Source organism: Acinonyx jubatus, unplaced genomic scaffold, assembly GCF_027475565.1.
Source record: "Acinonyx jubatus isolate Ajub_Pintada_27869175 unplaced genomic scaffold, VMU_Ajub_asm_v1.0 scaffold_32, whole genome shotgun sequence".
Lineage (NCBI taxonomy): Eukaryota > Metazoa > Chordata > Mammalia > Carnivora > Felidae > Acinonyx > Acinonyx jubatus.
Genome location: NW_026463951.1, coordinates 1 through 52,124, shown reverse-complemented (window position 1 = coordinate 52,124; position 52,124 = coordinate 1). Strand labels below are relative to the sequence as shown.

Sequence of the window (52,124 nt, the reverse complement as noted above, 5' to 3'; positions counted from 1 at the left end):
TTCTCAAAGGTTACTTTGTTTGGCCTCACAAAGGAAACACTATGGGACAAGGGTTTCTGAGGAGGCAGAGGCCTCCGGGTGCTGCCAGACCTCTGTGGCGTCTGCCTTTCCCTGTTCGGGAGCCACTACTGAAAGCTGCTTGTAGTAGACACTGTGGGGCCCCTCCAGCTGCTGTTAGGGCTGCTGATAATGGCTCACAGCTGCCCCTTCCTTGGAATTATCTTCAGCTGACAGGAGCCGTCTTGCCCTCAGACCTTGGCCAATGACTGGTGGACAAAGGTTACACAAGACCATTCCCTTTGCCTCCGGGTGGAGCGGGCTCTACTCTCCAGATATTTGGAGCTGGGGCAGCTGACCTTATGTTTATCATCCAGAAAGAAGCAGACATCTCTTTCCAAGGCAGCGAAGGTGTGTCTGAGTCTTGAATACCAGTGTATTCAAGTATAATTCAAGTATAATTCAAGTGTATTACTAGAGGATGGTGCTAGGATCACTGGCAGAGAGACTCATTGACCAAGGGCCGCTAGTCAGACCCACTGGGGTCCCTGGGGAGCAGAAGATGCCAGCTAGTGTCTGTTTGAGCCTATGCACCTCGCTCTCCTCCACCATCTTGGGGCCCATCTGCTCACACAGTGACATGATTTTCAGACCCGTTGAGGTTACTTCCCCTTGGCTCCCTGCCTTTCCTCTGATTAACAGTCAGATTTTTATTATTCATCCACTTCTTCCCGATTTGGAATCCTTGAGAATGAGTCACCTTTTCTTCTGAGTTTGGGAGAGCCAAGTTTTCAAGCCTTGTTAAGTGATTAGGGGGATGTAGCACTGAGAGTTAACACCTGCATTTAACCAATCTACCCCCCACCCCAATCTCTCTCTCCCATTCCTACATTCATGCAGTAAAGTGAGTAGGTCTTTCCTACTAGGGCTGATGGCTCTCTGCAGTACTGTGATAATACGACACAGGGCACATGCTGGTGAATGTGTGTGTGGTTCCCAGGATTTTTTTTCTTTTTTAATGTTTATTTACTTATTTTGTGTGAGAGAGAGAGAGAGAGGGAGAGAGAGAATCCCAAGCAGGCTCCAGGCTGTCAGCCCAGAGCCTGACGCAGGGCTTGACCTCACTAACCAAACCGTGAGATCATGACCTGAGCTGAAATCAAGAGTCAGATGCTTAACCAACTGAGCCACCAGGCACCCTACCCAGGAACTTAACTAGGACATAAGCTCCATGGTAACAGGGACCTTTCCTGTCTCATTCACTGCTGAATCTCCAGTGCCCAGCATGAGCTCAATAAATATTTGTTGCATAAATGGATAAAGAAACATTAATTGCATGCCTACTGTATTTCAGACGTTACGCTAATCCCTACCGACGGACAAATTGATATGTCCTCTCTCACTGTGGAGCTCAAAATCTAGAAAGAGAAACAGATAGGCAAGCAAATGGGCTGGTCATGAGGGTTAAGATAGAGGTATATGTAAGTGCTGAGAGAACACGTAGTAGACAGTTAATTTGCTCTGGGGAGGTCAGAAAAAGTTATGGGGAGGAAGGAACTTTTGAGTTGAGCTTTGAAAGGTAAGTGGGAGTTTGGTAGCAATCACAGGACGAAAGGGCGTCAAGGCAGAGAGCTAGCAGCATGAGGCTAGAAGGATAGAAGGTGGTGACGCTTCCGTGGGGTGTTAATGAGTGGCCGTGGGAGGAGGGTGGATGAGGGTAAAGCTGGAGAGCAGGCTGAGCCACGGGTTGGGGCCCCTCACCTGCTGCCCGCCCCCTCGGGCTGTGTGCTTTCAGGTCACGGCCAGTGCAGCTGTGGGGACTGTCTGTGTGACTCCGACTGGACCGGCTTCTACTGCAACTGCACCACGCGCGCACCGACACCTGCATGTCCAGCAATGGGCTGCTGTGCAGCGGCCGGGGCAAGTGTGAGTGCAGCAGCTGCGTGTGCATCCAGCCCGGCTCCTACGGGGACACCTGTGAGAAGTGCCCCACCTGCCCTGACGCCTGCACCTTTAAGAAGTGAGTGGGCAGAGAAGTGAGTTGGAGCCAGTCGGGTGCTAGAAGGAGGGAGGGGGCCTCCCAGGCTAGAATCCCCAACCCTCCAGGTTCTTATTCACCAAAGCTTCAGGAGGAGGCGTCCGCTGCAGCTAAGAGGCTAGCTTTCCTCTTCCCACGGAAAACTTTGGGCAAAGATGGAGGTAGAGCCAACCGTGCAGGGGCCAAAGTAGCACCCGCTGGACTCCAGTTGGAGAAACCCCTCTCCTGGGATGGCATCCTGAATCCCTGAGTTGGGAGGAAGGCTAAACCAGGGAACTTCTGGGGAACGTTCCTGTGTTCCGATCCTGTGGGAGAGTTGGGCTGGAGTTATGAAGGATTCTGTGAAACAGGAGATGTTCGCTAGTACAAACTCCACTCATCTGGGGTCAGGGGAAGCTCCTGCCATTTCTCTTGCCACTTTAAGCAGGGCTGGGCTCATAGGCATGCGACCTGTGCATTTGTACAGAGCCCTGTGCTTAGAAGGGCCCCATGCTTGGTTTACCGCTCTGCCGGCACTGTCTTGTAATGCTTAGGGATTTTTGAACAAGGGACCTGACATCTTCTTTTGTGCTGGGTCCCCAGATTACATGACCGGTTCTGCCTTTAAGGCTCCTGGAAGTGGCACACGCCTCACCTCCTGTCACACTCTCGGATGGGACATGAAGAAGTTTAATGAGGGGACTGGGGCCTTCTGCCTGCCAGGCCCTGCCTCTGGGTGAGGAGGAACTCCCACCCCTGAACTCCAGACCCGACCCTCTGGGTCCCCCAGAATTGCCTTACAGGGGTTTTTGTTTCGGTGTTTGTTTTCCGAGGTGGGGCAGCTTTCTGGTGTGTGGAGGTCAGAGCTGGACTGATACACACGTAGGTTTGCTCCTCTCTCGTCTTTTTTGTTTATTTATTTTTGAAAGAGAGAGGGAGACAGAGTGCAACTGGGGGAGGGGCAGAGAGAGGGACACATAGAATGTCAAACAGACTCCAGACTCTGAGCTGTCAGCGCAGAGCCTGACGCGGGGCTCGAACTCGCGGGGCTCGAACTCGAAGACGGCGAGATCATGGCCTGAGCCGAAGTCGGATGCTTAACTGACTGAGCCACCCAGGCGTCCCTCTCCTCCCTTGTCTTAATCTCTGTGTCGTCTCTCTTTTAGGGAGTGTGTGGAGTGTAAGAAATTTGACCGGGGAGACCTACGTAAAGAAAATACCTGCAGCCGTTACTGTCGTGATGAGATTGAGTCTGTGAAGGAGCTCAGTAAGTTCAGCATGTCTTAGAATCGCGCACATATGCGGCTGCTGAAGTTTTCAGTTGATCCCAGAACGTGTCTATGTCTCATCAGTAAAATGGAAGAGTAATCCCTGCCTCAAAGGCATGTTGTACAGACCTGCTGCACACGAGGCACTTAATAAAGGCCAGCTTCCCTGAGTCCTCTTGTGCCCTCTGCTAATTTGTTCCACAGTCCCTCCCCATTCTGCTGCTTCCTGGAACCCACAGACTCAGCAAGACCCTACAGACAACTTTTAAAGTATGTAGAAATCAACCCTAACTTGACCTCCCCAGGGAAAGGAAGACAATGCATCCCATTTTACGGATGAAGAAACCTAGGCTAGGTGACGTCAGTTTAGGAGGCTAGTAACCATTTACTGAGTTTACTTAACTGAGAGTGTTAAGCAATGCCCAGGCATACTGCTCTGCTGGTTTGGAGGGAAACCTTCACCCTTATGGATTTTAGCTAAAATCATAATGCTGTAGTCTTTTTTGGCTCTCTGGAGCCCTTCCTAGAATAAGACAGATAAAAATACAGTGGTGAACAAAACTCTTGCCTGCAGTCATTCTAGTTTGAATTTCACCTTGACCGAAAAGGGGATAATCTTTGTTGCTGTCAGCGCATCTGATGTGGTTATCTGGGTCAGCTAGGCATTGGTTGGTCTAGGGAGATGGCAATCTCTCCTGAGATAGCTGTCTCTCACGAAGGCAGGAAACATGTTTTCAGTGAGAGCCACAGTGAGACACAGCCAGTCAGTCGGCTTCTGGCTGGGGGTGTTACAGAAAAGGGTCAGCTCTCTGGATCCTTTGGCTAATATCAGAAGTGGGGCTGGTGGGGGGGGGTGGTGAGGGGCGTGATTTGGGGATTGAGTTTGAAGAGACGGCTTTTCCTCCTGAGGAGAATCGGTATGCTGTGATTAGCTCAGGTGGGCGAGACTGCTGAGAGAGATGTGAGATGTTTTTATTACCTAGACCAGAGGGGAATCTCAGGTTAGTTGAACGTATTTCTCTTACCCCCTACCCCCGTGCCATGATAATCATAAAGATAAATGCTTGTTTGTATGGAATTGTGTAACTTCTAAAAGGCAAGTCTCTTTTCATACACATGATCTTGTCTTTTTCTCAGCCACCTAGTAGAGTAGAACTGTGGTACTGTTGTTATCTTCATTTTGCAGATGAGCAAACTGAATCTCAGGAAAGCTACATAACTTGCCCGAACAAGTTAAGCTTAGAACTGAATCTGGAAATCCTTACTCTTTCCACTGTACTCTTATACCACTGGTTTTCGGGAGGCTTATTGAGTTCAAGTCTGGTGTGCTCTGAGACTCCTGTTTTAGTTCTGTTCCATCACGTACTTGTGTTGACCTTGGTGCATTTGCTTAACGTCATCGTGTGTCAGTTTTACCTGTCTGGTTGCATCACTATAGGACATGGTGCAAATGATAGAGGGGCACCTATAGTTTCCCTGTCAGAATAACAGGCTTCAGAATTAGAAGGGGTGAAGCCTACAAAAAAGTGATGGGAGTCAGAGAAGAGAGGCTGGCTCTGGAGAGGAACACTGGATCAGACGCAGAAACGGAAGAAATGTAAGGGCTTTGCCAACAAACTATTGAGAATAGTTGAGCCAGGAGGGAAAGGAAAGAGAGGGAAGGGAACACCCTTCTGTATTAGGTACTGTTCACTTGACGTCATTTAGTTCTCTACCAGTGTTGTGAGGTGGGTTATCCTTTTCCTTTCATAGATGAAGAAAGAGCCAGTGAGGTCAAGTAACTTCCCCAATATTACGCAGCTGACAGGTGGTAGAGCCAGGCTTTGAATCACACTGTGTCATGTGTTCTGTCATGTCCCTTCCAAGGGAAGGAATACGAACCAAAAAGGGTCTAGGAGGGACAAAAGTCAGCAGCGAGGGTCATCTAGAGGCAATTGCCAGGCACAACAGCCATCTCAAATCTAGGCATCTTGCCTAATGTCAGGCATAGGGTTTCCTGCTGCATACTTTCTCAGAAGTCCCATGACTGGGGTTTGGGGATGGCCCTGTCTTCCAGGAATTGCCTTGTTTTTCACTCTCCCATATTTTCCCCTTCCTCAGAGGATACTGGCAAGGATGCAGTGAACTGCACGTACAAGAATGAAGATGACTGTGTTGTCAGATTCCAGTACTATGAAGACTCCAGTGGAAAGTCCATTCTCTATGTGGTAGAGGAGACAGGAGCGTGAACCACCAGGGCCCCTGACGCTGCACCTATAGGGAGAGGGAGAGCCACGTTAGGCAGCGATTTCCACCCATTACACCTCTTACACAGAACAGCCAAGTTAAGACTACCTTACAAGTGGTAAGTTAGGGCCTGTCATCTGGGTGTGGGAGATATTTAAATACCGATCTTAGTGAGAAAGTGACTTGCTAATTGAGGAGACAGAAAAAGAAGGTGGGTAAGGAAAGGAAGAAGGTAGATATGGATCCCACCAAGGGACAAAATACATCCTGGCATTTTTTTGAGGGGACAGTATTAAGAAGTGAGGAATTTAAAGTCTGGGACTCTTCAGCGTCCGCTCTACTTAAGGTCAGGTGGTTGCCAAGGGCAACCTGTTCGCTGCTTCAGAGGAAGGCCTGATGCTTTGAGGTGTTGACCTTACCAGGGTCACCATGAGACACAGTACTGGGTTTGAGGCACCAACCCAAGGTGTTCTGAGCACTGAAAAGATAGTGCTTGCTCTCACAGCCTTCTGGAAGCAGGAGGAGCTCATCCGTCATACACAGACCAACCACAGGTTTGTCGCCATCCAGCATAGTAGATTAGCTCGCTTCCCCTTACCACCCCCGTCTCCTTCCTTTCTTTTACACAACAGATGAAGCTATGAATCACTAGACAATATTTTCGAGTACTTATTGTATATCAGGCGGTAGACTAGGTGCTGGGAATATAACAATAGATAAAGCAGATGTGGCACTCACAGGCCAGGGGGAGAGGGACATGTAAATTGATAGTGATACTGCTGAGGGACAAGGGCTGTGCCAAGGTCGGGGGTAGACAGGAGCTTCTGTGAGTGAAGGAACAATGTCTGAAGGCAGAGACTAAGTCAGTTGGTTGTTCGTCAGTTGATTCCCACAGCTGTAGAAATTTCTTCAGGTCCTCCTTCAGACCAGGGTCCAGCAAACACTTTCTGTTCAGGGCCAGGGGTTAAATATTTTAGGCTTTGGTGGCACGTGGGTGGCTCAGTCGGTTAGGTGTCTGACTCTTGATTTCAGCTCAGGTCATGATCTCACGGTTCATCGGTTTGAGCCCCACATTTTGCTCCGCACTGACAGTGTGGAGCCTGCTTGGGATTCTCTCTCTCTCTCTCTCTCTCTCTCTCTCTCTCTCTCTCTGCCCCTCACCCACTTGTGCTTTCTCTGTCTCAAAATAAATATTTTAGGCTTTGTGGGCCTTGTGGTCTCTGCCATGACTACTCTGCCATTGTAACAGGAAGGCAGCCATAGTCTATATTTAATGCACAAGCCTAAGTATATTTAGAAAGACAGGTGGCAAGCCACATTTGGCTCCCAGACAATAGCTTGCTGGCCCCTGCTTTAGGAAAGTGGGTCTCAAACTTTTCTGTGTTCCCCTTGTTAAAAAATCGAGAGTCCTGTTGAAAAAAAAAAATTAAAAATAAAAATTTTTTTAAAAGGTGCGCCTGGGTGGCGCAGTCGGTTAAGCGTCCGACTTCAGCCAGGTCACGATCTCACAGTCCGTGAGTTCGAGCCCCGCGTCAGGCTCTGGGCTGATGGTTCAGAGCCTGGAGCCTGTTTCCGATTCTGTGTCTCCCTCTCTCTCTGCCCCTCCCCCGTTCATGCTCTGTCTCCCTCTGTCCCAAAAATAAATAAACGTTGAAAAAAAAAATTAAAAAAAAAAATCGAGAGTCCTAAGCCCCATGCTGCTTCCATGAGCCTCTATGTTCTTTTTATTTGATTTTTTATTACATTTTTAAATGTTTATTCATTTTTTGAGAGAAAGATGGAGCACGAGTCGAGAGAAAGATGGGAGGGGCAGAGGGAGAGGGAGACACAGAATCCGAAGCAGGCTCTAGGCTCTGAGCCCAACGCAGGGCTCGAACCCATGAACTGTGAGATCATGAGCTGAGCCAAAGTCGGACACTTAACTGACTGAGCCACCCAGGTGTCCCCAGCCTCTGTGTTCTTGAACAGTGCTCCTGGCAGTTGTGAGACGCCCCAATATTTGAGTGCCTCTGCTTTGGACACATCACTTCCCCTAGTGAGCCTTCTCAGACCTCCTCCATCATCCTTTCTTCTGATTCGGTTGGGTGCTCCTGTTTGAGTCCCAGAGCAGCTGTGTTTCCCTTAGATGGGCCTTCATCCCACCATTAACTTGCTTCTTTAATCACCCATCTCCCTCAGTGGATCACGTGCTCCACGAACACACGAACCATCTGTCTTATCTATGGTTATATCTCCATACTTGGCTCAGTCATCTACAGAGAAGATACTTAGTAAACGGGTTTTTTTTTTTTCAACGTTTATTTATTTTTGGGACAGAGAGAGACAGAGCATGAACGGGGGAGGGGCAGAGAGAGAGGGAGACACAGAATTGGAAACAGGCTCCAGGCTCTGAGCCATCAGCCCAGAGCCTGACGCGGGGCTCGAACTCCCGGACCGCAAGATCGTGACCTGGCTGAAGTCGGACGCTTAACCGACTGCGCCACCCAGGCGCCCCAGTAAACGGGTTTTGAATGAGTTACTAGGACTGATTATTCGAGTTGACAGGCAGGCTTGCATACATGTTGATACCTGCTCGGAGAACTTTGGCTGCTTGGAGAAGGAAGCGGGTGACAGTGGAAAGAAGCTCTACTACATCCGGGTCAGCCAGGGTGTTGCTGGCTGCATGCATACCGGAGAACATGGCGCCCCCTACCGTGATATTGTTCACCTGCCTTTCCCAGGGCTCTCACCCTTCAGAAGGGAGAAGGAAGGTAAAGGAAAGGGTATGACCTTAGTTTGATTTAGCGACTCAAGGGAAAGCTGACATGGGAAGGGGAGAGGGCAGAGTCTGGGTATGTATCTGTGGGGGAGCACATGTGGATTATTTGGCCATGACCCCTCACACTTTCCCGCCCACCTGTGTTAACGCGTTTCATGGATTTTTCCACACCCGCCCTATTTGCACCTTTGTGCTTTCTCATTTCTGAAGGGCAGTACGTTCTTGCTTTGGGGTTTAACGTTACTTCATCTCTGCTATAACAATCCTTGCAGGTGCTTCTGCTGTAACACCAAAATCTTGTGGCTTGATATTCTTAGACTGGAATCCACTACCTGAAATTATGGGGCAGAAAGATGGTGATAACCTGAGCTGGTACAAATAACCCCCCAGGGTAGGGGGTGGAGTAGCTTTTCTGATGTAGATCCCATCCTCCACATGAGGAGATGGGACCCCAGACCCATGTTCCCTATCTTGTTGCCCTGGAATTCTGAATTTGACCTCTCTTCTCACCTACCGCCCCCGACTATTTTCAGGGGTTCTGGCTTTGTGCGGAATGTGTCCTCTGAGGTCCCAGAGCACAGGAGGGGATTATTCTCATTCTCTTCCCCAACTTGTGCCTTTGCGGATGGTCTCCCTGAAGGGCTGGGCCACTGCAAGGCAGTAGAGACAGCACTGCCAAAGGGCTTGGCCTTGACTGGGTGGTGTTCAGCCTACTATGTGGAGTGGGCTCTGCTGAGCTGGGTCCTTATCACTCCCAGATAGAGTTGCCTCGTCGAATACAATATGTCCCATTCAACATTTAGTACCTACTTAGGCTAAAAAATTATTGTTTATCTGAGATTCAAGTTTAACTGGATTTCCCGTGCTTTTGCCAAACCTGCTAGCCCTGCCCAGTCTTTCCTGACCTTGGGTCGCCACGATGGGTCCTCATCACCGTGGCTGAGAGATCTCTCTAGAGACCAGCTGATCGCGTCATCTTCTTCCAGGAATCCTGCCATCTACTCCTTTCAGGACAAATGCTTCATAGACGTTTTTGCCTGAAGACCTCTTGACATTCTACCTGTCCCGCCCATACTGACATGCAGAATTGAAGAGATTTCACTCTGAGGTTTGAGGGTCAGCCCTCTCTTCCCAAGAATTCATAATTGTTGTTCCCGGAAGAACTGGTGCCCTTCACTCCTGGGAACTCAGACACTGGAACCTCACAGCCTCTCTCCAGATGCTCCTTTAATTATAGACAGGTTATAATTTGGTAGCTTGGGAAATAGCCAGCTTGGGTCTGCATCGGTGGTTGTTTTTGGGTCATGTGTGGTGAGCATAGGGTGTATGTTTAGAGAAGAAGGTGGGAGACACTGTGGAAAGTGGGCATGACCACCTCTCCAGACCCATCAATACCCATATATCCAAACACCTAATTTCATAACACCTGAGAAGTTACTAGAGTGAGGTCACCCATCAGACACCTGTGGTTTATGGGAAGCAGAGCTCTGCAGAGCACAGTCCGCTTGGTCTTCAGAGGGGTGATGCACCTCTGTCTGTGTTGGTTGTTGACTAGGGTTGAACAGGAAGTCGGCTTTCAATAGGGTTAGGATTAAAGATGATGAAATATTTTGGGAAGGAACCCAAAATATTGTCTGGGTTGGCAGGCTTCCTGGTCTCTAAGTGTGCTAACAAGGACATTAGGTTCCCAGCCCTCAGAGATGTACATATCCAAACCAGAGAAACAAATACAAATGCCCAAGGAGCTAGGTAAATAAGTTAGTGAAAACAGTCAGGTGTAACAAGAACACGAGTAATAACAGTAGCTGATAGTTATTGAGCACTGAGTCTGTGCTCGGCAGAGTTCTGAGTTCTTTAAATATATTTAACTTATTTATTTTTACAGGTTTCTTTTTTTTTTAAATATTTATTTTGTGGGAGAGAGAGAGAGAGAGTGTGCACGAGTTGGGGAGAGGGGCAGAGAGAGAGGGAGAGAGAATCCCAAGCAGACTTCATGATCAGCATGGAGCCCGATGCCCGGGTGGCTCAGCTGGTTAGGCGTCCTACTTCAGCTCAGCTCACAATCTTGCAGTTCGTGGGTTCAAGCCCCTATTGGGCTCTGTGCTGACAGCTCAGAGCCTGGATCCTGCTTCAGATTCTGTGTCTCCCTCTCTCTCTGCTCCTCCCCCACTCATGCGCACTCTCTCTCTCTCTCTCTCTCTCTCTAAAAAATAAATAATCATTAAAAAAATAAATAAGTTGGGGTGCCTGGGTGGCGCAGTGGGTGTTCGACTTCAGCTCAGGTCATGATCTCACAGTTCGTGAGATCGAGCCCCGTGTTGGGCTCTGTGCTGACAGCTCAGAGTCCGGAGTCTGCTTTGGATTCTGTGTCTCCCTGTCTCTCTGCCCCCCCCCCCCATACATGCTCTGTCTCTGTCTCTCTCAAAAATAAATAAACATTAAAAACAATTTTTAAAAGTATATATTTAACTATTCTTCATAAGTTTTGGAATTCAGTGCTATTACTTTCTCCATTTTAAACATGGAGAGATAGGAAACAGACACCCAGAAAGGTTAAATAGTTTATCAAAGGTCACATAGCAAAGTAAGTTGTCAGCTAGGATTCGAACCCTGGCGGTCTAGCTCCAGAGCCCACAGTAGCACAGCCTCCATGACAAGTTACATGTTGCCTCTGTTTAGTGGAGAAAAGAGGGTGGTGACAAGTCTGGCAAACTAGAAAATGTGTCCCATCTAAAGGGGACAGCAGCTACTCACATCTAACCAGGGCTGCCCTGTGGGTGCAGTGTTTCCAGACCTTTTTATTTATGTTTAAAAAAAATTTTTTTTTTTACTTTTATTTATTTTGGAGAAACAGAGTGAGACAAAGCATGAGCAGGGGAGGGGCAGAGAGAGAAGGAGACACAGAATCTGAAGCAGGCTCCAGGCTCTGAGCAAGCAGTCAGCACAGAGCCTGATGCGGAGCTTGAACCCACAAACCGTGAGATCATGACCTGAGCTGAAGTCGGACGCTCAACCGACTGAGCCACCCAGGCGCCTCTATTTATTCATGTTTTTAAAGGGAAGAAGAAGAATCTGAAGTTTTAGGGGGATAATCTCCTGATTATTCAATGCTGCCAACAAAATAAAAATTTAATCAAGCTTTTGTTTTAAATCCAGTAGAGTTAACATAAAATCAACTTTTTAATAAACACTTGAGTAGGTTAGATTCTACCGGGGGTGACCTGCTTATGACCTCTAATTTAAACTACTCAGGACAGATTATTGCTGTCTTAAATATTGGTACTCCCCCCCCCCCTTTAAAAATTTTGATTTATTTTGTAAGCCCTGTTTCCCTCAGAGAGATTTCTAGTAATTTCTTACTTGGTCAAGTTGCCTTTACAATGTCCCTGCTCTGTGCTCTCTCCTGACAGAGTGTCCCAAGGGTCCTGACATCCTGGTGGTCCTACTCTCAGTGATGGGGGCCATTTTGCTCATCGGCCTTGCTACTCTGCTCATCTGGAAGCTCCTCATCACCATCCATGACCGGAAGGAGTTTGCTAAATTTGAGGAAGAGCGAGCCAGAGCAAAATGGGACACAGTAAGAGTCGGCGCTGGGCATTTTCTTAAGTCATTGGTTTGAGAGCCTCAACTGGAAATAGTAGGTACTTAGGGGAGCCAGGTTCAGCCAGCACCATAATTTCCCAGTTAGTCTCTGTTGTGGAAATTGGGAGATGGTCCTGTTGTCTTTATTCCTGAAAACCACCTGAGTCTCTCCCTGCCACACAGTGACCATAGGTCCCATCGGTGAGAACTGACTGAGTACAGGTAGGGCCCAGCTCTGCTCTGGACACTGACATAATCAAAAGGAAACATATTCTCTAATTGAGGAAGACAGGACAAATGATGGGGGGGGGGAACGTTATTATTGCCAGTTTGTAGATAAGAAAACTGAGCACAGAGAGGTTCAACGGCTTGCCCAATTGTGGGAGGGAATCAAGTTATGATAGAAATTACTCTTTGAGCCAGCCTCTTAAAACATATCCTCTCTGCAGTTTATTCTGATTGCATTCAATCAAGCATCTATTGAGAAATTTCTATATACTTAATTTTGCTCTGTTCTCCTTTGGCTCATCTTCCACATTCTGACTTTTTTTTCTGGACCTTCCAAAACGGCTGTTTGACTCCATGAATGTCTAGTGGGAGGCTGGAAGTTTGTTCTCATTTAATGGTCACCTCAGGCCTTGGTACTCAAGGGTCCCAAGACACTTGAGATGTTTCTGTTCGTACAGTGTAGAAATCTGGAATCTCAGCGGCACATGAGAATGTGTTGTATTTCTTGAAATGGGACTCCTAAAGACGGCCAGATCTTATGGGGTTTATCACTTTTTGTTAGAAAATAATTTGGGCAACCCAGTGAGGGTCTTATTTTTTCCTGCTAACATGACAGTGGGTAGTGCTTGGAAGGATGAGATGAGAACAAATTAAAATTATTTTGAGTGAAAGCTATCCTCTCTGTTTCAGCTACCACCTGCTACATTTCTTGTCTCTGCCCGCATCCCCCAGCATAGTAACAACAAAAGAAAAAAAAATTGGAGAAGGGCAAAAGAGAGAGTTCAGGAGAGAAGCAGGAAATAGATACTGGCTACAAGTGGTACTGAGGTGTTTGGGGATCACCAAAAAGTAATGGGTTGAATTCAACCCCTTCGAAAAAGCAGCACAATGGCATTCCACTTTCTCTCTCCTCTTATTTCCTACCCACTCCCATCTCAGGAGCGAATATGGGGTTACAATGAGCATTGAGCGATTCATGGATGGTGTAGCCCAGAGAAAGGTGTCTTGGGTAAACTCTTCAGGCGAAATGTAATCGTTGAGGGCAGGGAAGAATTGAGGAATTCACTGTAAGACACATTTCTGTTCTCTCCGCAGGCCAACAACCCACTGTATAAAGAGGCCACATCCACCTTCACCAACATCACCTACCGGGGCACTTAATGACAAGCAGTCATCCTCAGTTCACTGTCAGGCTGTCCCAGAATTGTGGACACATCTGCTGTCATGTTTACAGGGAACGAAATCTGTGGGGCAGGATCGGGGGCTGGGAGTGGGGTGGGTTACAAGAATGTCAGTATGTGGAGGTGTGCGTCTCTGTGCGTGTGTACGCGTGAGTGTGCTGCATGTGGGGGAGTATGTAATTTAAAACTTGAGGTGTGTCCAGACACGTGGAGCTCCTCAGCCTTTGTCCGCAGAATGCCTCCTTCAGGGATCCTTCCTGCTTAACCTTAGGGTGACCCACGTAGCTGAGCAGGTACTGTTCATTACCTCAGTGAGAAGCCAGCTTTCCTTTTCCGGCCATTTCTCCCGAAGAGAAGGGCAGGGCTGAGCCTCTCATTCCAGAGGAAGGGGCCTTGACTCTGCCTTGAGTTTACGGTTCTTGGGTCCGACGCTCAGCAGCTCTGATAGCAAATGCTGGGCTCTGCAGCCTTGTTGTGTCATCTGGACTTTGATCTCCTTTGCCTTCCCTCAGGCTGAAGGAGAAATCAGAAGCAAGCGGAGCCATCGGAGTTGCCTATGTCTTTCGCTATCCCCTCAATCCAGTATGGTTCTCTCACAAGGGGAGCCCTTGCCAGCAATTCTGTTGGGAGTGAGGATGGGAAGGCCACTCAGGGGTCATGCATGGCCTGGATGAATGTGCCAGAGTCCCCCAGTTCATAATCATCACCCTTCAGATTTGTCTCCTTGGCACCCCACCCTAGAAGTTCGATTGGAGGACGCGTGTTACCCTTAGACCAGCATCACCTCTTTACCTTCTACGTCCACACTCTCACTGCTGTAGACACTTGCTACGTACTGGGAATTTCTTTCATGACCGGACGCTTTTCCTCCCAGGGAGAGTGCTGTGATGAGAGCCAGAGATCTGGCCCCGCCCTTCAGGCCCTCTGCCCCTTGTCCAAGGCACCCCCCCGCCCCTACACCCAATCTGGTGCTTCTGTGTGCTACATCCATCCATGGGGCTGATTGCACTTATCTACCTCTCGGCTGTCTTGTGAAGGAATCATTCCCATGGGTCTCTGAGTCTGCTGGGCATATGTGCCACATTTAGAAGGATGGGCCAGTTGGATCAGCGTGTGTGGCCTCTTCTCCTATGGGCTGGGCAACCTCATTTTAACTCAGTCTTTAATCTGAGAGGCCACAAGTGCAGTTTTATTTTATTTTTCTCATTGGGTCACCTGAAACCATGATGAGGCTTGCTTAATCTAAAGGAATACGTACAGAAACACATTTGCATTATATTTTGTAGTTTTATTTGAGGAGGAGGAGCATATTTAAAAACAACAACAACAACCCCACACAGACTTGGGATGGATACAGACCCTCCCACTTGGCATCATTCATAGGGAGTTGCTGCCCATTTGCTGGATCTGTAGGGGCTCTCTCATCCTGGGAGCCTGTGGGGATGGCCCCCCGGGCATGCTGGGCCATTTCTGAGCAGGAGGGGTACAAGTGGTTCTTTTCTCCGAGCAGTTGCTTCCTTGGTGTTCACATTGGTCTAAACATTAACCACCACCCTCACCCCCCATTCATCAAGGAAAAGGAAAGAGCTATAGACCGTGGTCTGATGATCAGAAAATGTAAGTCCTGGCCTCATTGTTGCAGCTGAGGAAGCTTTACCCTTAATTAAGGCAAGCCTCTCTTCCTTCCCCTCGGGGCTCAGTTTTCTAGTTTGAAAAATGATAGTTTGGACCAGCCAGTCTGGAAGGTGTCTTTCAATATCGATAATCTGAGATGCTGGGACTTACTGTGGCATCAGCCATTCAGTCAAGATTCCGTGAGACGTTGATACTACTTTTTTTGTTGTTAAGTTGGGAGATCTGAGAGACCGGCTTTTGCAAGAGCGGATGTCATTCCACGTCACCTTTCTCAATGAAAAAGCCTCCTTCTGGCCTCTCTTAGAGCCCCTTCTCCGATGTTTGTTAGCAGTCACATTTCCTAATGTAGCACTCAAGCTCCACTTAGTTTATTATTCCTTAGCTCACTTTGCACACGTTTGCATCCACATATAAGGGAGAGGAATCCATTAAGAAGTAGCTGAAATGTGTATTCTGTATTCGTGTGTTAACACTGAGAATAAGCCTTGGAATTAGGAGTAGGGCAAGTGACTGAGCCTTGTCTCACCCATGGATCACTCTTTACTGAAAGGGATGGTAGTACAGTAGAGGGGTAAATGGGGGAGGGGAGGGTCGATAATGAATCCAAGAAGTTTAGAACCTAACTATACCCTTTGGCTACTGAGACAAGAGTCCATTAAAGCAGTAGTTGGACCTTTTCTTTAGATAAGATGGTTTATATGAAGACACTATATCAAAGGAGGAAGAACATATATTTAAAGGATGAAAAAATCAGTAGGACTCTTCTCTGAGCTTCTGGAAGGAGACTCCTAGGCTTTAAAAAGGTGCCGGGTGGTCCAGTTAGGTGTTTGACTTTGGCTGAGGTCATGAACTCGCATTTCGTGAGTTCCAGCCCCACATCAGCCTCTGTGCTGACAGCTCAGAGCCTGGAGCCTGCTTCGGATTCTGTGTCTCCCTCTCTCTCTGTTCCTCCTCTGTTCACGCTTTCTCAAAAATAAATGAAGATTAAAAAAAAAAAAAAGACCAATGCTCTTTGTATGCGGGGAGAACCTGTAGCTGTGTTCGCGAGACAGCAAATGGCAGTCAGTTTGGGCATCACGTAGGGTGAACATCTAAATAGTATTTTGGTATCAGCACAGCCCAAAGAAGTTATTTATTTGTGCTCAGCTCATCTGGAGAGAATTTATGTTCAGTCTCAGGGTGTGTGGATAGTAATGGGAAGCTTGGGATGCTCCTGACAAGTTGTCACATAACGAATCCCATCTTTCTCTCTCAGATATTCCTAGACCATCCATGATTTCAAGATCCTTCTCTTTGTTAGGTATTCCTGGTGGAAATGACTTAAGTGCCTTCCTGACTTCCTAACCACCCCCTCTGTTTGAATTGTGCAACAGTAAATTAAATGTGCTTTCCAAAAAGAATTGACCTAAGGCTGCCCAGTTCTTCCTGTGTTGTTATTTCTGTTTTCTTTGGGTGAAAAGAGTAAATGTCATCGCCTCAAAAATGATTATTTTAGAACAAGCCTGTTTCCAAATGTAACCAAATGATGACCACCACGGGGACTGAAGTTTACTCCAGAACCCAGAGCGTTTCTTTAGACTTTCATAATGTTTTCAAACTGAGTAGGTTATTGCTGTTCTAAGAGTTGGAGTTTTTTGTCTTTTAATTGGGGATTTTTTAGGAACTTGTGCAATCTCAATCGAACAGACTGTCAGTTTAGCCTAGGTTTTGTTTGCAGGAGGCATAAATCAGTACAATAAAGGCTTGATGGCAGATTATTGACAGGATCATTTAAATGCCCAGCTTTAGGGGGAAAAATGCCCAACTTTTATTTAAGGAATTGGGTCTCAAAATGTGGTTTGAGGACCAGCAGCCTCCATATCACCTGGGAAGTTGTTAGGACTAAAAATGCACAGGCCACGCCCCACGGCTACTAACTCAGAAAATCTGAGATGGGGCCGGGCCCAGTGTTGTGTTTCAGCAAGCCCTCCCTGTGATTCTGCTGCTGACTCAAGTTTGAGAACCATTGACTTAAGAAGTCACTTACCTGTCCTTCTGGCTTACTAAGTTTGCAGTGAAGTCATCTCAGTTCCTAAAAGATTATGAATATAGCTTGGCGGGTATATTAAGAGAACCGAATATCTACCCACACAAAATGAAAATCCACTTTTGACCCATTTTCCAAATTAAGTGATCAGAGGCTTCTGGTTCCCTCACAGCCACAAATTCCCATGAAAAACTAAAAGAAGTACTAGATCAAAATCACAGGGAAAGAAACCCAACTAACAGGATACTTGGCAGGCATCCAAGAAAACCTTTTATTCACAGGAGATGGGATGAATATCGAAATTCTTAGCATTATCACTTTATAGGGTAAGACTCTAGAATTTGCAACTTCACTTTTTGCTATTTAAAATGTATTGAGCATCGACAGTGTGGGGTTGAAGTACTTTATAGCACACTCATCATCTTTGCCTTTGGGTCTTACATTCCTTAAATAACGTGCATTTTTAAAAAACATTGCAGTGCATGACGTCATAAAAGGATTATGTGAACACACACTGAGACCTTTTATGGTGAAATGTTGTAGGTATACTGTGTTTTATTAACTTCATGGTATCTGATGAATAAATATCTGGGTAAAATGGAGGACTTTATGTGAAAATGAAATGAAAAGCTATATATCAAATCATATTTGTAATCCCCTAACTCTTGGCCTGTGTAGTCTGAACTCTACAGTAACAGCCATGTAATGACCACTGGGATCAATTACAAGCAAGTTGTCTTGGAATTACAGTGCATTCATTTTTCACACTGATGTAAGGAAACTAACATATGCTGTGCAAGAAAACCATTTAATGCTTGTTGAAAAATAATTTCTATTTGGTTTTATAACATATTTCTTGAAATATCTATTTCTGATATTTTGGAGTTTGACTAAAGCACACAGGCAGTTTTAAATGCTTGTGATTGGGGTTATCTATATTGTTCAATTTTAAGGGGCGCCTGGATGGCCCAGTCGGTTAAGTGTCCGACTCTTGGTTTTGGCTTAGGTCATGATCTCACGGTTTGTGAGTTTGAGCCCCACATTGAGCTCTGTGCTGATGGTGCAGAGCCTGCTTGGGATTCTCTCTCTCTCCCTCTCTCTCTGCCCCTCCCCCATTTGCTCTGTCTCTTTCACAAAAATAAACTTAAAAAAAATTTTTAAAAATCCACTTAATGAGACTATCCAAGAAGAGTTAGCATGTGAAAATAAAATTATAGGTCAGTTAACATGATTGTGTTCCTTGCGATTGCTGCCATAGTGCTGTCTCTCTACACTTTTGCACAGAGAAGCCATTTTCCGTCAGCTGTGTATTTTCTGACAATACACGGGAGAATGCTCACAGAATAGAAGCATTTAGAAAGCAACATTTAGGAGATGTAACAGCCTTCAGGCAAACTCTCCACAGTAAATTGTTCTTTATCAGTGTCCCTGAAAACAGCTTTGTAAGAAAAAAAAATTTCGCCATTCATTGTGGGTTTTTTTTTTTTTTTCTATTGGGTTTTCCTGTGACTCATACAATTGGCATGATTTCTTTGGAGAGATCAGAGTGCTGGGTGTGTAAATATCATTCGGTGGCCAATGAAGAGATCGGTTAGGAAAAATGTTAATGGATCTATGCTCCACTTTGCTTCTCCTGACCCTTCTAATCCCCCATTGTGACAGAGGTTGCTGATTGTGCCCCCATATGTGTTTTCCTCTTCTCACATAAAGTCAGAACTCCTCATTTCCAGTTGGACACATGGCTGCCTGGAATAGATACTATGTCTCCAAGCTTCTCGTGCAGCTAGGCTGCCCTGTCCACCTTGTAGACAGATGTGAATGGAGGGGGTGCATACCACTTCCATCGCGAGCCACTTAAGAAGGGAGCGTGCCTCTCCTCTCCCCTTCCTTCTTCAGGTAGGCCCACTGTAGAGATAATAGCTAGAACTTAAGCAGACCTCACGGATCAGGATGGGACCTGAGGGATTGTGGTAGTTATCTATTGCTGCATAATAAATTACCCCACGATTTAGCAGCTTAAAACCACAAACGCGATCTTGCAGTTTTTGCGGCATGTCAGCTGGCTTCTCCCTAAGTGCGGAAGCCAAGAGCGAGCCAGGAGGAAGCTGCAGTATCTCTTGTGACGTAGTTTTGTACGTGTTATGTCAGCATTTCCACCATACTCTATTCGTTGTTAAGTAGCCCGCTACAACTAGTCCACATTCAAGAAGCGTGGAACAGATGCCACTTTTTTTTAAAACTTGTTTTAAATGTTTACGCTTTGAGAGAGAGAGACAGAGACAGAGTATGAGTGGGGAAGGGGCAGAAAGAGAGAGAGGGAGACACAGAATCGGAAGCAGGCTCCAGGCTCTGAGCTGTCAGCACAGAGCCCGACGCAGGGCTAGAACTCATGAACCTAGATGCCACTTCTTGAAGGTATGAGCACCGTGGTAGATAAAATTGTTGCCCCTGCCCATCCCCCTCTCCCAAAGGCACCCATGTTCTAATCCCCAGAACCAGCGAATATGTTACCTGGCATGGAATAAAGAATTTTGCTGATGTAATTAAGGGCAGAAACAGGGAAATTTCATGGATTATGTGGATAGCCTTAACACAATCATAAGGGGGTCAGAGTGAGAATAGGAAATGTAATGATGGAAACAGGTCAGTGTGAGGTTGCCACGAGTCAAGGGATGCAGAAACCTCTAGAAGCGGGAAAAGGTAAGGAATAGATTTTCCTTTGGAGCCTCCAGAAATGCAGCCTTTGTAAGGCCAATTTTGGACTTCTGACCTCCAGAAATGTAATAAATTGTTGTTGAAGTTTGTGGTAAGTTGTTACAGTAACAAGAAACTAATACACCAAAGAACTTGTGGACATAGTTCAAAACTGCCACAGTCCACCCTCTGGTCACTACTTATTCATAGTTCCCTCACTTGCAACAAGTGCTCCCCCTTCCCAAGGACCCCCCGGTCTTATCTCATTATAGCATTCACTCAAAGTCCAGAGTCTTGTCCTCTAAATAGGTCCTGGGGCAGAGGAGTCTTCTTGGATATAGTTCCTTACATTTGGCCACTTGAGTATAGTGCCTCTTAATCTGAAGTCCTGTGAACTAAAGGAAAAAGCTATACGCTCTCTTCCTGCAACAACCAATTAAAATGGCAGGACAGATAGGGAGACATTCCAGTTTCAAGGGGCAGAAAACAGGTTTGCAGAAGCCCCCAGTCCATAGCAGTTCTGAAAGTCACTTGGGTATAGGCTGGCAGTTCCATATGAAAGGCCTGGGAATAATTCTCCATGGATTTTCATTCTATCTTCTAGGCTTTTGGTTTTACCCTTGAAGCCATCTTTATTCCATTAAAGGTAGCATATATTCACATGGAAATAGTTTTCTCAGCCTGCTTCCTGCTTATAGAGCTTGAGGGTCCAAAGACCTCTTTCCTTTTCATGCTCTGACTCCTTCAGCCCAAGCTGGCAGTGTTTGTGACAATTACAATACTCTTTTAAAAAAATTATGAATCTCCTGCAAATCTTGATTGGGTTTCAGTCCCATAAAATAAAAGCCCTACCCATAAATATCTTTGAGTTAAATCTTTTGCTACCTCGGGCTTCTGCAGAAGGACAAAAGCCTTAAGCTTCTTAGAAGCCATATTATTTGAATGAGAGGATCCAAGAAGCATAACCTTAAAATCTTTTGAGAGTCTTTTGCCTGTGATATCTCCCTTAAGCCACCACTGGAATAAATGCCAGTGGAGCTGTAAAATAGAAGACTGTGTCCTTGCAACTATGGTTAGCAATATTCACCCTTGAGTGACCATCTCTGAACCTCTCGAATGTGAGAAATAAAATTCTATCTTGCTTAGGCCACTGTTATTTAGGGATTTTCTGTTAGGTGAAAGAATCTAATCCTAACTACTATACTCTTGGTGCTATTTGGTGAGCGTCTCTGAAACTGACTAATACAGTAACTAACTCATCAATAGACTCAATACTAACAAACTACAAGTGCTCAAGATTGTGCAGCGTCCACAATCTGGTGATCAGACAGACTGAAACCATTATAATCGTTACACGTTAGAAGTTGATGCCTTATGAATAGATGGCAAATGGGCTCAGCTCATTAACAGAGGTGGACTGTAAACAGTGTGTGTGGGTAGGTGGGGAAGTAGGGAATGGAGGGTGGGGTGTTTACAAAAATAAAGGACATGGTCTCAGCACTCATTACTTACAGACTGTTGAGGGACATAAAACACATACATGTTAAAAGTACTAAAGAATGCCTACACAACAGGATTTGAGATATAAACGGGCACAAGTATCTCTGAAGTAATTAAATGTTTTAACATTTTTTGAGCACTGCATAAACATTTTTGAATTATCACAATTCTGAACGAATGAGAAAACTGAGGCTTAGAGAGCTTAGTTTGCCCCACTGCATACAGTAAATAATTAGGATAATTGACTCAATAATTGAATTTGCATAGATCCAGCTCTAAAGTCCACGCTGCTCACCACAATGTTAACAACGGAGAGCTCAGGTAGGCTCAATCAATGTGAATTTTACCTTTTTGAAAATTTACCTTTACACCTCAAATCATGAGCTTTAGGGGGAAAGTATTTGCAAAACGCTCTCCGCTTGACAGAACATTTACGACTGTAAATGTAGCAAAAACCTTAAAAATGATTAATTTCACTGTCTTGGATTCGTACAACGTTTTAGCGACATAATATATGGGGCGAGCCGTGAAAAATCGCTTTGTGTCTTTTACCAGTAACATTTCATCTGCAGCATGCACACACACAAGAAATTGATCTTCGAAGAAACACAAAGCATCTCTTCCCAAAGTAAGCGTTAGTCCTCTGAAGGGCAGCCTGGAACCGATTTCAGCAAAGTGTCGGGACAAAGAGCTCTGCGCTGTTGTCCGGTACAGAGCGGTAGAAACCAAGAAGGATGGAATGCTTTCGAAGGCAGGGCGGGAAGTCTTCAAAGGATGGATACAGGATAAGCCCGAAAAGATGTCAGACTGGGGCGGGGCACTGCACCAGGGAACGAAGAGAGCTGCAGGAAGGGTAGGGAGTGCGGGACGGACGGCTAAATCCAGGTGCCGGGAGGACAGCGCGCGGGGAGGAGCTGGCGTCTGGGCCGCCGGGCGGGGCCAGGTGAGGTCACAGGCCCTTGTGAGGTGGGGTGGAGCCGCGGGGCCGCAGCGCTGTCCAGTCGGCGCGGAGGCGGCGGCGAGCTCAGCCGCTCCCCGCTGACCCGGAGCCCCTGCGCGGTGGCGGAGGCGGTGGCGGTGGCGGTGCCCTGGGTCCCGCACTCTTCCAGCGCGGGCCGCTCAGTGGGCGGAGCGTCGGCCTCGGTCAGGTGACCTGGGGCGGGGCTTCGTCGCGTGGGAGCTCGGGAAGGCGGCGCCGCGAGAGCGCCGGGCCACGCGGGGCGGGACGGGGCTGAGCGGCCTGCAGCTAGGACCTTCGGATCCCATGGGGCTAGGGCCTCGGCCCTGAGGCGGGAGGAGGGGGACACCCTTGGGAGCCCGAGGGGGTTCACGGAGGGACCCCCCCCCCCCCGGGGGACACAGGTGGAGAGGCAAGACTTGCCGAGGAGCGTGCCACCCGGTGAGAGGGACAAAGTAGAACAGTTACGGAGACGGACGAAGGTTCCAGAAGGGGCAGCGATGTGACTGGGCGGGCGAGGCACTAAAGGGGCAGACGCGGCTGGATCCGATGGTGCCTCAGAAATGGTGGTGGTTCTGGAAGGGTGGAGGTCATGGTGGCTGGGAAGCTTCCCTGCTTCTTGAGCAAACCCTCAAACCTCTAGTAGAGCACTTGTTTTCATCTGGTGAGTAGTTTAACGTGTTCACAGGTCTACTCACTTTCTTCGCCAGAAGGCTAAACGAGCAGGGCCTGTTGGAATGTTCCACAGCACAGGTTCTTCCATGAAGTGGAAGTTCAGTCAGTATTGTTAAAGGTGGCAGTTGGGGGTGGTGCCGGTCGTGTGTGAACGTTAAGGGCAACGGGTGCAGTGAAGAGGTGTCTGCAGTTGCTGTTAATGGACGTTTGCGGTCATCGCTGCAAGGGAAGCGAGGGAGGAAGTGAGGGGGCGGCTTGGAAGGGAACCCAAATGGAAAGAGTAGAAAGTACTTTGCAGAAGGCTGTCGCCCTTGGGTGATGGGAGGGAAGCAGAGGTGGAGGTGGTGGTAACTCAGCAAGTGAGAAAGTGCAGTTGTGAAAGCGCAATGCAAACATCAGAGCACTAAAAAGAAAATAAGGTTAGATTCTCCATATTTCTGCCTAGCTGTGCCTCTGGGTTTACTAAGCAGCAGTGTAAATTTAGTGAAAGTATCCCTGGAGTTGGGAGTCAGGGACCTGAATTTTGCTACTATTTTGTGTACGTTGTGTGAGCAAATCACAATTTTTCTGTGTATCAGCTTCCTTATATATAATTAAGGTATTAGACCAGAAATATTTCTTTTTTTAAAATGTTTGTTTATTTTTGAGAGAAAGAGAGTACAAGTGGGGCAGGGGCAGAGAGAGAGGAAGACACAGAATCTGCAGCAGCCCCCAGACTCTGAATTGTCAGCACAGAGCCCGATGTGGGGCTCGAACCCCCCCCCCCCCATAAGATCATGAACTGAGCTGAAGTCAGAAGCTTAACCCACTGAGCCACTCAGGCACCCCTGACCAGAAAGATTTCTGAAATCATCCCAGCGCTGTTGTGGATTCTATGATTTCATGTAACAATAAGCACTCCTCCCCAACTTCATTTACGGCTTTTAAAGTTTGTTTATTTAAATTTCAATATAGTTAACATAAAGTGTTAGTTTTAGGTGTACAATATTCAGCAATTGTATACATTACTTAGTGCTCATCATGATAAGTGTACTCTTAATCCCTTCAGCTATTTGACCCATTCTCCACCCACCTCCCCTCTTGTAACCATTAGTTTATTTTCTATAGTTAAGAGTGTTTCTCGGTTTGTCCCTTTTTTTCCCTTTGTTTCTTAACATATGAGTGAAATCTTGTGGTATTTGTCTTTTCTGACACATTTCACTTAGCGTTATACTGTCTAGCTCCATCCGTGCTGTTGCAAATGGCAAGATTATTCATTCTTTTTTATGGCTGAGTAATATTCCTGTGTGTGTGTGTGTGTGTGTGTGTGTGTGTGTGTGTGTGTGTATGTATGTGTGTGTATGTATACCACCTCTTTATCCATCCATCAATGGATAGATGGGCTGCTAACACTTGAGCTGCTTCCAAAATTTGGCTATTGTAGATAATGCTGCAGTAAACATAGGGGTGCATATAGTTTTTTAAAAAAATTTAATGTTTATTTTTGAGAGAGAGAGAGACTGAGCGCAAGCAGGGGAGGGGCAGAGAGAAAGGGAGACACAGAATCTGAAGCAGGCTCCAGGGTCTGAGCTGTCAGTACAGAGACCAATCAATGTGGAGCTTGAACCCACAAACCATGAGACCATGACCTGAACCAAATTGGTTGCTTAACTGACTGAGCCGCCCAGGTACCCCCATATATCTTTTTGAATTACTGTTTTTGTATTCTTTGGGTAAATATCCAATCGTCTGATACTGGATCATATGGTAATTCTATTTTTAACTTTTTAAGGAACCTCCATACTGTTTTCCGTAGTGGCTGCACCAACTTGCATTCCCACCAACAGTGCACAAGGATTCCTTTTTCTCTATATCCTCACTAACATTTGTTTCTTGTGTTTTTGAATTTAGCCATTCTGACAGGTGTGATGTGATATCTCATTGTGCTTTTGATCTGTATTTCCCTGATGATGAGTGATGTTGAGCATCTTTTCATGTGTCTGTTGGCCATCTGTATGTCTTCCTCCCCTAATTTTAATGTATGTATTAAATTATAAAATTTTGAAAATTCTATATTCTGCCAAGGAATGGAAAACCCTTTAATAATAATATGATAGCTTGATCTACATGGGGACTGAATCAGTCCCGATACTTAAAAAAATACTTGTGATGTATCAGACGGTTTTGAATTTCCTTCTTTTTGGGAGTTTTTGATGAATCAGATAGTGACCACCAAGATGTAAGGGAAAATGAGGAAAGACTGCGTATCTGGGAATGTGGTGGGCAGAACATAGGTATGGCTGGTAGTGGTGGTTTTCTCTCTCGCTCTCCTAGTACTACCGGGACTAGAGGGTGAGTAGATGACCCCTTCTTGATTCTCATAGGTGCTTCCAGACATTTCTTCGTTCCATTTTCAAAATGCTCAGTTTTGCACCTCGCATTATCAGATTATACCACCCACTACCACTCCTTGTTGCTTTAGTTAAATTTCAGCTCCTGGCTTTCTGCGGCTCTAACTGTACTCCTGTCATGATTCTTGTGACTTTAGCATTCATGTAGATGATCCTTCCAGTACTCTGATCTCTCAGTTCCTGTCTTCCTACGATTATTTCACCTTTCCTCAGTCACTTGTCCCTTTTTCGTATTCTCAGTATGAAAAATTAATTCTCAATTAATTTATTAATTATTGCTAATTTCTTACTGTGCCTTATTTGGAAATTAAACTTTATTGTAGGTATTTGTGTTTAGGTAAAAACAATATATACTGGGTTTGGTACTCTGTAGTTTGAGGCTTCCATTGGGGGTCTGTGAACAGGTCTCCACGCATAAGGTGGGGGAATACTGTGTGTGCCATTCTCCAACCATCACATTCCTGTCTTTCAGGCTCACTCTGACTCTAATAATCCTTGGACCCCACCAGGATCTTCAGTCTACCTTTTTTTTTTTTTTTTTTAGATGTCACTCACCGTCTCTCATACTTATTTCCCACGCACCTACTCCGTTTGTTACATGGTCAATAATTAAAACCATTCCCTTTCATTTCCCCCCCCAGTTTCCTTATCACATTTTCAGTTCGTTTTCCTTTCTTGGCTAAGTCGTAATCTTAGATTAAATCTAGATCTCTGCATTGAACACAGCTAGAGAAAAAAACCACAACCATGCTTCCTGGTTTCACTTTAAGTTCACTGTCCTTTCCTCAAGGGACCCTTGAGGCTGCCCAGCAACTTTATCAGGTACCCCTGGGCTATTAATTCTTCCATTCTCCTAGATGACTGTTATATAACAATACCTCTATCCTCAAACCTCTAGCATCTTCTCTCACATCCTTGTTCTCAGTTGATTATGCTGCTTCCTGTTTCACTAAGAAAACTAAAGCAATCGAGAGCAGCTGGCTGGCTCAGTCAGTAAAGCATATGAGTCTTGATCTCAGGGTTGTGGTTTCAAGCCCCACATTGGGTGTGGAGCCTACTTAGAAACATATATATATATATATATATATATATGAAATAATAAAAGCTTATCTATATATCAAATAATAAAAGAGAACTCAGCAATCAGATGATTTCCATCTTAAATTAAAAGTTTATATATATAATATAGATATTAAATAATAAAAGAAAACTCACAGCAATCAGATGATTTTCACAAGCCTCTACAACCACATCTGCTTACTTGGTCTTCATGTAATTAAGCCCAATTACTCTGTCATGTCTCCTATTCTTATAAGTATATTCTCAGCTAAGGACAGACCCTGCCCTTGTGCCCTAAATCTCATCTCCTTTATCCTACTTGAGAATATTGTTTCAGTAATTCTCCCCTCCAGTGTGATCAACTTTTGCTTCTCCACTAGATTATTCTTATCAGCGTATGAACATGCCTTTATTTTCCCCCATCTTCAGCCCTCGTAACCCCTTTGCCCCTCAGCTACTACCTCATTTCTTTTCCCCTTTAAAGCATACTCTTTGAAAGAGTCCTCTTCTGTTTGTCTCTGTTTTCTCTCCTCCGTTCTCTCTTGAACTCACTCCAAGGACATTATTTCCTTACCATACTACCCAAATGGCTCCTCTTAGGGTCGTTGGTGTCCTCCATGTTGGAAAACCTAATCAGCCATTGAGTACTCCTCTCACTTCACCTGTTGGCAGCATTTGTCACAGCTGATTACTCATTCTTCCTTTTTTTGAAATTTATTTTGAGAGACAGAGAGAGCGAGCAGGGTAGGGGCAGAGAGAGAGGGAAAGAGAGAATCCCAAGCAGGCTCTGCACTGTCAGTGCAGAGCCTGATGAGGGGCTGGACCTCATGAACCTTGAGATCATGACCTGAGCTGAAATCAAGAGTCAGACCCTTAACCAACTGAGCCACCCAGGCAATTGCTCATTCTTCTTTTGGGGTACTTTTTTCCACTTGGCTTTTAGGAATCTAGCCCCACCTGGTTATCCTCTTTGTGACGACTAGAGTGATCCTTTCAGAAAGGACTTTATATCATGTCATCTCCCTTCTCAAAACGGTCTCATGGCTTCCCATCTCAGAGCACAAGCCAAAGTTTTTACAATGATTTAAGGGCCCTCTATTTCTGCCCCCCTTCCTTGACCCCTCTGATCCCCACTTCTTTCACTTTGCTTTTTCTGCTTCAGCTTTATGGGCTTTCCCACTGTTCCTTGAACAATGAAGCTGCTTCTTACTTCTGAGCCTATGTACTTGCTTTTCTCTGGCTGAAATGCTGTCCCCTAAGACATTGATTGGCTTCCTACTTTCATGCCTTCAGATCTGTATGCACAAGTCTCCCTCTAAGTAAGGTCTTTCTTGGCTACCCTATCTGTTCCCTGCTTCTCTTCCCTAACACCGTACTTCACTTTTTCCCCCTACTTTACATTTTTTTCCCTTTTAGTACTTATCACAGATAACATACTCCTTGACTAGGATGTAAGCTCCACGAGGAGCCAGATAAATAAACAGGATTTGTTTTTTCCTATTTTTTCACTGCTGTATCCCTGTTGTCTCTGTTTTCAGCCTGGAGGAGAGCTTAGTACATAGTAAGCATGCAGTATATATGTGTTGAATTCATGGATGGAGAGACAAACGGATAGATTGGACAAGAGAAATACAACCTCATTTCTCTTGGTTTGTCCTTGCAAGTTCATATATGTATCATAGGATTGAAAGACTCGAGACATCTTTTGTCAGATTTATGGGGAAGGGACTTCCTGTACTATTTTTTCTCTTAGCTTGGAGAGGGTTATGTAGTATTTGATTCATCCAGCAGATGAAAACCAGTCAACTTTTTGATAGGTCAAAAATTATGAAACAATTCTTCCTTTCATGGTTTATTTAAATAAAACTTACTGTGCCTAATTAGGTACTTTGATAACTTAAGAAGCTGTTGGTGAGTAATCTCCATAAGGAAGACATGCCTTCTCTCTTTTCCTTTCCTTTCCTTTCCTTTCCTTTCCTTTCCTTTCCTTTCCTTTCCTTTCCTTTCCTCTCCTTTCCTTTCCCCTCCTTTCCTTTCCCCCTCCTCCCTCTCTTCCCCCCCTTCTTTCTTTCCTTCCTTTTATACATATAGCATTGTGCTTGTTATTGTGAGAAATAGTTCAAAGAATGATAAGATACCAATCCATTCGTTTCAGTCCATCCATGAAATTTAGGTTATAGTTGATATAGGAGATGTATATGTGGCAAATAAAAATATAAGGCAAATGATTAATGCCAGTTGAGTAGTGAAGACAGTTACAATGGTGGAGACCATACTATACCAAATAGTTGCTGAGTAAAGATTGAGCTCATTAGAGGAGACCTCGAAGAGGTAACATCGAGTGGGTTGCTGGGGAAATCTGCATAGCCACCTAATGTCTTCTGAGATGGCTATTTGTCACATGGTTTCATTGGATTTTTAACATGGTTTGAATTCCAGGAATGTTGGACATACCACATGCAGCAGTAATTAGTATAACATTTCAGAAGTAAGTGATTTTAAAGTACTATCTCTGTTAAGAATATTAATACTTGCAGTTAAACTTCATGGTATGAAAATGACCCTGATCATTGTAATAATGTAATATAACTAGCAATGTAATAAATAGCACATCCACTGTAACTCAGAAGTAAAAAAAGCCTGTGAAAATGCGAGGAATTTTGAAAATTGGTTGGTATGTGATGTGGAAGTCTTTGATTTAAAACAGGCTGAGGCATCTTTTGTTTACAATAGTATTTTTTTGAGAGGCGATGTTATAGGGTGCTGAAGACCACGGCTCTTGAGTTAGGCTGTCTGACTTCAAATTCTGACTCCGCTATTTGTTGCCGGTTTAATCTTGGACAACTTGATCTGAGTCTTTATTTTCCTCATCTGTAAAATAAAGATAATGATAATTCCTTAAAAAATATCTGTAGGGAATAAATGAAATAATGTTAAAGTGTTCATCATAATGTCTAGTGTATAGTAAGCATTTAATAACATTGGGAATTGCTGCTATGTTAGTAGTTCTGTTTCTCTGGGTTTATTTGAATAAATAAATATAAGTGGATTTCTCTGCCTTTTATGTCATTTGTTTTGGATTTCTCTACTTCTTATACCACAAAAGGTAAAATTAAGGGACGGTGGGATCTCCTGTGAATTACAATCTGCTAACTGCTTTTTCTAGTTTTTGTACACATATATGGCTTGCGGAATATCTATTTGGTATTATACTGTGTTACATTACAGGGATAACCAGGTAGGTAAATGTAATTAAGTCTCTTAAGCAGGCATATGATTTTTCTCTTATCTTTTTTTTTTTTTTTGTCAGGAAATCCTTTTGTGCTCATTTATACTTGTTCATCAAGACCTTTGAGTCCTCAAGGGCCGAACTTACCTCTAAACTGAAAAATGGAAAGTAAAGTACCTTTATTCTGCCAGGTATTTTTTTCTAAAACAGTTTTTAAAGGCGGCGGCTGCTGCTGCTGCTGCTTCTTCTTCTTCTTTAAAAATAGTTTACATTAAAAAATTAGTTTATGTTTATCTCACACCCATAATCAGTAAGCAGATTCATAGAGCAATATAGTTATAGGATCTTTTAATAACTAAGGTGAGTTTTGAGTTCTTTTAGTGGGCATGTAATGAACTTTCATCCCAGCAATATCAAGAGGTCTGTGGTGTATGTTGAGAGTATTTTGCGGGGTAGGGGACTGGGATAATTTTTTGGGAGAGTAAAGGATTTCAACCTACATAAACGGTTGTAGGTAACATAATTAATGATGTGGGAGTCTAACCAGAAGGTAATCTAAAAGATACCAAGTGTCTCTAGCCTTCTTCCCTGCGATTCAGGGGATGTTCTTATCCATTGGCCGGTATTGTGTCAAACAAAAAACAAACCCGGACTTAGTAAGGAGAGACTTTATTTGAAAGGATTATTCCAAGGGAGGAAAGGGACTATTTATTGAAATAGGAGAGGGAAGGCTGTGACCATAAGATCTTCAAGGAGCTCAAGGGCTAGGCAAAAATGGCTTTTCTTTCATGGAGAGGAGTCAACAAGGCTAGGAACTGGATTTGGGGAAGTGGGATGAAAGAGTGGCATGATGAGATAAACAGATCAGAGAATATTGTAGGGGCCTGGAGGAAGGAGGAAAGCTTAACCACAGTTTGGCTAATAATCCTTTTGTTCTAATTAATCAGTGGGGTTAAAACAGTTTAGCTAATCATTCGTAGAACAAAGAAAAGGAATTTTGAAGGTATTTGGCCTCGTCATAGGTAAACAAGGGGGGCATCTGTGAGTTTTATCTAAAGCTTATGGGGGGGGGAAGGGTGATTCCTTGCAGCAAGCCATTTTCCAGAACACAAAAGGGTAAAGGGATTCCTTTAATCTTCACTGTTTTCCAGGAGCACAAGGCTCAGGAAAAATTCAACATTGTCAACTCAGAGTCTTAACCTTTTAAATTTATGCTTTCAATGGATCTGGTGCTACCATATGACATGTACCTATACTGTAATCCGAAAGAAATTAAAAAAAATTTTTTTTAACGTTTATTTATTTATTTTGAGAGAGAGCACATGTGCACTAGAGAGAATATGAGTGGGAGAGGGGCAGAGAAAAGTAGAGAGAGGATCCCAAGCAGGCTCTGTGCTGTCAGCAGACAGTGTGGTGTGAGGCTGGATCTCACAAACTGTGAGATCATGACCTGAGCTGAAATCAAAAGTTAGGGGCACCTGGGCAGCTCAGTCGGTTAAGCATTCGTCTTTGGTTCAGATCATGATCTCATGGTTCTTGGGTTCAAGCCCCACGACGGGCTATGTGCTGACAGCTCAGAGCCTGGAGCCTGCTTTGGATTCTGTGTCTTCCTCTGTCTCTGCCTCTCTCCCACTCATCTGTGTCTCTTTTTCTCTCAAAAATAAATAAACATTAAAAAAATTAAAAACAAAAGTCAGATGTTTAACCAACTGAGCCACTCAGGCGCCCCCCCCACCCCCGCAAAAAAACAAAAAAACAAAAAAACAAAACAATTTCAAGGCTTCTTGCTAAGTACCAAGATGTGTGATATGTCTACTAACCTGTTCCACTTTTTTATACCTAATACTTAGTTGATTGTATCCTCATGAGCTGATTTGGAAGAGCTGATTCTTAAAAGTTAAAATAATTAAGAGTATTAATATATCATACCAGTTTGTCTTCCTTATGCTGTGTAGTTTATACTTCACAGACGGTTCACCTTTAACCACAGAATTTCAAAGATTGTTTTCTTCCTTGTCTGTATCATCAAAGTTTCTGTTCACTCTTTGACTGCTTCTGTTCATCTGGTCTTTGATAACAGGTTTTGTGCCTCTCTGTCTTTTTAGATCTTCCTCCTTTTATTTTCCTGGTTTCTGTTTTGAGTCATTTTTCTCAACATCTCTAGGAAACTTTTCATCATTCCTAATAAATATTAGGGCAGCAAATCAGATTGCCTTTTTGAAGCAGGTTGTTAAAGGTGTGCCTCTGTTGTAAGATGAATGTATGCAGACCCTAAAAGTCACTGAAATAGTTCCCTTAATTTACATTTTGTGTAGAAATAGAGATTCTCTAAACCCCCTTAGTGATCTGCTTTATACATTGCCTTTTGTAATTTGTTCAGGGGTTAAACACTAATGTACCTTTGATCAGCTAGATGCAGTCCAGTTGTTTTAAGCAAGCAGCCATGTTGTTTTTTTTTTTTTAAGTTTATTTATTTTTGAGAGAGAGAGAGAGAAAGTGAGGATGAACAGTGGAGGGGCAGAGAGAAAGAAAGAGAGAGAGAGAATCCCAAGCAGGCTCTGTGCTGTCAGCAAGGAGCCCGATGCAGGGCTCGAATTCGTGAACTGTGAGATCATGTCCTAAGCTGAAACCAAGAGCTGGATGCTTAACCCACTGAGCTACCCAGATGACCTGCAAACAGCCACATTTCAAAAGAGTATATTTCTCACTTCGTTCCTCTTTTTCTAAACATGTTCATTGCTCCTAGGCTCTAGTTCCTTTTTTGGAGGGGGAGGTGTCTGTTTAGAAGCAATATAGCTGCTTTATTTTTTTTCTCGATAGATTTTATTTTTTAGAGCAGTTTTAGATTCACAGCAAAGTTGAGTGGGGAGTTCCCATATACTCCCTGCCTCTATACATGTGCAGCCTCCTCCACTATCAACATCCTACACCACCGTGGTACATTTGTTACAATCAATAAACCTACACGGACATATCTTTATCACCCAAAGTCCATACTTATTGGGGTTGATTCAGTATTGTGCATTCTGTGAGTTTGGACAAATGCATAGTGACATGTAGCCATTATTATAGTATATAGAATAGTTTCACTGCCCTACATATCTTCTGTGCTCTGCTTATTCGTTTTCCCCCTCCTCCACTGACTACCGCTGGTCTCTGTAGTCTTCATAGGTTAACCTATTCAGAATGTCGTATAGTTGGAATCATATAGTATGTAGCCTTTGCAGATGGGCTTATTTTACTTAGCGATACGTATTTAAGTTTCCTCCGTGTCTTTTCATGGCTTGATAGTTCCTTTCTTTTTAGTGCCAGATAGTATTCCATTTTCTAGATGTACCACAGTTCCTGTACTGAATCTACTGCCATTCATCTGCTGAAGGGCACTGTTTTTTTCCCCAAGTTTTGGCAATTCTGAAGAAAGCTGTTTTAAGCATCTGTGTGCAGGTTTTTGTGTGGATATATGTTTTCTACTCCTTTGGTAAATACCAATAAGGTGTAATTGCTGCCAAATATGGTATAAGTATGTTTAGTACTGTCTTTCAAAGTGGTTGTACCATTTTGCATTCCCACCAGCAATGAATAAGAGTTCCTCTTGCTCCACATCCTTGCCAGCATTTGGTTTTGTCAGTAGTTTGGATTTGGCCATTTTAACAGATGTGTAGTGGTATCTTGATGTTTTAATTTGCACTTTCCTATTGACATGATGTTGAGCAAATGATCTTTTCCTTTGCTTGTTTGCCATCTGCACGTCTTCTTTGGTAAGATGTCTGTTAAGATCTTTTGCCCACTTTTAAGTTGGGTTGTGCTTTTTCTTATTGTTAAGTGTTCTTTGTACATATTTTTGAATATACAGAATAACAGTACTTTGAGTACAGCCCATTATCAGGTATGTCTTTTGTAAGTATTTACTCTCAGTCTGTGGCTTGTCTTCTCATCCTCTTGATAGTGGATGTAGAGAAGAGTTTTTATTTCTTTTTAATTATTTTTTTAAATTTTAGTTTATATATTTTTAATTTGCATCCAAGTTAGTTAGCCTATAGTGCAATAGTGATTTCAGGAGGAGATTCCTTAATGCCCCTTACCCATTGAGCCCATCTCCCCTCCCACAACCCCTCCAGTAACCCTTTATTTGTTCTCCATATTTAAGAGTCTCTTATGTTTCGTCCCCCTCCCTGTTTTTATATTATTTTCACCTCCCTTCCCTTATGTTCCTGGAGAAGAGTTTTTAATTTAATGAAGTAATTTAAAGATGCCTTAAGAACTAGATTCCACAACTGTTAGGTATGTTCACGAATGCTGGGCATTTTTTATAGCTGCGTAATGCACTAAGGATAGTTGGTGACATTTAGAACATGTACCTAATCTGAACGAATGCACTGATAATTAAATCCTTTTCAACGAAATCCTGTCTGGTAGCATCACTTTAGAGAAAATATTTATCTACGATGAATTATTTGACCCGGAAGGTCATACTGGACTCACTTGTGCAAAGAGAACACGGTTGACTGTGGCTCTTGGTTACTCCCCAGGCAGAAGAAAATCGCGATTTATCAGATGAAGGCTGCAGTTCTCTTGCAACCAACTTGCCATCGAGACATATTGGCAACAAGAAAGACATCAAGTTTTCTCAAATGACACAGAAGACAGTTTCACATGAAATTAGGGGTTTCAGGCTAGAGCACAGAAAAAGGTAAGTTAAACTCTGAACTCACGTAATTGAATTATACTGCTGCAAGCTTGAGAGAACCAAAAATGTAGCTCCTTTGTTCTCATAAGGTGCTAAATGTGGAGGATCATGCATATTTGTGGCCTTTCTTTTGGTATAGTTTTAACTCCTAGGTAGCCGTTCTTTTCATTTTTTTTCTCATTTCTCTCACAGCTATGTGGAAGCCTCTAAGCCACCATGGGCTTCTAGTTATAGCAGAGCAATTATCCATATGCCTGCAAGTTTGGCTTTTTTGACAAAATAATGTATTTAAGTCTACAATGTGAAGATTTGATATATGTTTACATTGTGAAATGATTACCACCTTTTACTCATTTCACATATTTCCCTTATTTACTTACTATGTTGGTGAGAACACTTAGGTTCTACTCTCTTAGCAAATTTCCATTGTGCAATATAGTGTTATCAACTATAGCCACAATGTTATGCATTAGGCCCACAGACCTTATTTACCTTTTAACTGAAAGTTTCTACCCTTTTACCAGCCTCTCCCTTTTCTTATTTCCCCCCCCCTCTATCCCCATCCCCGGAAACCACCCTTCTACTCTCTGTTTCTATGAATTTGGCTTTTTTAGAGTCCACATGTATATAAGATCATCCAGTATTTGCCTTTCTATGTCTGATCTGTTTTACTTCACATGATGCCCTCAAGGTCCATCCATGTTGCATGGCTGGGTAGTATTCCTGTGTGTGTGTGTGTGTGTGTGTGTGTGTGTGTGTGTGTGTGATGACACATCTTTAGCCATTTATCTGTTGATTGACATTTATATTGTTTCCCTACCTTGGCTGTTGTGAATAATGCTGTGATGAATCTAGGAGTGCAGCTATCTCTTTGAGAGTGTTTTCATTGCCTTCAGATATATAGCCAGAAATGGAATTGCAGGATCATATTGTAGTTATATTTTTAATTTTTTGAGGAAACTCCACATTGTTTTCCATAGCGGCTGCACCAATTTACATGCCCACCAGCAGTGCACAAGTGTTTCCTTTCCTCCACATTCTTGCCAATACTTGTTTCTTGTCTCCTTGAAAACAGCTATTCTAACAGGTGTGAGATGATACGTCATTATGGTTTTGATTTGCATTTCCCTGATGATGAGCGATTGTGAGCCATTTCATGTACCTGTCGGCCATTTGTATGTCTTTTTTTGGAAAAATGTCTATTCAAGTCCTTTTAAAATTGGATTATTTATGTTATTGAGTTGTATGAATTCCTTGTATATTTGAATATTAACTCATCAGATATATGGTTTGCAAATATTTTCTCCCATTGTATAGATTCCCTTTTCATTTTGCTGATGGTTTCCTTTGCTGTCCAGAAACTTTTTAGTTTGATGTAGTCCCGCTTGTTAATTTTGCTTTTGTTGCCTTTGCTTTTTGTGTCAAATCCAAAACATTATTGTCCAATGTCGAAGAGCTTACTATGTTCTACAAGTGTTACTATTTCCTTTTCAAAATTGCTTTAGCTCTTTGAGGTCTCTTGTGATTCTATACAAATTTTAGGATTATTTATTCTACTTCTGTGCAAAAAATGCCAGTGGAATTTGGACAGGAATTGCATTTAATATATAAATCACTTTGGGTAGTATAAGACATTTAAAAAATATTAATTCTTCCAGTCCACAAACACAGAACATCCTGCCATTTATTTGTGTCTTCTTCAGTGTTTTTCATTAATGTTTTATGGTTTTCGGTGTACTCATCTTTCACCTCCTTGGTTAAATCTGTTTCTAAGTATTTTGTTTTTTGATGCTATTGTAAATGGGATTGTTTTCTTAATTTATCTTTCCGATAGTTTCTTGTTAGTGTGTAGAAATACAACTGATTTTTGTCTATTGATTTTGTAATCTGTTTGACTTGGGTACAGATCAGAGGTTCCCATGACCCCTACTCAGGTTTAATTAATTGCTAGAGCATCTCACAGAACTCAGGGAAGCATTTATGTTCAGCAGTTTATTAAAGGACATGACTGAGTATACAGAAGAATAGTCACATGAAGATATTCATCGGGTGAGGTTTGGGAGGGTCCCAAGCACAGGAGCTTCTGTCCCCATGGGGTTGGGGTGTGTCACCCTCCTAGTCTGTGGATGTGTTCACCAACCTAGAAGTTCTCCAGAGAGGGGAAGGGGACTGGAAATGGAATTAATAATTGATCCTACCTACATGAATAAGCCTCCATAAAAATCTCAATAGTATAGGCCTGTTCAGAGATCTTCCAGGTTGGTAAACACCTCCACATACCAGGAGGCTGAGGTCCTCCCAAATCCTTGGGGACAGAAGCTCCTGTGCTAAGATCCTGCCAGACATTGCCCTATGTATCCCTTCATCTGGCTATTCACCTGTATCTTTTATCATATTTAAAAAAGTAAACTGGTAAACATATGTAACTATTTTTCTAAGTTCTGTGAGCTCTTCTAGCAAATTAATCAACTCCAAGGAGGGTCTTTTGGGAGCCTCTCATTTATAGGCGATGAGTCCGAAGCACAGGTCACAATCTGGAGTTGTGATTGGCACAAGTGGGGTGGGAGCAGCCTTGTGGGACAGATCCCTTAACCTGTGGAATCTGACAGTATATCCAAGTAGATAGTGTTAGAATTGAGGTAAATTGTAGGACCCAGTTGGTGCCACACCCAGTTGGTGTGGCAGAGAATTGCTTGGTGGTGGGGAAGAATACCTCACACATCTGGTGTCAGAAGTGTTGTGAGTGTGGTAGTCGTGGAGGAGTAAAGGAGAAACACAGAAGAAGAATGGGTTTTTCCCTATCACATTTGGGGTATCACATGTGGGGTATCACATTTACTGTTTTGCCTATGTTGAACCATCCTTGAATTCCAGAAATAAATCCCACTAGATCATGGTCTATGATCCTCTTAATGTACAATTGAAATATTAGTATACTAATATAATGTACTATATAATGTACTATATAATGTACTATATAATGTACTATACTAATATAATGTACTATTGAAATATTGTGTTGAGAATTTTTGCATCTATGTTTATCAGGGATATTGGACGGCAGATTTCTTTTCTTGTAGTGTCCTTGTCTGGTTTTGTTACCTGTAATGTTGGCCTCATAAAACAAGTTTGGAAGTGTTCCCTCCTGTTCAGTTTTTGGGAAGAGTTTGAGAAGGATTGGTGTTAATTCTAAATGTTTAGTAGAAATCACCAGTGAAGCCATCTTGGACTTTGTGGGGAGGTCTTTGATTACTGATTCAATCTCCTTACTCATAATTGGTCTGTTCACATTTTCTATGTCTTCATGATTCAGTCTTGTATGCTTCTAGAAATTTATAAATTTCTTTTAGGTTATCTAATTTGTTGGCATATAATTGTTCATAGTAATTTCTTATGAGCTTTAGTATTTCTGTTATCAGTTGAATGTCTCCTCTTTATTTCTGATTTTGAGACTTTTCTTTTTTTCTTAGTCTAGTAAGATTTGTCAGTTTTGGTTATTTTTTCAAAAGACAAACTCTTAGCTTCTTTTATCTTTTCTATTGTCTTTTTAGTCTATATTTCTGAGCTTTGTTATTTCCTTCCTTCTATTAACTTTGGGCTTAGTTCCTTTTTTCCTTCCAGTTCCTTGAGGTATAAAATTAAGTTGTTTATTCGAGATCTTTCTTTTTTTTTCTTTTTTTTAAGTTTTATTTTTTAACGTTTATTCATTTTTGAGACACAGAGACAGAGTGTGAGTGGGGGAGGGGCAGAGAGAGAGGGAGACACAGAATCCAAAGCAGGCTCCAGGCTCTGTGCTATCAGCTGTCATGTGAGATCATGACCTGAGCCGATCGGACTCTCAACCAACTGAGCCACCCAGGTGCCCCTCTTTTTTCTTGATGTAGGTGTTTATCTCTATAAACATTTTTCTTAGAACAGCTTTTGCTGCATCCAGTCAGTTTTGGTATATTGTGTTTTCATGTACTTTGTCTCCAGGTATTTTTTATTTCCCTTTTGATTTTCTCTTTGACCAATTGGTTGTTCAGGAACATATTGTTTAATCGCTACATATGTGATTTTTTTCAGGTTTTTTTCTTGTAATTGATTTCTTGTTTTATACCTTTGTGGTCACAGAAGATGTTTGATACGATTTCAGTCTTCTTAAGATTTTAAAGACGTGTTTTGTGGCCTAACAAATTATCTATCCTGGAGAATGTTGCATGTGTGCTTGAGAGAATGTATATGCTGCTGCTGTTGGATAGAATGCTCTCTATATGTCTGTTAGGTCCAGTTGGTTTCCAGTATAGTTGAAGTTCAATGTTCTCCTTCATTTTTCTCTAGTTAGTCTATCTACTGTTGAAAGTGGGGTATTTAAGTGTCCCTTACTATTGCTGCATTGCTGTCTATTTCTCCCATCAGATCTGTTAGTATTTGTTTTATATGTTTAGATGCTCTAATATTGGATACATAAACACTGCAATTGCTATATCCTCTTGATTAATTCACCCCTTTATCATTATGTAATGATTCTTGTTTGTCTCTTGTTATAATTTTTGGCTTAAAAACATACATTGAGGGGCACATGAGTGGCTCAGTCGGTTGAGCGTCCGACTACAGCTCAGGTCATGATCTCACGGTTCGTGAATTGGAGCTCCACATGGGGTTCTGTGCTGACAGCTCAGATTCAGATTCTGTGTCTCCCTCTCTCTCTCTGCCCCTCCCTCAATCATGCTCTCTCTCTCTCTCTCTCTCTCTCAAAAATAAACATTAAAAAAAAACACGTATTGAGGGGTGCCTGGGTAGCTCAGTTGGTTAAGTGACTGACGTTCGCTCAGGCCGTGATCCCATGGTTCATGGGTTTGAGCCCCGTGTTGCTCTCTGTGCTGACAGCTCAGAGCCTGGAGCCTGCTTTGGATTCAGTGTCTCCCTCTGTCTCTGCCCCTCCCCCGCTCACTCTCTGTGTCTCTCTCTCTCTCAAAAATAAACAAACGTTAAAAAAATTAAAAAAACAAAAAACAAAAAAAATTTATTGAAATTTATTTTGTCTAATATGAATATAGCTAGATTTGCCCTCTTTTGGTTTCCATTTTCATGGAATATCTTTTTCCATCCCTTCATTTTCAGTCTATAAGTGTCCTTAAAGCTGCAGGGAGTCTCTAGGAGGCAGCAGATATTTGGGTCTTTTTTTTTTTTTTTTCTTTTAATCTATTCAGCCACTCTGTCTTTTGATTGGAGAATTTAGTCCATTTACATTGGAGGTGATTTTTGATAGGTATGGATTTACTATTGCCATTTTGTTGCTTGTTTTCTGGCTTGGTTGCTTGTTTTCTTTGTTCCTTTCTTCCTCTTACTCTCTCCCTTTGTGATTTGATGATTTTCCCTAGTGATATACTTAAAATTATATTTTTTAACTTTTAGGTAATCTTTATAACCAATGTGGGGCTCAAACTTACAACCTCGAGATCAAGAGTCACATGTTCCACTGACTGAGCCAGCCAGGTGCCCTTCTAGTGATATACTTTGATTCCTTTCTTTTTATCTTTTGTATATTTACTGTAGGTTTTTGCTTTGTGGTTACCATAAGGCTTATATAAAACATCTTATAAGCCTATTTTAAACTGGTAACAACTTAACTTCAAATGTATACCAAAGTTCAGCATTTTTACACCTCACTCTCATTTTGTTTTTGATGTCACCACTTACGTCTTTTTATATTTGTGTATCCATTAACAGATTATTGTTGTTATAGTTGTTTTAATACATTTATCTTTTAACCTTTATGTGAGAGTTATATGTGATTTACCTTCCACCATTACAAGATGTCAGTATTCTGAATTTAACTATATGTGTACCTCTACCAGTGAGATTTACACTTTCATTTGTTTTCATGTTACTAATTAGCATCCTTTCATTTTAGCTTGAAGAACTCCCTTTAACATTTCTTTTTTCTTTTTTAATGTTTATTTATTATTTTGAGAGAGAGAGAGAGAGAGAGAGAGAGACAGTGTGAGCAAGGGAAGGGCAGAGAGAGAGGGAGACACAGAATCTAAAACAGGCTCCAGGCTCTGAGCTTTGAGCACAGAACCTGACGTAGGGCTCGAACTCACGAGCTATGCGATCGTGACCTGAGCTGAAGGTGGACGTTCAACCGACTGAGCCACCCCGGCACCCCCACTTTAACATTTCTTATAAGGTCAGTCTATCTAGTGTGATGAACTCCTTTAGCCTTTTTTTTTTTTTTTTGTCTGGGAAACTATCTGTCTTTTGGTTCTGTAGGACAGCTTTGGGGGGTAGAGTACTCTTGGTTGGCAGGTTTTTGTTTTTGGTATTTTTTGCCCCCAGGATTTTAATTATACCATACCACTGCCTTCTGGCCTGCAAGGTTCCTGCTGACAAATCTGGTGATAATCTCATGGAGAATCCCACTATTCCTTTATGTTCAGTGACCAAAGGCAAAATAATTATTTCTAGAACATCGCAATAAAACTTGTCACCTAGGAAGGAATGGGAGATGGTGGAAGTGTTCCTTTACATTCTTTCATTAGCACTGTATAAACTAGGTTACCTGGGAGACACAATGCCCTAGAAGAATAGGGTACAGAACAGATGTTTTCACTTATTCATTATTTATAGTAAGTCATCCCAATTCTGTAAAATGTTTGAGGCAGCTCATAACATAAACACACTTATACTTTAGAAAAATAATAAAGGATTTGAAAAATCATGTAGTAATGTGGAAATCATAATTGTTCCAGCAATATGAAGATCTCAATGGAGATATATGGGGAGAGGATGGGTGATATAAAGTAGCAGTAGATTCTAGATTATGACTCACTTGTGTGTTATAAAATCAACTTAGGAGGTCACTAACTGGTATTTTGTTTAAAAAGAAATTCGAATAGTATTGAAGACACTAGAGTGTTTTTCACATAATAAGTATTACTTTGTGAAATTACTTCAGTTCTCTCTCTTTGTATATGTGTACTACATCTCAGTAGAAATGTATTTTCTACTCTGGGTCGTAATCAAAAGAGTTAAAGTCATTCCCTGTGTGAGTGGAGGACTGCAGAGGAAACTAATAATAGGGCAGATTCAGGGGGGCTAAGAGCAAGGCAATGGCGCTCTGAGGGCAGGAATTCATGGGATTGGACTTAAAGGGATAGAGAGTCAAAAGGGCAAGGTACCTGCTAAGGAAGGGCAGTGAGGTAGGTGCATGATAAAAATTACCTCTACATCACAATTTTGCTTGGGGCCAAATTCATCTGAAGATGTTATAGATTCAATCCATTCATTGTCCTTTGTATTACTTAAGTAGCCCTTGTATAGCAGGTTACTCTAAAAAGAAGGAGCCACTTCTGCTAAAGAGCTTTTAGTTTTGCTTTTAGTTCCTTTATAAGGAAGAATAAGGTATTTCTTATAAAATGCTGAGTTATAGACCAATTGATGGGAGTTCTGAATAGGAACAAGCCTGTGGTTGTTTGCATAGTGACTATCAAATTTATCTACACGTTAAAATCACCTGGCTATCTTTTTTAAGTTTTAATTTGAATTCCAGTTAACATATAGTATAATATTGGTTTTAGGTATACAATTTAGTGGTTCAGCACTTAATCTGTTGAAGTTAATCTGATCAAGTCTTTAAAATTCTACAACCATGGTGATATAATTAGCAAAATCCAGACTGTGGAAAATCTATAGGACAAATTGCCTGGCAATAGTGATAATGAGGATGATAAAAGACATGGAAAAAGAGCCTATAGATAAAAAAGAGATCTAAAAGACACATCAATCAACAAACTGTAATGGTGACCTTACTGAATCCTGATGCAGAGTGTTAATAAATTTTGACAGTTATGAAACAATTGCAAATGTGAACACTGACCATGTTTGATGATACTAAGAAATTATTGTTAACTTTTAGGGTGTCATAATTGTGTTTTAAATGTGTTTTTTTTTTAAAAGAAAAAACACCTTGGGGCACCTGGGTGGCTTAGTCAGTTAAGCGTCTGACTTCTGCTCAGGTCACGATCTCGCAGTTTGTGAGTTCGAGCCCTGCGTTGGGAGCCTGGGGCCTGCTTCGGATTCTGTCTCTCTTTCTCTCTCTCTCTCTCTGCCCCTCCTCTGCTTGTGCTCTGCCTCTCTCAAAAAGAAACATTAAAAAATTTTTTTTCAAAAATAAAAGAAAAAACACCTTGTAGAAATGAATATTAAAATTTTCACTCATGAAATAATATGATGTTGGAATTTGCTTCAAAATAATAAGAAACGGGAGTAGGGATATAGCTGAAATAGGATTGCCTATTATTGAAGCTGGGTGATGGGTACATGGGAAGATTGTCACATTATTCTTTTTAACGTCTATTTATTTTTGAGAGACAGAGACAGAGCATGAGTGGGGGAGGGACAGAGAGAGAGGGAGACACAGAATCTGAAGCAGGCTCCAGACCCTGAGCTGTCAGCACAGAGTCCAATGCGGGGCTCCAGCCCATGAACCATGAGATCATGATCTGAACCAAAGTCAGACACTTAACCGACTGAGCCACCCAGTCGCCCCAATCATCACATTAGTCTGTCTACTTTTGTATATGCTTGAAATTTTCTATAGATAAAAGATGAAAAAAAGAAAAAGTAAGAAAAAAAAGCAACTCAGGAATTATTCCAATTTTCTGTGCAATTTAGGTATGAAACATCAATATTCCTCTGTGGAGAAGAGAAATCCTCTGATTTTTCAGGAGACAAAAAGTTCAGAAGAAAGAAAAGTTTACAAGTACAGTTGCATACTGAAAGAACTGAGGTACATATGATCTGAAAACATTTTACTTTTGAGCGTTGTTTTTAGCTTTCAAACATTCCATCACATTTTAGTCCAAGTATTGAAATGTCACATCAATCAAAATCATTTTTTTTTTGAGAGAAGAGAGAGAGTGCGAGCAGGGGAAAGGGGCAGAGGGGCAGAGGAAAAGGGAGAGAGAGAATCCTAAGCAGGCTCCACACCCAGCATAGAGCCTGACATGGACTTGATCTCATGACCATGAGATCGTGACCTTAACTGAAATTCGTGCAGACACTTAACCTGCTGAGCCACCTAGGTACCCCTGAAATGTCACAATCTTAAATATTTCTTCTTCTTTCTCTTCCTTCCCCTGTTCCTCCTCTTTTTCTTCTTTTTCTTCTTCTTCCTCCTCCTCCTCCTTCTTCTTCTTCTTTTTTTTTTTTTTTTACAAAAAATGTAACAAGGAACCCATTCAGAAGAATATGACATTTTCCCCTTTCTTCTCCATTAGATCTTTATTTTTATTACTATGCTCTCTGTTAACACTTCTGCTGTTGTAACAGTGACCCTGAGCATTCCTTGGCTGTGGCAGCATAACTTTAATCTCGGCCCCCATCTTGCTCTATATATGGTCTTCTCTCCTGTGTTTATATCTCAAGTCTCCTTCCATTTTTATAAACACTTCATTGTATATCTCATTTTGAGATCCTTAACTTTGTTCCCTCTCCACAGACCTTTTATCCAAATAAAGTCACATATACAGGTTCCAAGGATTAGGATATGGACATATCTTTTTGGGGCCACCATTCAGCCTGCTTCATTCACTATATGATGTACTTAGATATACTGTCTATCTCATCTGGGTAATTTCTCCCATCTGCTTTCTAGGTTATCTTTCTCCAGCTGAATCTAATCTCTAGTTTAAACTGTCTATTGAGAATTTAATTTCAGTGCCTATATTTTTTACCTCTAGAAACTTTATTTGGTTCTTCTTTTTTTTTAATTAAAAAAATTTTTCTTTAACGTTTATTTATTTTTGAGACAGAGCAAGACAGAGCATGAACGGGGGAGGGTCAGAGAGAGAGGGAGGCACAGAATCTGAAACAGGATCCAGACTCTGAGCTGTCAGCACAGGGCCCGATGCGGGGCTGGAACTCATGGACCGCGAGATCATGACCTGAGCCGAAGTCGGACGCTCAACCGACCGAGCCACCCAGGCGCCCCTGGTTCTTTTTAAAAAGAATTTTTTTAACATGTATTTATTTTTGAGAGACAGAGAGAGACAGAGCATGAGCAGGGGAGAGGCAGAGAGAGAGGGAGACACAGAATCTGAAGCAGGCTCCAGGCTCTGAGCTTTGAGCACAGAGCCTGACACGGGGCTTGAACTCACAAACCGCCAGATCATGACCCGAGCCGAAGTCAGACGCTCAACCGACTGAGCCACCCTGGCACCCGCATTTGGTTCTTCTTATAATCTGCCTTATGTCATGTTTTTTGGTCATGTTCTTTAGTTGTTTCAAGACTGATACCTGATAAAGCTAATATAAAGTCCCTGGGGGATCTAAATCTTCTGTTTATTGCTTTGTCTGCTTCTCACTCATTAACTTATGTCCTTGGGTGGTTTGTACTTTTTGTTTATTTTCTCATATATTGTTGATCTAAATCTGTGGGAATCTCACGTGAGTCTGGATCTAGAGTATTCTCCTCCAAGAGAATTTGAATTCTCTTCTGCACTGCACTTCAGAGATGTGATGGACATGGGACAACTTTAAATGACTTTTTTGGTTTCTATTCTCCCACCCCACATATTTAGTGTAGATTTGAGTTCTGTACTCATGTGTGGGTAGATCTATCACCATAACTAATCCAGAGGAGTACTCTTTCTTCTCTCTCTCTCTTTTTTTTCCAGCCTGGAGCTGAGACAAAGACAGATTTTACTCTGCATACTTCTGTGCTTCAAAAGGGGCCTAGACTCCATGTAAACAAGGTTCTAGACTCCACGTAAAATTGAAGACACCCATTATTACAGTCCTCGTTTTCTAAAGTGATGCTTTTCTGTGTACCCAGCTACTTGCCACTTTTGAATCATGCTTATGCATGCATGTTAAGTGGGTAATTTTCTCAATCATGGGGATGATTTAAAGCATAAGTACCTGTGTTATTTGAATAACTGTGTTGATTCTCCACATTATTTTGCTCATATAGTCAAAGCCCATATATGTAGCCTAGAATCTGGTGGTCTTCTCTTCACTATACCATAGATTTGCCCTGCTTTGTGAAATCCACTATTTTAAATTGACATGACATTAATTAGATGATTTAGTTGCATACTTAGAAAGACATGACTCTGCAAAAAAAATTCCATAGTTTATTTAAAATTTTAGTGTATGTAAACTCTAATTCCATTACAAAAAGCAATTTTACATCAGTGAGGAACCCAGATATGATTAGCTATCTTTTTAAGAGGTTTATTTTCCAGTAATGCTGGTTTACCAGTGTGATCTCAGGCACCCACATTCCTGCATTTGGCTCTAGATTGCCTCTTCCTCAGTGAAGCTGTTGAAGGAGAAGATGACTAAGAAAGAAAGGTCTTCACTCAAGTTTCCGAATCAGTACAGTGTTCACAAGACTTTATCACCCTTTTGTACATCTTCCTCAGTTATTCGGTATTTAAATCATTGTTTTTTTCCCTTAAATGTTGCATTAAGATTTGGGTTTTTCTTTTCAGAATCATCTATCATTTCCACATAAAGTATGCAAAATAGTTTGTGCAAACTAAGACTATGCTCTAGGGAGGGTGGCGTAGAGCTAAGATCACTGTATGTGGAATTCACAAACTTAACGTTGAGTCCTTATTGACCTCACTTGCTAGCTTAGGCTCTTGTACAATTCACTTCATATCTCTGGGCCTCAGTCTCCACATCTGTACAAGAATCTTGTACTAGACGGACCCTTGAGATTTCTTCTAACACTAACATTCTATGATTTGAGTTATTTACGTGTTAGGGGATTAGATAAATCATCTTTTCAAAAAATTTTTACTGACACGTTGTGGCATCTGGGATTCTTTGCTATTTAAAGATACTCTTGTTTTTCCTTTCTATAATAACTTTCTATAAAATTTGCTGTGACTTGAATTAAGAGTAGCAAAAATTGGACGACAGCCAAAGGATAGTGAATCATGGGCACTACTTACTGACCAGGGTAAATTCTGCTCCATAGAGAGATGTCTAAAAGAAGCAAGGTGGGAATTCTGGGATGAAGAGTATATAATTCACTATCACTTGGATGGTCTTTCAATAAAGGTTTTTATGGAGTAAGAGACTGGAGAATCTCAAACTGTTGATAGGCTTGCTAGTATTTTAATGGAAAAATGGCATAAATATTTTGTGTGTGTGGTGTTTTGTTTTGTTTCGTTTTTGTGCTGCTTTCTAATGTGGCTGTTTCTTTGACAGGAAAAGGGAAATGCTTTCTAGCCTCTGCAGGACATCATGTAATGAAGTACCTCAAGGACACTTACACTCACAAGAATTAAGCGGTAATAATAGATTCTAGAACTTCTTGAATAAATTCCCTGATTGTGTACATTTTAGAAATTGTTTCAGTGATTAGTGTCGCTTTCTTTACTCCTAATGGCATATGATATCAACTAATATTACATGATGTGACAAATGCTGTAGTCTGTGAGTAAGCATAAGCAAACTAGGTAAAATAAGTATTCATAAATATCTTTTTTTAGAAATATCTTCTGTTATATTGATAGGCAAAATGTAACATATGTGCTTATTTTAGTTAAAATATCTCGGGAAAAAAGTCTGAATATTACATCCAACGAATATATTAGTAAGCACTAGACTCACTGATTTTACTAGGATTTAGTTCATGGTACATAGTACCCTTCGCTTCTTTTTTTTCCCCCTTCACTTCTTGACACTGAACTCTCCCGTATGTTGGGCCTCTTCTTTATATTTATGGAGTCATTTAGCACATTTTTCCTTTCTGATCATCATATTAGGCATCTTTTTATTTATTTATTTTTTTCATAAGTAATCTCTGTGCTCAACGTGGGCCTTAAACTCACAACCCTGAGATCAGAAGTTGCGTGTTCTACTAACTGAGCCAGCCAGGTGCCCCTATGTTAGGCATCTTTTCTTTTTCTTTAAATTTTTAATGTTTATTTATGTTTGAGAGAGAGAGACAGACAGACAGAACGTGAGCAGGGGAGGGGCAGAGAGAGAGGGAGACACAGAATCGTAAGCAGGCTCCAGGCTCTGAGCTGTCAGCACACAGCCCAATGTGGGGCTTGAACTCACGAACCACGAGATTATGACCTGAGCTGCAGTCGGATGCTTAATCAACTTATCCTCCAGTTTTATTGGGATATAATTAAGATGTAGCACTGTGTAAGTTTAAGGTGTATAGCATAATGACTTGACTTACATATATTGTGAGATGATTACCACAGTAAGTTTAATTAATATCCATCATCTCATATAGATACAGAAAAAAAGGAAAAAAAGTTTTCCTCACGAGGAGAACTGTTAGGATTGTAAACAACATCCATAGCCTTCCCTATTTTCTCATTGGAGAAGATTCCCTTTCATGTCACTAATCCCTTCACTCTTAATTTTCTTCCATTGACTTTTCTTCTGCTTCCTCAGGGACTGTGTCAGTATTATACTCTATGTTTTTCAAAGAAGCTTCTTTTTTTTTTTTTTTTTTAATTTTTTTTTTTCAACGTTTATTTATTTTTGGGACAGAGAGAGACAGAGCATGAACGGGGGAGGGGCAGAGAGAGAGAGGGAGACACAGAATCGGAAACAGGCTCCAGGCTCTGAGCCATCAGCCCAGAGCCCGACGCGGGGCTCGAACTCACGGACTGCGAGTTCGTGACCTGGCTGAAGTCGGACGCTTAACCGACTGCGCCACCCAGGCGCCCCCAAAGAAGCTTCTTGAAAGAGTTGGTTTCCTTAATTATTTATTTACTTCCCATTTCACTGAAACCTGGTTTCCACCCCTAATACTCTACTAAAACTCCTGTTATTAAAGCCATCGTGGGGCGCCTGGGTGGCTCAGTCGGTTAAGCGTCCAACTTCGGCCCAGGTCATGATTTTGCAGTTCATGGGTTCAAGCCTCACATAGGTTTTACTGACAGCTCAGAGCCTGGAGCCTGCTTCAGATTCTGTGTCTCCAGCTCTCTCTCTGCCCCTCCCCAGCTGGCACTCTGTTTTTCTCTCTCTCTCAAGAATAAATAAACATTAAAAAAAAAAAACAAAAACATTGTTACCAATATGTTAGTCTTTCTCTGGTATTTAGCACTGTCATCTAGCACCTCTTTTTCTGAAAACTAAGGGTAGTACCCACTGAACTAAATTCAGTTTAATTCAACAGACATTTTTTGAGGATCTGTTCTGAAGTAGACACTGGCACTTGAAGAATGAAAAATCTTGCCCCCTAGAGCCTGATAGTTGAGTGAGGGATATTGACATGCAAGCAATCACAATACCAATAGCTTTGTCTGAGATATGTACCAAGTGATATGGGAGCATGGAAGAAGCATTTAAACATTCCCAGGGAAAATTGTGACTGCCTTTGCTATGTGAGCTTTGCATGACTTTTCTCAGTTTCTGAGAGTTGTTTAGGAAACTTGTAGACTTGGAGGTCATTTACTCTAGACATACCTAAATAAATCACGAGATTGATTTTAAATTTTTTTTTCAACGTTTATTTATTTTTGGGACAGAGAGAGACAGAGCATGAACGGGGGAGGGGCAGAGAGAGAGGGAGACACAGAATCGGAAACAGGCTCCAGGCTCTGAGCCATCAGCCCAGAGCCTGACGCGGGGCTCGAACTCACGGACCGCGAGATCGTGACCTGGCTGAAGTCGGACGCTTAACTGACTGCGCCACCCAGGCGCCCGACAAAATCTTTTAAAAAACACACAGGATTAGATAAAGCACAGGTAAGTAAGAAACAATATAAAGATAAAACAATATAGGGGCACCTTGGTGGCTCAATTGTTTAAGCGTCAGACTTGGGCTCAGGTCATGATCTTGTGGTCTGTGAGTTGGAGCCCCCCATCAGGGTCTGTGCTGACAGCTCAGAGCCTGGAGCCTGCTTCGGATTCTGTGTCTCCCGCCCTCACTGCCTCTCCCCCACTCGCACTCGGTTTCCCTGTGTCTCTCTTTCTCAAAAATAAACAAACATTAAATTTTTTTAAAGATAAAACAGTACAGTATTAGTTTATATAACTCGTGTTTGAATTATATGGCAAAGACTGCTAAGTTTACCCCAAACTCAAAGTTATGGGTAGTTTTACTTTGATAGTGCTAGAAAAATATTAGATTATATATTGTTCTCTGAGATTATTCACTAGGTATATCTGACCTGAATTTATTAGAATATTATAAACGATGAGAAAATAATTTTTAGAATGCAAATTGGTGCAGCCACTGTGGAAGACAATATGGAGTTTCCTCAAAAAGTTAAAAATAGAACTACCCTATGACCCAGCAATTTCACTACTAGGTATTTACACAAAAGGTACACAAATACTAATTTGAAGGGCCACATGCACCCTGATGTTTATAGCAGCATTGTCAACAATTGCCAAATTATGGAAAAAACCCAAATGTCCATGGACTGATGAATGAATAAAGAAGTTATGGTGTATGTATATGTATATGTAATGGAATATTACTCAGCCATCAAAAGAATGAAATCTTGCCATTTGCAACAATGTGGATGGAACCAGACTGGATTATGCTAAGCGAAATAAGTCAGGCAGAGAAAGACAAATACCATATGATTTCACACATGTGGAATTTAAGAAACAAAACGGATGAACATAGGGGAAGGTGGGGGAAAGAGAGAAGCAAACCATATAAAGAGTCTTAACTATAGTGAACAAACTGAGGGTTGATGGAGGGAGGTGGGCAGGGGATGGGCTAAAAGGATGATGGGTATTAAGGAGGGCATTTGTTACGGTGAACACTGGGTGTCATATGTAAGTGATGAATCACTAAATTCTACTGAAACCAAGAGTACACTATATGTTAACTAACTAGAATTTAAATAAAAATTTGAAAAATAAAAAGACAACTTTAAAACTTTTGACCAACCTAGCAAAGTGAATTTTATACCTATCTTTTCTGTTTTTATGTATTCTCAACTACTCTCTTGACTATATTTTTGGGGAGCAAATTTATATTTATTGCAGTATAACTTGCATGTAGTAAAATTCACCTTTTTTTAGGTATATCGTTGTTTGAATTCTTAAAAATAATGTCATGTAACCATTACTAAACAGCACATAGACTGTATCACCACAGAAGTTTCTTTGTGTCCTTTTGTAGTCCATCCATTTCGCTAACCCTCATTCCTAGTGACCCCTGATCTATTCTTTGACTCTAAAGTTTTGCCTTTTCTAGGATGTCGTGTAAATGGAATCATAACATATGAAGCTCATTTGAGTCTGGCTTCTTTCACATAGCATATTATACTTTACATTCATCAACTTTTTGCATACAGTGTGTTTATTTTTATTGATGAGTATTATTCCATTACATGAATGTAATGTTTGTATATTTACCAATTGATAAACTATTGAGGTTTCCTGGGTTTTGGTGATTATGAGTGAAGCTTCTATAAATATTTATGTACAGGTATTTGTGTGGACATACATTTTCATTTCTCCTAGTTGAATACCTAGAAATGGGATTGCTGGGATATATAGTTAAATTGATAGAAACTGCCAAACATCAATTTATGATAGATAACATCCATTTATGATTAAAAAAAACCTCTCAACGAAGTGTGTACAGAAGGAACATACCTCAGCTTAGTGAAGGCCATATACGAAAGGCCACACATGTGCTCAATGGGGAAAAACTGAAAGCTTTTCTTCTAAGATCAGGAACAAGACAAGGATGCCTATTCTTGCCAGTTTTTTTGTTTTGTTTTGTTTACTAAAATATAGTTTACATAAAATGTTATATTAGTTTCAGGCATACAACATAGTGATTCAATAATTCTATGTATTGCTCACTTCTCACCATGATAAGTGTAGTTCTCATCTGTCACAATAAAATGTTATTACAGTGTTATTGACTATATTCCCTATGCCGTAATTTTTCTCACTATTTTTACTCAACTTGTATTCATAGTATTGGAAGTCCTACTGAGAACAATTAGGCAAGAAAAGGAGACAAAAGTCATCCAAATTGGAAAGAAAGAAGTAAAACTGTTACTATTTGCAGATAACACAATATTATATGGAGAAAACCCTAAAGGCCCTATTAAAAAAAAAACTGTTAGAACTAATAAACAAATTCAGTAAAGTTGCACCATATGAAATCCAATAGAAAAACCAGTTGCATTTCTATTTGCTAATAAACTATCAGAAAGAAATTAAGAAAACTATCCCATTACAATTGCATTGAAAAGAATAAAATACCTAAGAATAAATTTAACCAAGGAGGTGAAAGACCTGTACACTGAAAACTATAAGACATTGAAGAAAGAAATTGAAGATGATGCAAATGAATGGAAAGATATTCCATGCTTGTGGAGTCAAAGAATTAATAACGTTAAAATGTCCATACTACCCAAAGCGATATACGGGCTCACTGCAATCCCTATCAACATTCCAATGGCATTTTTCACACCTAGAACAAACAATCCTAAAATTTGTATGGAGCCATAGAAAACCCTGATAGCCAAAGCAATCTTGAGAAAGAGCAAAGCTGGAGCCATCATACTTTCTGATTCCAAACTTTATTACAAAAGTATAGTAATCAAAACTCTATGGTATTGGCATAAAGACAGACATCAGTGGAACAGAACGGAGAGCTCAGAAATAAACCCTTGCATATACGGTCAATTCATTTATGACAAACGAGGCAAGAATATATAGTGGGGAAAGGACAGACTCTTCAATAAGCGGTGTTGGGAAAACTAGACAACCACATGCAAAAGAATGAAACTGGATTCCTATCTTAGACTATGATTAAGTACTCGCACTTGTAAGACCTGAAACCATAAAACTCCTGGAAGAGGGGCGCCTGGGTGACTCAGGTAAGTGTCTGGCTTGGCTCAGGTCATGATCTCGCGGTCTGTGGGACAGCTCGGAGCCTGGAGCCTGCTTCGGATTCTGTGTCTCCCTCTCTCTCCTCCCCTCCCGGCTCATGCGCGCGCTCTCTCTCTCTCTCTCTCTGTCTCGCAAAAACAAATGAAAAATGTTAAAAAAATTTTTTATGGCCG

The 52,124-nt window shown here is 42.1% G+C and overlaps 1 protein-coding gene, 1 long non-coding RNA gene and 1 pseudogene across 3 annotated transcripts; all 3 read left to right on the top strand.

Annotated features, from left to right (window-relative positions):
* Positions 1 to 1,668: 1,668 nt before the first annotated feature.
* On the top strand, positions 1,669 to 5,525 carry LOC128313774 (integrin beta-3-like; annotated as a pseudogene).
* A 5,621-nt stretch (positions 5,526 to 11,146) lies between these two features.
* LOC128313772 (uncharacterized) lies at positions 11,147 to 16,292 on the top strand. Its single transcript, XR_008294820.1, has 2 exons — positions 11,147 to 11,843; positions 13,172 to 16,292. It is a non-coding gene; the product is annotated as an uncharacterized LOC128313772 (long non-coding RNA).
* A 5,397-nt stretch (positions 16,293 to 21,689) lies between these two features.
* On the top strand, positions 21,690 to 46,626 carry LOC128313773 (EF-hand calcium-binding domain-containing protein 13-like). Of its 2 annotated transcripts, none has more exons than XM_053213946.1 (6): positions 21,690 to 22,260; positions 29,505 to 29,614; positions 33,953 to 34,113; positions 42,769 to 42,883; positions 45,398 to 45,528; positions 46,318 to 46,626. In XM_053213946.1, the coding sequence occupies exons 2-6, from the start codon at positions 29,585 to 29,587 to the stop codon at positions 46,415 to 46,417; spliced, it is 537 nt and encodes a 178-aa protein (XP_053069921.1). In that variant the 5' UTR covers positions 21,690 to 22,260; positions 29,505 to 29,584; the 3' UTR covers positions 46,418 to 46,626. The 2 variants fall into 2 exon arrangements, with proteins under 2 accessions (XP_053069921.1, XP_053069922.1); XM_053213947.1 differs by lacking the exon at positions 21,690 to 22,260 and adding an exon at positions 22,356 to 22,734.
* Positions 46,627 to 52,124: the final 5,498 nt, after the last annotated feature.

Excerpts from the sequence above, each read along its gene's own strand:
- LOC128313773 (XM_053213946.1), top strand. The coding sequence starts at position 29,585 with ATGGAAAGTAAAGTACCTTTATTCTGCCAG. Across the intron at positions 29,615-33,952 it reads AAGTACCTTTATTCTGCCAG|GCAGAAGAAAATCGCGATTT; the intron begins GTATTTTTTTCT and ends GTTACTCCCCAG. Across the intron at positions 42,884-45,397 it reads TGCATACTGAAAGAACTGAG|ATTGCCTCTTCCTCAGTGAA; the intron begins GTACATATGATC and ends ATTTGGCTCTAG.